Consider the following 67199-nt stretch of genomic DNA (forward strand, 5'->3'; position numbering starts at 1 on the left):
TGTAGAAAAGTTGTCTTAACATCAAGCTGCTCAAAATACACGTCATTCATGGCTATATTAACGATAAAAGAACGCAAATAGAAGTATGCTTCACAATATGTGAGAAAATATCATTAAACTCAACATCTTCTACCTGACTATAGCTTTCAACAACCAAACGAGCTTTATACTTTGTATCTTCCACGCTAGGGATTCCGTCTTTTTTCTTGAAAACCTACTTGTAGCCAATAATTTTCTTGCCTGTAGGTGGTTTTACCAATTCCTATGTGCCATTCTTATGGAGCGACTCTATCTCCTCATTCATCACCACCAACCACTCTATAGAACTAACACTAGAAATAGCTTGATTATCTGTGAAAGGTTCGCTTTCTTCTTCTGTATTTTGTGCCATTGAAAGAGCATAAGCAAGCATATCCTCATAGACGTATCTCTGCGGTAGTTTGATCTGTCTCCTCGCTCTGCTTATAGTAATACTATGCTTCTCAACTTGTGGGGTTTTAGTAACTGAGGTGTCTACCGACTAAACTTGTTTTGACTGAAAAAAATTTTGTGACTGAACTATACTATCGGTCTCTACCTCCACCTGCTTGCTAGCACTCGGGGTCTCATCAGAAGAATTACGGTTAGGATATAACATAGCAGATTCATCAAATGTGACATCCCTACTAATAAATAATTTAGACTTTTAGGACATCACAATCTGTATCCCTTAACCCCCGATGCATAACCAATAAAGATGCAATTGTTAGCCCTAGGTCCTACTTTGCCTTTATTTATATGAGCATAAGCAGGACAATCAAATATTCGCAAATTAGAATAATTAGAAGGGCTACCAGACCATATCTCCTCTGAAGTTTTGCAATCAAGTGCTGAATGTGGAGATCGATTTACCAAATAGCATGCCATAGAGATCGTCTCTGCCTAGAAACTCTTAGCTAAACCAACATAAGAGAGCATACAACGAGCTCTTTCTGAAATAGTTCTGTTCATCCGTTCGGCAACCCCATTCTGCTGTGGATTATGCCTAATAGTTTTATGCCTGACGATTCCTTCATTTTTGCATAATTCTTCAAACTTTGACGAACAGAATTCCGAACCGTTGTCGGTTCTTAATCTCTTTATCTTCTTTTCAGTTTGTTTCTCAATTGTAACCTTCCACTACTTGAAATAACTGAACACCTCATCCTTACTTTTCAGAAAGAATATCCACACTTTACGAGAATAGTCATCAATAAAAGTCAACATATATCTAGCACCACCATGAGTAGGAGTACGAAAGGATCCCCAAAGATTAGAATGAATATAGTTCAAAGTACCTTTTGTCCGATGAACTGCGACTTTAAAACTGACTTTCTTTTGTTTGCCAAGAACACAATGCTCGTAGAAATTTAACTTCTCTAAACTCTGACTACCAAGTAAACCTCCCTCGCTCAAGCCCAATTGCATATGCCATAATTTGACACTATCTGAATCTGACATAGAGGAAGAAGGCACCATTGCTGAACCTGTCATAGTGGAACCTTGTAAAACATATAACATGTCGGACAAATTGGCCTCATCACTACAAGATTTTCTTTAGTGACCTTCATTAACCCATCAACTGAAAAATACCTAAAGTCTTTAGCATCAAGTGACCCAATGAGATCAGTTTTTTTCTCTTATTCGGAACATGCCGAACCTCAGATTTAGTCCTCACTACTTCATCGAACATCCGTACTTGAACAGTGCCAATTACAATAACTGTACACTTAGAGTGATTGTCCATCAATACATCTTCTGTCACGCCCCGAGCCCGATCCTTTTGGCCGGTTCGAGAGCGTCAAACAGACGCCGAACGGACAGAGCCTCCCGTGTCCGCACAAGGCTCACCAACAGGTACAGATAGAGTATAAATTTTGCATAAGCGAAAGCATACACAATGGCTTGCACGAGGGCAAGCAATAGCCAATAGTGAAAGTGATAAACTACACTTAGGAAATCAATTACAATTTTGCATCATTTCTTTCTACATCTCATTTCTCCCAAAATATAACTTTTGACATTTAAAATAAATATCCTTTACATCATTCATTTAAACATTCTCATGATACTAAAATCACCAAATACAAAAGATGATGTATAAGTAGAAGGTATGCGACTACAAAATGATAATCACTCGGGAGGTCTCTAACTAGGGCGCGATGCCCTTACCGCGGTCGTCTACGGGCTCGCTCGGTCCCGGCTCTGTGGAAATAGGGGTGTGAGAACTACAACAAAGTTTCCAGTGGGTTCGGCAACCAACCACGCCGACTATCCCACTAGGTCTAATCGAGCATAATAGAATGGAGGAAAGAAAGTAACCAACTAACAAATGCAACTAATATGCCTGAACAATATATAATGCGATGCTCGATATAATGCTCATGATGAATGCAGGATCATAATTTCTTTACCCAATCTCTTGGCTAACCCGTAGGTTTCGCCCTCAACAAACTCACCAACCCAAAATCCTAATAACCGGGAAGATACCCGCTACAACCCGATAGGATCGTCCTTTGGGGAGATACCCGCTACAACCCAGTAATGTCAACTCCGGAGCACATCGCCCGATAGGGAGCTACCACCCTCGAGCAAGGACTAAAGGTGAGTACGATCAATTCTACATTGAGGATTCCAAGTTCAATCCGTTCCTTAACTTTAAGGAAGACCATGCTCAAATGACCCTTAACTCTAAGGTTGAAATGTCATAATATCTCAATCATTCTTTTCTTTGTATTCTTTACCATCACTTGTGTCATATACATTACTATATTCTTAGACTCATCCCACACTTATTTTCTAAGTGTTATGTTGTTGACTCATGCCATACTTGTTTCTAAGTTTTCGAGACTCATCAATGTCAACCACTAGATCTATGTCCATTGTCACTTTTGTTTACTAACCCTTCTAGGTTCTTGTCACTTGTCATGCATAAATAGGGTTTACAATTCTCACATTCTTACAAGTATTTCATACGAGATTAAATTCACAATCATGCCATAAAAGCTCACAATTAANTTGTTCACTAACCTTTCTAGGTTCTTGTCACTTGTCATGCATAAATAGGGTTTACAATTCTCACATTCTCACGAGTATTTCATACGAAATTAAATTCACAATCATGCCATAAAGCTCACAATTAGCCCTACTATGCAACATGCTCAATATATACATATATGTTCAAACATGACACTTTAGACATAAAGGGATTTCCGATGTCCTTGGAATGCACCACCCACCTTAGAAAGTTGAGAGGTTACTACGGTGAATTTCTTGGAATTTTTGAAGCTTTACTTCTCGCCTGCGGCAAAACGAAGCCGAATTAGGCCTTTTTACCAATAACTCCATCTAAACCTTTTCGTAACGTTAAACGGAGTTGTCCCACGCGTCGAGGACACCCCCAATTAGGTTTCTACGGGGTCAATTCGCCCCCGAAAAATCCTAGGGCAAAAGCCCCAAATTTGAGCCCTAACAATGCCCTATAGCAGTAGCTCCTAGATCAATCTCATCCCTAAGCAAAAGATAGCTTAGAATCATCTAAGAAGCATTCTAATAAAGTTTCCAAGCCTCTTGAACCAACCCTAGGGCATCTACCATGAGCCCTAGTGATTCGCCATGAGAGCTCTACAAGAAAATCATGGATTTCATGGTTTCTTAGCTCTACAAGGTTTCCAAAGCTTGAAACAAACTCAAAATTCCAAAACTTAGGGTTAAAATCCAAACCCTAGAGTTCTACATGCTAAAATCTTACCTTGGCCCAAGTTCTAGCAAGCTCCTTTTTGTTGGAGAGCTTCTAGAACCACTAAACCTCCAAAATCCACTTTCTCCTAGCTTTCCTCCACCTTTTCCTTGCCTTGGAACTTGGGTTCTAGAGAGAGAAAGAAAGGGAAATGAGAGGAGGGTGAAGATGGCTGTGGGAGTGAAGGGTGTAGGGTTATATCATGTTATAACAATTACAACAAGGCCCCTCCACTTTATTTCCAGTGCACTGCCCAGACTGGGCATTTTTCGCAGTCAGGGACCGGTCTCCCCGACCTGGGACCGGTCACCGAGAGCTTCTCCCGCGGATTGCGCAGGCTGCGCGCGATGCAACCGGTCTCCCTCAATGGAACCGGTCTCTGGGGACCGGTCTCTCTTCGCAGGGACCGGTTCCCAAGAGCTTGTTTTCCAGGACTTAGCCGATTTCTCAGCCTCCCTCGCTGCCTACGCGTTCGGGGATCGGTCTCTCCCACCAGGGACCGGTCTCCGAGAGCACAAAACCTGCAGTTTGCAGATTTTGATTTCCAAAAGCTCTCGAAGATCCCCAGTAATGCATTTTTTTGTATTATTTGACGCCTTCGGCCTCTCCGAAGTGTACCAACCTCGCACTTTGGTCAATTTGACCAAGGTTTGAATTTAATTACTGAGGTTTCGGTACGTTACATTCTCCACCCCTTGAATTTAGTTTCGTCCGCGAAACTTACTTAATTTAGACTTAAACTCATACCTCAATTCAGCTCGTTAAAAAGGTGAGGATAATGCTCCCGTATTGCGCTCTCGTGCTCCCAAGTAGCTTTCCGATCATCGTGATTGCACCAACAAATCTTAACATACGGAATCTCGCGATTTCGTAGTTTTTTTACTTCTCGATTGATGATGTATGCCGAGAACTCCTCATAGGTCATGTCCTCTTGGATCTCGGACGGTTCAAACGACAAGATATGCTCGGGGTCATGAATGTACTTGTGGAGATTCGATACATGGAGCACGTCGTGTACTCCCGCAAGCCTCGGTGGTAATGCTATCATGTACGCCACCGCGCCGCCCCGCTCCAATACCTCAAACGGTCTGAGGTACCGGGGACTTAGCTTCCCCCGGAGCTCAAACCGTCTAATTCCTCGCATCGGCGATACTTTTAGAAAGACATGGTCGCCAACTGCAAACTCTATGTCTTTTCTCCGTTTGTCGGCATAGCTCTTTTGCCGGGATTGCGCCGTAGCCAGCTGTTGGCGGGCGAGGCGAACCTTCTCCTCCGCTTCCCGCACCACATCGGGGCCGAGAGCCGCTCTCTCGCCCACATCGCTCCAATGGATTGGAGAGCGACATTTCTTTCCATAAAGGGCCTCGAATGGCGCCATTGCGATACTCTCTTGGTAGCTGTTATTGTATGCGAACTCCGCCATTGGTAGATGATCGTGCCAACTGCCATTGTAGTCCAGTACACACGCTCGAAGCATATCCTCAAGTATTTGTATTGTCCTCTCCGATTGACCATCACTTTGAGGATGAAATGCCGTGCTAAAGTCGAGCCGTGTGCCTAATGCCTCCTGTAGGCTCCTCCAAAAGTGAGATGTGAACCTCGGGTCNATTTCCAGCGCACTGCCCAGACTGGGCATTTTTCGCAGTCAGGGACCGGTCTCCCCAATCTGGGACCGGTCCCTGAGAGCTTCTCCCGTGGACTGCGCAGGCTGCGCGCGATGCAACCGGTCTCCTTCAATGGGACCGGTCTCTGGGGACCGGTTTCTCTTCGCAGGGACCGGTTCCCAAGAGCTGGTTTTCCAGGACTTAACCGATTTCTCAGCCTCCCACGCCGCCTACGCGTTCGAGGACCGGTCTCTCCCACCAGGGACCGGTCCCCGAGAGCACAAAACCTGCAGTTTGCAGATTTTGATTTCCAAAAGCTCTCGAAAATTCCCAGTAATGCATTTTTGCATTACTAGACTCCTTCGTCCTCTCCGAAGTGTACCAACCTCGCACTTTGGTCAATTTGACCAAAGTTCGAATCTAATTACCGAGGTTTCGGTATGTTACATCTTCACCTTGAATAGGCTTGTAAATCGAGAATCATTCTCTAGCCATATAGATATGGAAGGAACATGTGGAGTCCATAAGCCACTCATCCTGTTTGCATGTCTTATCCATAACTATGAAGACGATATCATTTCTATTTGATTCTCCTGCTGCAACACTTGTTTCTGCCTCAGAATTGGTGTTTTTCTAACCATGAGTCTTATCACCGTTATTCTTCCGATATTCTTTATTTTTCAACTTGAAACAAATCAGCTTTTATGTGATCCTTCTTCTTACAATAACCACAAATCAGATTCCTATGCCTTGATTTTGATCTAGATGTACCTTTATTACCGAAACCCTTCTCCTGAAACCTCCTTCTAGCTACCAAATCTTCTCCTAAAGCTCCAGCTGTCTCGTTGCTTATCTGCATGTCAATCATCTCTTTGAAATTGCTTATCTGCATGTCAATCCTCTCTTTTGAAAGTAAAGAGGATTTAACATTATCGAGACATAGCATATCTCGTCCAAATAAAAAGGTCTCACAAAAATTCTTGTAAGTGGACAGTAGAGAACATAATAATAAAGAGGCTTCATCCTCTTTCTCGATTTTAACATCTATCGAGCGGAGATCCATAATAATAGAATTAAATTCATCTAAATGCGACTTAATAGAGATACCTTTCGCCATGCGCAACATAAAGAGATGTTGCTTCAAATATAATTTGTTGGTGAAAGACTTCGTTATGTAGAGAAACTCGAATTTAAGCTAAAGCCCTGTAGTGATCTTTTTATCCAAGATCTCGCTCATTATCTCATCGAATAAACATAATTGTATTGTCGTAGGAGCTTTGTCATCAATCTCCTCTTTCTGCTCCGGCGTCAACAAATCGGGCATCTTTTCTTTTTCTAATAGTACCTTCTGTAATCCTTGCTGCATCAGTATAGCACGCATCTTAACTTGCTATAACGCAAAACTGTTGGTCCTGTCAAATTTTTGGATCTCGAAGTTCGTCGTTATCTTAATCCTCAAAAGGAATAGAATGGCTCTGACACCAGTTTGTTAAAATCGGAATGGCGAAAAATAGATTTAGAAAAATAATTAATATAGGAAAAGAAAAGAAAAGGATAGAGCACACTGAGATTTATGTGGTTTGGCCAACGGCCTACGTCCACGAGCGACAGAGCAAAGACTATTATGTCGAAAAGCGGAGTACAAAAGAAGATCTCTTAAAGAACCCCAACACCAAAATAAATATATTTGATGCACGTTACCGCATACGACACATCCTTACCACGTCCGTATAATATATCTTGGCTCGGATCGGCTCACCCAAATAAGAAATCCATAGGGCACCTCTCACCTTAATTAATTAGCATAGCATCTTAATAGGACTGTGGCTCCTTGACCGTACGAAACCAACATGACTTGGCTTGGCTTTTTCTAACTTGCAAGGCTTAATGTGAGTCACCCAACTTCATTAGTTTGGCCGCAACATGTACATATAATACATGTCTCCAAACTAGAGTCTAATTCTAACTCCAGTCCAATTCGACTCTTAAACACAAGTCTAATTCTAATTCAATTAGAATTAGCCTCTTACTTATATTCTATATAAGCCAAACTAATCTAAATTATATCTTATCCCAATTAGATTAGGATTTAACATCAAATTAGATAACTACAAATCTAAACAAAATTTAACATATAGAACACTGTATATTTTGGGACTAGTTGTGCCAGTGGAGTTTTATGTATCATCTTACTTTTACTAGATGTGTGGATGTTGGATGTATATGTGCAATGTAGTTATATTCTATTAGTATATTTTACAGACTCTGATATTTCTGTTGTTTTGTTGTGGGCTCCTAGAACTGCTTTGATTAAGACAGGTGTTTCTTGATGCTTCGTTTGGCGGGTCTGTAGATGTCCCCAATGGCTTTTACTGTAGTCTGAGACGTGACACTTAGATAATGTACTATTTGATGTGATACTGAGATTATGCCATGGGACAGTTTGATAGTTGTAATGTCTTGAACCTTGGGTAAATTGGTAAAGTGCATATCACGGTAAACATGATTAAAATGGGTCTTGGGTGTGTTTTGATTCAAGAGGATAAGATTATAGCCTATGCCTCACGGTAATTGAAGAGTTATGAGGAAAACTATATATCCCACCCATAACCTCAAGTTGGCTACGATGATCTTTGCCTTGAAATTGTGGCGGCATTATTTCTACGGCGAGCATTGCGAGATTTACACGGACAAGAGCCTCAAATATCTATTAATACAAAAGGAATTGAATATGAGGCAATGACGATAGTTGAAATTATTGAAAGACTACAAAATCACAATCTTGTACAACCTAGGAAAAGCAAATGTGGTGGCGGATGCTCTAAGTCAAAATTTTGTGAAAAATCTCATGATGAAGTCAAGCGCCGATATAGGAGGAAATGCAGCATTTTGACTTGGAGGTTACTAGATTCAGCGCCCTAGTGACACTCATGACACTTAGAGTGTAACTGATCTTATTGGAGAATATCAAGAAGAAGCAAACCTCAAATGAAAAGCTCCAGAACGTGCGGTATGATATTGTGGGCGGGCGCACAGATGATTTTAGTATGGATTCTGAGGCTGCGTTTGGCACACAGGATATCCCAGAACAAAGGGGGATATCCTCCAATTTGTAGCCAAACGCCAGTGGAACTTCGGGGAACGGGTTGTTCCGGTCAAAACGGGTTGTTCTGGGTTGTTCTGGAACAACTAGTTAAAAATTGTTCCTAAGGGAACTAAGAACAACTTTGTTCTTCTTTTTATTTTATTAGATAAATAGATAAATAAATAAATATATTAATATAAATAGTATTTTTATGATAATATATTTATACTTAAATCTTATTATATAATACAAGTTAATTAAATTTAATATATTATTTATTTTATTGAGTTTTATTAATTATATATTAATATTTATTTATTTTTTATATTAAATATTATATATATAAAACTATTTTTTCATATTATATAATAAGATTNATATATATATATATATATATTTAAGTTGCATTGAAATTTATACTATTATTAGTTAAAATTATTAGGATATTGTTAGTATTATACTTTATTCATTACATACATTATGAATAATTTATATATAATAAATTATTACATAAAATAAATTATTATATATAATAAAATAAATATGCTATTTTAATTAAACAGTTACATAAAATATTATATTATAAATTACAATATGAAATAATTTTATAAATAATTTTATATAAAATACACTAATATAAATTAATTATTTTATTTTAAAAAATATATTTTGACATTGTTTTAGACTTTTTATCCAAACGCTACTAAGGATATCCTCTAGAATATCCCCGAATGCATCCAAACAAAAATTTACAATTGTTCTATCTTGTACCGAAATATCCCCTGTTCTCGGGAACAACAAAAGTCGTTCTCCAAAATTTAGTTCTCCAACCAAACACAGCTTGAGGGGTTCTGGAGGTTTGGGCCGGTTATGTGTACTAGTGACCCAAAAATTCGGGAATAGATATTGAAAGAAGCCCATCAGTTCCCTATACCATCCACCCTGGCGGCACAAAGATGTACAAGAATTTGAAGGCACATTTCTAGTTTCTGAGTATAAAAGGTGATGCTGGGGGCTTGTGGCTCAATGCCTAGTGGTGATAACATGTCAAGGCAGAGTATCAATTTTGGTGGGCAAATTACAAAGTCTACTTATATCCGTTTGAAAGTAGGAGAACATCACTATTGACTTCATCATGGGCTTGCCCCAATTGCAAGCGGGCCACAATGCGATTTGGGTGATCGTGTATTGGTTGACGAAATCAGCTCACTTTTTACCAATCACACCACCTGGTCGCGGAATAAATTGGCGGGGATCTACATCGATAGGATTTTGCGTCTTCATGGAGTGGCCGGTATCTATCGTCTCAGATCGGGATCCCCGATTATTTACATAGTTTTGGAAGTCTCCACAAGGCCTTTGGGACGTGCCTCGATTTTAGCACGATATATCATCCTCAAAGTGACGGGCAATTGGAAGCGACCAATCAAATTCTTGAGGATATGTTGTGGGAGTGCATAATTGATTATGCATCCTTGACTATGAAGTGTCATATGGTAGAAAGTGTCAATCTCTATTGCATTGGAGTGAGGTCGATGAAAGATCTATCTTGGGCCCAAATATTGTACACTAGGCTGAGGAGAAAATAAGAATTTCGCATCAAAGGCTGTTGACAGCACAAAGTTGGTAAAAGAGCTACTTCAGCAAACGACGACCCGATTTGACATTTAGCATCGGAGATCATGTGCTCTTGAAAGTCTCTCTTACAATAGGTGTGAAGCAATTTGGAATTAGGGAAAAGTTAAGTCCTCACTATATTGGGCCTTTCCAAAGAACTAGGTTTGCGGGAAGCTGAGATTCATACACTCAGAATAACTTGTGGGCACACAGATTTGGAATTAGGGAAAAGTTAAGTCCTCACTATATTGGGCCTTTCCAAAGACTGGGTTTGCGGGAATCTGAGATTCATACACCCAGAATAACTTGTGGGCACACGGATATGATTTGGGACCCCTACTCACGGACGCCTGGAAACATTTCGAAACTTCAATTTGAGAGCTCACGTGCATGATGACATCGAACAATCAAACATCCGAATTACCCTACGGGTGCTTGGAAAGTGTTTCAAATGGTCCTTTGAGGGCACCAGAATGTGTTTCGGATGCTCAACCCGAGGGCACCCCCTTGTGCAAGAAGTCACCCGTTCGGATGCACGAAAGACTTTGTGGGTGTCCGAATGTGAAACAAGCAAATCCATTAGGCATTCGAAATTAGAGCCTAAAGTAGTTTTAATGGATTCGGGCGCCCAAAATCTGGTGTAGAGGCTGTTTCTTGGTCTTATGCAAACAAAAGTTTTTGAGGGGTTCAGACGATATTATTGCAACCCTATAAAAGTGTTTTTATTGTTTTGCCCTAATCCAATAGTAGCCACCCCTCTTCACTTTCCCTCACTTTCTCTTATCTTTTTCTCTCTCTAGAAAAAAAGGAAGAAACTCACCTCCACCATTGTTGGAGCTTGCGTTGGGTCTTCGTGAGGGCTTGAAGAAGACTTCGAACTCAAGAGAAAGGTCTAGGAGGAAGAGGAAAACCCTTATCTCTTATATTTAGTTTGCCATAAGAGAGCAGGTGAGCTAAGGTTTTTAGGGTTTTGGTTTTAAGTTTTTAAATAGAATTTTTGGAGTTCTAACTATCCAGGACTATTTTTAGGGTTTCTCTTGAGGATTTAAGCGATTAAATCCATCTTTTGGAAGAGATCTAGCAAAGCTAGGAATTATCACCGAAAATAGGTAATCTCTCTTTTTGCCATTTTTTCTTATTTTATTAGCATGCTAAATTAGTAAATATTGATTTAAATATAAGAGTTGGGCTGGAATACTATTGATAGCAAAAGGCAATTCTTGCTATCAAGTTTTTAACTATTGGATGAAAATTTGTAGGGTTAGGATGATATTACTCCCTTGGTTGAGTGGTCCTCCTAGGGTTGAGTGGTCCCCACTGGGTTATAATATCTAATCCAATAGTTAAAAATAATGAAAAGAATTGATCCAAAGGCTAAAAACTTGATAGCAAAAAGGGCCTTTTGCTATCAATAGTATTCTAGCCCAACTCATAAATATAATTTAGTTGCATGCTAGAAAAAATTAGGATTTTAACCTTCTTTCCATGAGAATGAAAAAAGTGATAAATTGCATGTAGCATGTGTGGTATCTAAACCTTTGTTAAAATCTAAGGTGAAACATAGAGATATATGAGCCCTAGATTGAGTGGAAACTAGAGAACAAGTTTGCGAAGAATGGACATGTAAAATAACCCTAGGGTGTCATGTTGTGTTATGTCATGACCTTCCATAAGTGTCTTTGGGAGTACCGATCACTCTCGACTCCCTCGTATGCATTGCAAGAGCCTATCTCCCTCGACTCCCATTATACACTGAAGTGTCGATCCTCTCGATGTGGTACTTGGAGGATGATCTCCCTCGACTCCAATTGCTTACCAATTGGAGAGTAGTACGATTTTTCTCGGCTCTCCATGAGGTGTGTATATCGAATAATTAGAGAGTAGTACAATCACCCTCGGCTCTTCATGAGGTGTATGTGTCAACCAATTAGAAAGTAGTACGATCTCCCTCGGCTATCCATGAGGTTTAGTATGGCATGTAACTAATCAATAGGCGGTTTGATACATGAAGTAATTGGATCTACCTACAGCTAGTGACATAGTAGCATCTTGAATACTTGAGGAATTATAGTTGTAAAATTCAAATATTGCATTTCTAAAGTAGAAATATATGTTGTTAATAATATCTACCTACTAATGCATCCTTTGAACCTAGTGAGTGTAGAGCACCAATTCTCAGTGGTTGCACCCACTGAGAACTATCTGCAGTTCTCACCTTGTTGGTTTACCATTTCCTGATCTTAGCATCGCCGGTGAGACGTGTGATAGTGGCAAAGGCACCGCAGAACAGTAGAGGACCTGAAGGGGTCTAAATGTATCTCTTTTTTTGAAAGACAATTAAAGTGTTGTAATATTTTTGGAACAAAACTTGTAAACTCTAAAAAAGTTTTATTTTATGAAATGTCATAAGTAGTTGTAGACTTAAATGTTTTAAAGTTGAATGTTTCGATTAATAGTTGTACTCTGATATTGCTTGTATACATATAATATATGTAACAATATCTATTGTATATAATGAATTGAGAGTTTTTAGTCCATGTGGCGCAAAAAGGAGAGCGGGAGGGGGAGATGGCGGGGATGGGTATGGGCCCCAGTTGGGGACAGGGCTGGGTGCAAAATTTTTTTTATTTTAATTGTTTTTTCTTTTTACTTATTGGGACCGAATTAGATTCTTTTTGTTAATTCAATCTAATTTTTTTCTCTATCATTATAAAAATTTAAAATATATAATTTTTTATACATAATTTTTAAATAGTTGGATTACATATATTAAACATAAATTTTAATTTTATAATATTGATTACTTCGACATAAATTGTAAAAAAATATATATAAAGAGAGATTGATGGAGTTTAAGTTAATCCTTATTTTAATAAATTTAGTTGCGAGAATTGATGAAGTATATATATCTAAATCTGTAAAAGTAAACGACGTATTCAAATTTTAAAGTCAAAAGATCATTGGCTGACTCAAATCTAATGTATAGAAATATTGGCTAATAAAAATAAAATTTTCAAAGGTTAGATAGCTGATTCAAAATGGTTCATAGTTTACAAAATTTATATGTTTTTACTTTGATTTTAATATCAAACTTTAATGCCATATTTATAATCTGATAAGCGATTACTTTTATATTTAAAATTTTTTAAAATATCCAAATTATGATTGGTCAACTTTTAATTTTAACAATTAGGAATTCTAAACTTTATTAGATAGTTGAACATATTATTTCCTCGAATAAATTACTAATTAAACAAAAATGATTGATGCTCAACTTTGTGTTCATCTGGAATAAAATTAAAATATAAAAAGGATAAATTATACTTTTGGTCCCAAACTATAAGACGCGTGATATTTTAGTCTTTGAATTTTAATGCGTTACATTTTCTTGCTAAAACTATGAGGCACATGATGCTTTAGTTTCCAAACTTTAATTAGTTGTAATTTATTACTCAAACTATAAAACATATGACATTTTAATTCTCAACTTTTACTACTATTATAAATATAATTTATTATTCTCTTCTTATATTTTTACTGCAACAGCTGCTATTTTTCTTTACTTTCTTTTATTTGTATTATTTTCTGTTCTCTGACTTTTTTTATTATTTATTTTTACTTTTTTATTTATTATCATTTCTACGGAATCGATCCGTCGCAACGCGCGGATAGCTTCACTAGTTATATATGATTGTACAGGTTGATATTTAATTTCGCTTCGTTCTTGTGGGAAAAGTCTTGCTTGTTCAGCGGGTCTAGGTGCATGCTCGAGGGGGCCCAACTGGCAGGTCTCGGAGTGTGACAACATTAGTAGACAGCTATATTATGATAGCCCCAAGGGCACTAGGACAGTACTATTGTGATTTTTTTATCATCACGTGTGATCACCATAGCCTAGATAGGCATATTGAGCTTGATAGTGATATCAATAATCAATAATCAATAACTCTATATGATTTTCCAATACAATAGTTGATGTGGCAAGTCCTCATTTTTTTGAACTTTTCTATTTTTTTTTTTTTTATAAGTGGACCTCTCTCTCTTCCCTCCTTTCACCGTACATTCCTTCATCTCCCCCCTATGATTTTCCAATACAATAACTAATGTGGCAAGTCCTAATTTTTTTTGGACTTTTCCAATTTTTTTTTTATAAGTGGACCTCTCTCTCTTCCCTCCTTTTACCGTACATCCCTTCATCTCTCCCCTATCTCACCATATGTTCCTTTCACCTCCCCTTTATCCCACCGTTTGTCCCTTCATCTTCAAACCACTCTTTCAAGGAAACCCCCATTCCCCCATCTCCCTCTGTCTCTCTCCCACCAACCCACATCCGTTCTCTCCTCCCTTATTTTTAAGGTTTCAAATTATTATTAATAATAATTTTTAAATACTAATTTTTATAATTTTAATTTGATTTAATATAGAGAAGAAATAGGTGATAATGAATTTAAGAGCTACAAATCGAATTCGCTTCAAGTGAGATTTTATATTTTTATGAATTAAAAAATATTTTTTTTCCTTTCTTAAAAAAAAATTTCTCTCTCCTAATTTTATTTTGTTTTAATTGCTAATTTTTCTTTTGAAATTTGGTTTTGATGTAGAAAAAAAGAAACCGGAATCTATTATAATTCATCGAGTAATAAAACCAACCCCAACGAAATCACCTCTGGTTTTTTCATTAAATTATGTTTTTTTTTAATTCCTATCTATGCAACAATTTTTAATTTTTTTATAGTTTCTTTTTTGTTTTTTTTTTTTGTTCTCCATTGGATTATATTTTCATTCTAAAAAAATTTTCAATATATTTTTTATATTATTAAACAATCAAATATTGATTATTTTCTATTGATTATTTTCTACTATATTTTTATTTTTTATTTGTATATTTAATTTATGATTTATTATAATTTTTATCCGCCGCATCGCGCGGGTTCTTACGCTAGTATGCTATGATACTCGATTGGGTCATGCCCCTTGAGTGTCAATTCGGAGGTTAAGTTGAACAATTGGTATGAGCCAAACAGTAGCCTGTCTATAACGGACCACTATAGGTGGGGGCTGGACACGAGGCGACACAGGTTTGACAGGACTATTGAGTCGGTCGGTGAGATTGGATTGTATAACATTGTTTATTTAGTTATACAATCCATTATTTGTCAAATACTAACCTCAAAAAAAAAGAATCATAGTATACAAACATTCAGATCTATGTAAATAAGAACAACTTGCAAACTTTATCTATTTACTTACTAGCTAGTAACAGATTAAAAATGATAGGGAAGCCACTTGCTGCTCTCCCAAATTGGTATATAGAAAATTAAGCCAATATCTCAGCTTTTTCTTCTAATTTTCATTTTCAAAACTAGCACAAACATTCATCAACCTAAGTTAAATTAATTCAACAAAAAAATAGATTTTCATGGCTGGTACTGAGATCCCAAAACCCACATTAGAGGAGAAATTACAGAAAACCAATTTGATGCCCACAAAAAAAATAAATAAAGATTGGAAAAAGAGAAAAAAATGAAATACTATTTAATATCCATTTGAACAAAAGTAAAGGAGAAGAATTAGAGGAGAATACCTTCAAGACCGTACCACTACTTCTCCACTATTCAGTGGTAGGTGAATAGAGCTAGTTAGAGGCTTGGGTGCTTGGGTTTCAACAAATCTACATATCCGAAAATTTACAACCCAATTAATCACTTTACTTTTAGAGAGAAAGGGGTTTTGGAGAGAGAGTGAGAGTGGAGCAGAGGCCCTCACTGTTATCCTCTTAGCAACAACCGTGCGTGAGGCTGATGCGGCCAAAGTCTCGATTCAGTGCGAAGAGGAAAAAAGTGCTGCGAAGGGCTCCAGCACCCTTGAGACCTCGTCGCATGTGAGAGGGAAAGAGTGTTGCAAAGGACCGCCGACCAATGAGTGTGGCTGCGATTAACCTTGTCGGAGGGTGGCTGATGCAAAAAGGAGTGCGGGGGCCATGCTAGATCGAAGAGGGTTAGGATTTTTTTTTTTGGGTTTTGGAGGGAGATAAAGGATTCGGGTTTTCCTTTTGGGGCTATGGAGGGAAAAAGAAAAAAAAAAAGCATATTAGAGGCGATTTTAAAAACCGCCAATACAAGTATCTCTAAATTACATATACCGATTTTGTAGAGGTGCCGGAAAATACACGATTTTTTGTAGTGTTCAAGACTGCCTATTTAAGACAGTTGATTTTGACACTTTGTGTATGTAGGGCATGCTTTTCTGCATATGGAGAATCTATTGAGCGTACTTGAAGACTCTCTCTATAGTCCGGAGCGTGACAGAAATCATATTCAAGTGAATCAGGCCTTCAATCTGGCGAAATGGTTGCGGGACCAGAATGTCACTCCGCCCGAGTTGAGGACCAAAAGTGCAATTCACGCTGTAAGATTATCATGGCGGGAGAACCCAAACGGCGACAAATAATATATCAGACATATTCACTGCGACGGAGTCGACGGTAGGGTTTCAAATTTTAAAACAGGCGGAGTCAGCCGGCGGCTATTAGGGCATTTCGTCGGCCCATGCTGCCCGGCCGGGAGAGCCTCATCCGCCTCGTCGGGAAGCGGCGGCGGCGCTCCTTCTCTCCGCACCTCTCCCGCCTTCTTCTCCGCCCGCAGGTAAAACGAAGAAATACATATATTATTACCCTCACCCTCACCCTCACCCTCACCCTCACCCACCTCCCCACATCCCGTTTTATTCAATTTGTCTTTCTCCAGAGCCCTCCTGATGCTCCTCCTGCGGAAGAGGGAGATGTAGAGCGGCAGCGCCAAGTGTACGCGAAAGAGGGGAACGACAGCCGGGACGACGTGGACTGGGTTTCTTGCCCCGTTTGTGGCAGCTCCGTTCGAGGGACGAATTACAACGTAAACAACCATCTGGGTCAGTTGATTCCTTGCTTCCCACCCCCTTCCTTCTTTTTTTTTCTCCTCCTTTTTCAAATGCGTGCTTCGGATTTGGATGATCTGAATGGGTATCAAGGTAAAAAAAAAATCTATGAAGAAATTTTTTGCTACTCTTATTATGGAACAACTTAGATCTGGTTGTGATGTATGTTAGATTGTCCACGCTATATGACGCCTTTCGCCTATACAAAATTGCAATATGAGCTTACATTATAGTTGGATTACATGGAAATACGTAATAGTAGGAGCCGGATGCAATGAGGATTTTAAATAAGGCTAGACAAAGCTTCGACCTAGTTCAGAAGTTCAACAGAATTCTTTACAATGCGTGCGCTTAACCAGCAATTTCAAGTGGATAATAAAATCGTCAAACTTTCAATATATTGGGCTGCTATATTTTTCTTTGTTTTCCATCCGTGTCACTTATGTGAGATTTTTACCAGCTCTTGTGACCATGACCTGCAGATCTTTGTCTAACCAGAGGTACTAAAAGAAAGTTAACACAGCGCACCCTTCTTCAATTTAAATTCTCCCCACACTCTAAAATTCAACGTAGCTTGGATGATCTGGACCAGAATGAGGAGAATGTGGCAGATACAGAGCCATTTGATGAGGATAAATCAAGAAATAGACTTGTCTCGTGTAGATATAATACCGCTGAAAGTACTGGACAGAACAGTTCGACATCAGGCCCATCAGACCACCCTAACAATTTTCAATACATTTTGGATGTCTGTAATGATGGTCTACTTTCTGAAGCTCCTCTAGCAGGAGTAAATGTAGCAGACAATGGTAAGATGAGTGTGATAACCATCGATTCATCCGAGACTGGAGATGCTGACTCTAGGGTAGCACTTGAAACATTTATTGTTGGACGGAGATTTTATGATGATGTTGAGTTGCAACAAGGTGCAAAGATCACTATTTTGAGAGACTCCCAAAATGCCAAGGACAAGCATGCTATCAAGGTTTGCTTTTAACTAATATCATGTTCCTTTCGTTTGATTTCAAAGCAAACACCTATTGATATCTATTATAGGTGCTTTCTGCAGGTTCTGAACGCTTGCAGATGCTTGGGTATTTGCCTCGGGAATTGGCTAAATATTTGGCTCCTTTGCTGGATAGTGGTTACATAGAATGTGAGGTGAATTTTACATGATTAAAGCAAAAACATATATATATATATAGAACTAGGCTACTATGCTATTAATAGCACCAAGTCATTGGTGCTACCAAGTTTTTGGCCGTTGGATTAAGAGATGTGCGGCTAGGATGATGTGGGCCCTCTAGGGTTGAGTGGGTGGTTGGTTGAATAGTATGATCTAACAGGTGAAAATGATCAAAAGGGTAGATCTAACGGCGGGAAACTTGGTAGCACCAAGTGCTTCGTGCTATTAATAGCATAGTAGCCGGACTCTCTCTCTCTCTCTCTCTCTCTCTCTCTCTCTCTCTCTCTCTCTATCTATATATATATATATATATATATATATATATGCTAGCGCTACTATATATATATATAGAGCTAGGCTCCTATGCTTTCAAAAGTACGGGAGCCTTCGTACTTGTAAGTTGTTTTCAATAATGGGACAATCCGATTCAGCGATCGGTTCGTTAGACATGATCTACGCTGTTGGAACTATCTAGAAACAAATTTCATAATTTTTGATTTCGTTTGTCTAGTAACGAGTAGCCTCAAAATGAACGGCTGAAAATGAAAATCTCATAAAAAACGTGATAAAGGACTCAAATTTCAAATCGGAAGTATTGATCTTACTATTGATGTTAAGTAGAATTTTCTATAAATTTTATCTAATTTGGATACTTCTACACCGTTGAACTTAAAAACGTGCCACATACGGCCATTAAAATAGTCATTTTTGAGACCTTTTGATCGCTTGGTAAATGATGTCAAAAAATTATAAAATTTGGTCCAATAGGGTAGATTATACTTAACGGAGCCGATCGTCGAATCGGATTTTCTATCATCGAAAACAACTTACAAGCACGGCGGTCTCCGTACTTTCGAAAGTACAGGAGACTTACTCTCTCTCTCTCTCTCTCTATATATATATATATATATATATATATATATATATATAGTTGAGCTGGAATACTATCGGTAGCAAACGGGCTTTGTTGCCACCCATTTGTTTTCAATGATGGTGCCTCCAAATTGACGATCGGTACCGTTGAAAATGATCTATACCACTTGAAGTATCTAGAAATCAAATTTCATGCTTTTTCGATATTGTTCTCTGTTTCATCAAATGGGCGTAAAAATGAACGGCTGAAAATGAATATCCTCTAAAAAGTGATGATAGGAATTTTGTAATCAAGATCGAGAGTATAAATCTTGTTCTAAATAGTTTAAAGAATTTTCTAACAAAAATTCAATTGATTTGGATACCTTTACACCGTTAAACGAGAAAACGTCTCATATCGACCATTAAAATTACAAATTTTGAAACCTTTTGATCATTAAGTCAATGATGTCGAAAAGAGTTGAAATTTGATTTCTAGATATTTCAAGTGATATAGATTATGTTCAACGGTGCCGATCGTCGATTTGAAGGCTCCATCATCGAAAATAAATGGGTGGCAACAGAGCTCGTTTGCTACCGATAGCATTCCAGCTCAACTCTCTCTCTCTCTCTCTCTCCATATATATATATATATATATATGTTTTTTTTTTTTTTTTCTGAGAGAGGTAGCATGCTACCTGCCTCCGTTTTTGTTTAAAAATGAACTTAGCTAGAAATGGGATTCTAGAAAAATAAGCATGTATAATAAAACTTTTTTGTTCTGAGTCCTAGAAAGGATGGCCACGCCAGTGGTCACCAATTTGGTTTGCTCCAGTGCATAGACGTGACTAAAATTTTACTGGTGGTTATTTTTCTAAAATAAATCAGATCCATAAAACAAAAACCTTTTTTTTCCTTTACCCTAGTTCTAGTAAAGATTGATGAGTTCTTCCTGGCCTTCCAACCGTTTTTGCAGGGATTTGTGAGTGCTCTACCCAAACGACCACTTGACGTTGTTCCCATTCAGCTAAACTGCAAGAAAACTTTAAATGGTGAAATGAGTTTTGATGATCAGCAGAGGTTTGAATCCTTGTTGAAAAATACCCTTGTTGCCGTTGAAGATGGAAAAATGCATCCCCCTAGTTCGACAAGATACCAGAAAAATTTTCTTCTAATGATAGAAGATGTTTTGAACAGTCATGCTCACCTATTCACAGAAGAGGAAAAGTCATTACTAGGTCTGTTGTTTTTCTTCATTATCTCTGTATATTCATTCCAATATGTACGTTACTAATTGATTGTTTTTCTTGGAAACAGCAACCTTTAGTTCATTATCTGATGATAGTCAAAGGCTTTTCATCCGGCTCTATACTCGAAAAGGTTTGTTACATAATTAACATATGAGTCCATTTCTGAAAACCAATAATTTGCACAACTTAATAAAAGTTGTCTTATAGTGAAAACCACAACTTAATGAACTGAAGTTCAGTTTTGTACTTTCGTGTTAAGAAAACGGGTCTTAAGAATACATTCCATGCCATCCAAGGCATACCATTTTGATATTCTACTCTTTCTACTCTTCCATGTTAACTTATTTATCACATCATGCTTTTTCGGTATTAGTTATTGTGCTATTCATTCTATACTAACCTCAGTGGCATATGCATTGAAACAAATTAATCACTTGGTATTAGGGATGTCAACGGGTCGGGTTTGGGTTGGCTTTTTAAAAACCCGAACCCGAAAACCAAATTAAAACCCGGACCTGGACCCGAACCCGGCGGGTTTTAAAAATTCATACCTATATCCGTACCCGACCAAAAACCCGAAACCCGAACTTTAACCCGAACCCGAACCCGGCGGGTTTCAAAAATCCATACCATTGGATGAAGATCTAAGGGATAAAAATTATTAAATATTTTATATATTATAAAAATAAATTATGTATATATATAATTTACTCGGGTTCGGGTTCGGGTTCGGGTCGGGTTCGGGTTCGGGTTCGGGTCGGGTAAGTACAAAATCCATACCCGTATCCATATCCGTTGGGTTTTTTTTTTCTATACCCATAACCGAATCCATACCCGTTTAGCTCGGGTAAACCCGCCCCGTTCGGGTTCGGGTTTGGATAATATTTCGGGTATCCATACCCATTGACATCCCTACTTGGTATTAACTCATTGTTATGATTTGCCTTTCTAGCTCATTCCTAAGAGATTATGCCTACATTAGTGGTAAGCGAGTAAAATGCAAAGTGAAGTTTTTTTTTCTCATACTTATGGGCCGTTTGGTTGGATGTAATTGTAAATGTAGTGTAGTTGGGGATGCATACAGTTTAAAATATAGCAGTTACAACTGTATGCATTTTGTTTGGTTGGACGTGGTAGAAAGCATTGTAGTTTTAAATAATTTGTTTGGATACATTCAGTTGAGATGTATTTACAAATTTTATCATCCTAAATATGAGGTGGTGAGATTACTCCTAGTGTAGAAAATTTTTTTGTTTAAAATGTTATTAGGAAGGTAAGCATACCTTTTGTTTCATGTTACTCTCTCTTACTCTTTAGCTAGAGCTACGGCCAATTTGTATGTAGTTTCAACTGCTGCAGTTAAGCCTCGTTGTGCAGTTCCAACTGTAGTAGTTGGATTCAAATATATCAAACCAAATGCTGTATTTAGATCAACATGCAGTTACAGCTGTACTACAGTTGCAACCACATGCAACCAAATGGTCCCTTAAAGTTGATTCTTCAAAGAGAGATACTATTTAATGTTTATTGCATACAAGATGTTGAGTGAATTGTTGTGCATCCTTTGGGATCTAATCTAAAGGTGGGTTGACATGGCATTTATTATTTATTAGAAAGTAGTACATTGTGGTTTGTAGACCCTAGAGGCCTTCAATATTACCATGAATATGAATGCGGCTCGCTGATTAACTAACTTAAACTAGTCTTACTTTTTGTTGAAGGTTTGGGCTATCTGTGGAATATTTTATCTTCTTAGGTTGTGACTGTTTTTTTGTTGAAGGTTTGGGCTATCTATGGAATATTTTATCTTCTTAGGTTGTGACTGTTTAGTTTCAGTCGAACAATTCTGGTTGATCTCAGTAATAAGTGAATTATAAATTGCAAGGCTACATTTCTTTTGAATCATAGTTTCATCACAAAATCAATTATCAATTATTAGAATGATTTGCCAATTGGTTGATTACTCTCGTGCAGCATATTGCCTCATTCTATATATAAATAAGAACTTCATGTGCTCTTTGAATGTGAAATTCCGTAATGAGTTCTAGTGAGTCATGTTGTAAAAAATTTACGGAAGTTGTACATAATGGTGTCTGACATTCAATAAGACATAATTGCTTTTGTTCTTTCAAGATGAAAGACATGAAAAGCTTCTCTGACTTTAGTAGGTTTCTTATTTTTCTTATGATATTCTGGTCTTTATACTAGAGTCAGATATTGCAGACAGTGCACATTTGTTCCTGCTAAAATGTAAATTATTGTCTCGATAATTGCTAGATTGAAACTTCTTTGACACCTACTCTTTTAAACTACTTGTAAGATGTAGAATTTATCTGATATCTGAAGTAAGAAAATGAAATCAGTTTAAGTTGATTTGTTGACTCAGCTTATGACAAGTAATTTTTGTTTCAGGGCCATGGTTTAGGATAAGCAGCATATCTTATCCAGAAATATCAGATCCACTAGTAGCAATTGAGGAATTACAAGGTAAAACTCATAGCCCTACCTAAGTAAGTCCCTTGAAAATTGAAGGTTTGCAGTCTCTTTAAGAATGTAACTTAATGGTTATTTTTTTTGCAGTGGCTGGTTTTGTTTACTCACTTTCTTACTCCAATGAACCATTTTGTTATGAAATGAAGGAAGTTCTTCACTTGCTTCCTGTTTCTGAAATGCGAGAAATCTTAGTGGCTGAACTTCCCAAGGTTTGTTTGTTGTATGCTAAAGTGCAAATCTGGTTCTTTCACCACTTATGTTTTTCACTTTCAGTGTCAAGCTTAAGAAGCCCATTAGATGAATTCTTTCCTTTTCATTTTTTCAGATTATGTTTATATCACATGCTTGTGTTAAAAAGACTCAACTTTGTTCTTACTCAAAGAGGGCAAGAAGCAAAGATTTGTAAGAGAGGCATTATATACTCGTTCCAAGTGATGATTGTCATAGGCTACTGGTCTATTAATAAGACATTTTTCATTCTTTGTTTTTGGCACATCTCTTTGTGCTTGTCCCTCGTGCAACATAATGAACCAGTATGCAATGCATTTCTCTATAATATTATTTATGAACGATGGTAAATCTTTTGGTTTAATTGTGCTGATCATGCCTCATTGGACTTTAACTACAATGTTACATGGATATAAAAGGAATTGAAGTGTTATTGTACTAGGACATTCCGTGCCATGCATCTAATACTTTAACTTTGGCATGTAAATTAGTCATTTTGTCAGTTAGAGAAACTGCAGTGAAAATTGGTGGGAATGATATCTTTGGATACTTTGGTTTCAAGCATAGTATGATTTGGAGTTCTCCATTTGGTCCTCTTCGATTAATTATGTTTAGGCATCATTTAACGTGTTTCCGGAGGATAGAAATTTTGTGATCGGGAATGCACCATCAAGCTGGGGTATTCCTTAAGATTATTTGTGATTTTTTGGGTACTTGTTCTGTACATTGGACGTAATGACTGTTTGCATATTTCTGAGAAAGAATGAGTACTCTGAATGACAGCTTATATGTGCAATGATTAATGAATAGCATTATACTAGCAGAGTAAGCAGATTATAAGATGGCTTATTTACCATCCATTATCAAAGAAATTAGATTCGTAGACTCCCACAGAGTAAGGACCTGGTATTTCATTGTTGGGGTTTTTGGGCGAGTAGGCCTATAGAAAATTTTTAATTCTAAGAGCAGGCCTCCATTTTTATTTGTAAAACCCCTCTTTCTAAAAGTGGTAAATCATCACTGCTTTTACCAAAGTTATATATTTTCCATATCTGAACTCCAAAATATGAATAGTATTAGACCCTAAAAATAATTCCAAAGCTATGAAGAAAGCGGTAAACAATTTGCTACATTTAGCAACCGCTGATTCATTCACCACTTAAGACTAATTTTGTAAATAATTTTTCTAAAAGACTTTAAAAATAATAATATTTTTTAAGTCTGTTAATAGAACCTCTTCATTGTTTCTACATTTTATAGATGAAAATGATATTAGTTTAAGATGGTTGTATGCAGTCATTGTGTTTCCAACGTACAAATTGTTTCTGCATATAAGGTTGACAGATCCATGCTGGATTGGTTGTCGAATGTTAATATCCTGGCACATTAGTATAAAATTCTATGGATGCAAATGCATCAAAAGATCTGCTTGTGAAAATTTTGTTTGGATCTTACAATGACTTTTGAGTTTTGGAGTGATTATGCATTGATGTTGGCCCCCTTGGGCCTTTCATATTTATTCATGAAGTAGACTGTCAATATAGTAAATTTTTGGAGATATTGAGAGCCTATCTCATGCGCTGTAATTACTTCAATATCAAAGCTATTGTGTGATTTTAAGGAAGCTTGCAAATCTGGAAAGATATGTGATGGAGAGCAAACAATATATGAAGCTTTGATTTGGTTTGGGAGTTTTAAACTGGTCTGTGAATTAGCCAATCAAATGTTTGTGTCTGCAGCCATTCTTGATTTACTTAAAAGTCTTAGGTTTCATGGAGTTTATCTAAATATTATTTGTTATGTTACAATTTTTTTTTTTATCCTTTTATGTTCTACCTTACTCTTATTCTACATATTCTGTCCTATTGTCACTTCGCTTGTTCCAGGATGACTCAGTTCACATACCCTTTTTGTGAAATTACCTGTCATACATTAGTGTAGGAAGCCAGCAAAAGTTCGATAGGTCATTGCAGTCTCTATTCTCAGGTTTTCTGCTGTGTCCATTGCTTCTTCCTGTTGTTTTTATTTTGTACTCTCTGATAAAGTGTGGTCATTTTCCCCTTACCTAGAATCAGCAGACCAACTTGTGGGCGTAAATGTCGAAAAAACCAAAATCCTAAGTAACTGCTTCAATAATTTATTTTGTGTTGCAAGTATCAAGAGTCCAGTACTTGTAAAAGTGTACTCTCACTGTCTATGTGCATGTGGGCACGAGCATATGCATGTGGGCAGGTGGGTGGGTGGATGGGTTCTTGTGTGTTGCAAAATCCCAATAGCTCTTCAATATATCTTGTGTCGCTTATGTAATCCTCAAGAATTGCTATTTTTGTGTGCTTACGTAAATTGAGTTTCGCTTAGAATGCTTTCCGGGTAGTGTTTCGATACTCTTTCAGGTTTGTTGTTAGCTATATTTTTGTACCCTTTTGCTTTGCGTCCTGGTTTATATACCTCATATATATTCTCTGGAGCAGCAAAGGATGGGTCATCCTAATTTTGGATGCTACCATAGTGTGTGCTCCTACATTTGATAGACTTTTGATGACTACACGGTACGAGTTCTGTGTGGACAGATACGGGTCATACATATATGGACTATACTTCCTTTCTATGGCTTGTTTAGTCAATCTTGTGAAAACATGCTATAGTGATACATAATGTAAGATCTGTGGCAGTACAGAATTTGAGCTATGTCGGTGGTGGTCGTGATCTATATTTGTATTGTATATTTCTCAGAACTTCCGGATGAAGTAACTTGCGCTTGCAAGACCGTGTTTCCTTTTTTTGTAATGTTAGGGCACTTGTGCATATAGGGCAAAAGTATTAATCATATGTTGTAGAAAAAACCATCTTCTCTAACCAAATTATACTATTTCTGAACTTGAAGCTTTAACCACTAAGAAACGTAAATTCTCTATATTCTCTTTTCATATGGGTTTTCCAAATGCCACTTGGATCACCATGTACAAAGTGTGGATGTTGCAATACACATGGGTAATGGTGTATTAGTTTCTTTTCTCATTTTTAGTTCATTTTCTACTGCATCTTTCTACTATAAGACACGCTTTAGACTAGTTAATATAGTTTTTGTTTACACTGTCCTTTGTTTGGTCTCTTTGCATGAAATGGCATGAGGTGGTGACAACTTCAGAATTTGTAAATTTTCCTTGTCTTGACGCTGTCAATGACTGGGTATATTGGAGGAGCTTAACAAGCTCAAAGTTCGACCAATAAAATAGTTATTTCTATTCACCAATTTCAATAGGTATTTATATTCACCAAGTGCCAAGTTTTTTTTAATTATATTTGTCCTTATCTACGTAAAGTCAGTTCAAATTTACAAGTGTTTGAAAAGTCTAAACTTGAAGCAACAGAAAAGGAGGAGGTGAAGTGTTTATCCTTGGAAATCATTCTTGTTGTTTTTAATTTAACTTAGATCAGAGATGTCCATTCTCTACAAATTAGGACCGGCATGGTATTGTATGGGAAGAGATAGTGCAATTTTTTTTGGGAAATCTTCAAATACCACCTCTGTGGTTTCACACTTTCTCACTTTAGTATCCTGTGGTTTAAAGTGTATCAATTTAGTGCCCTGTGGTTTCATTTTTATCTTTTCATTATCGATTCCACTAATTTTTTTCATTAAATCAGTGATAAAGTTAAAACTAAAGGGTACTAAAGTGAATATTCAATAAACCTAAATGGGGTATCTGAAGTTTTTTGTATATAATTTAACGAAATATTAACGGAAAAGCTGAAAAGATAATCAAACCACACGACATTAACTTGATACACTTTAAACCATAGAGCACTAAAGTGAGAAAGTGCGAAACCACAGGGGTTGTATTTGAAGTTTACCCCTTTTTTTTTTTTGTATGAGTTATGAAGAAGGAAGCTTGCCTTTTTTTTTATTTATTGCTCTTCTATCTGCTTTTCTCATCTATATTTTTTTTTGGTATTCTGTTTTTTACTTCAGTGTATTACTCGGAGTACAACGGTAATTGTTTTCAGAGGAGGCTCTTCCTAGACCTTTTAATTCCTAAACTCTCATGAATGGTATGTTCAGAGGCGTACTCCTGAGTCGGATGTATTAGCATCCACATAAATCTTGAAGTCATTGACATTTATCAGCTTAGAATCAATTATAAACTGAACAACTAGTTTGTCCTCCTTTGGGCAAGGAGTGTTGGATACTTGGTAAATAATCATGAGATCTGCTTATCATATTTAGAAGAATGCTTGTGCTATGAGTAGCGTCTACGAATTGTACCTTAAGCAGCAGTAAGGCCCATGTATATAAGATGCAGAGACATCAGAAAAGGTTGTCTGTGCTAAAAATTTAGAGGCTGACATATTTGGCAATAACTAAATATTATCTGGTATATTGCTTAATTGAAACACTGCCATATTGGGAAGTTATTTAACAGATAGGTGCACTTAGATAATGTAAGGGGCAGTTGGTGATCGCTAATGGCATGTAAAGTGAAAAGCATTTGAGATTGGTTGAAAATGGATATGATTGCCAAACGATGATCTTTGTGCAGTATAGTGGGTTAAAATCTTGAAACTATAGTGAAGATGCAGCACCTATAGTTGGAGCATATTGCAGAAGCAAACTTACACGGGACTTCATAATGCCAGCTGTTAGTAAGTGTCTTAAATTGTTGGAACCGACCAGCATCATGCTACAGCCTGACAAAACTAGGAGAGAAATTAAAGGGAAAATTTTTTTGGCGGTTTGTGGTTGAAGCAGAAGGCTTGGGCTGATACCCACAGTGCAGACCTTTTTAGATATTGAATTGCTCCTATACCTTTTCTTATTTTGCTGCTTATCTATTTATCACCCTTTTGGTAAGTTTTTCATGTTATGGGATTTTTCTGAGAGACAACATTTTTGGTACTCTACTTTTGATCATAGTGAGATCTCTGATTTGTCTTTGCTTCTGGGTAGGCTTCATAGCTTAACCACGCAAACAGCTTGGCTGCTTTGCTTTCTTGTCTCTTCTCAATTCTATGCAATAGATTTTCTTTTTTAACCCTAAACACTTGACGGTCGTTTATCGTCATTGCCATCAGTGTTTATAAGGTATGTACCATCATGTTTTTGCATTTGCTAACATGATGGATTGGCTAATTCGCTTTTCTTGTTTTTTTTGCTGAATCTTCAGGAGGGCATAAACATTTCTCGTAGACAGGAGCTCATTAACATTCTTTCTTCTGCATATGAAGAAGGAAAATGGTACAAAAGATCCTTGACTTGCTATTTTGTTGATACTATGGGCACTCAAAGAAAGTTTCACTGTTATTTGCAGCCCAGTGCTACCAAAATTAGTACTGAAACGGATAGGCACGTGTGTAAGAATTTCTACTGCAGCTGATGAAGTTCTGTGGCGTGTCCTGGTAAATTCTAATACATCCCTTAAAGAAGCTATCTTTTTTATAGGTTTGGTCTCCTTCAAGTCCATTTACTTGTTTCGACCATTATAAGCATTGGCTTTCTTGTGGTCATTCATTATCTTCATTATTTATGCAGAGACTCTTTTTCCTGAATGGTGAGCAAGATCTTTCGGCCTTTTTATTGGTTGATCTTGGATTGGTAAAGTTTCCAGACTATGTCTGCCGTGTTTCTCATCAAATATTTCGGGATAGAAGGGATCTTCTTGAATATGAAGAGGTGAAAAAAAATTTATTTGTGGCAGTGAAAATTTCATCATTCCCTTGCTAAATAATGTTGTAATTGTATACAGGCTATTCATGTAGCCCAAACAATGGATGAATCTCTAGATGACAACAACATGGAGATAGTGGCAAGATGCATTAATGTATCTGAGAATCAAATTCGTACCATAATAGAAGAAACTCCTTTGAACTCTGACTCTCCTCCGGCATTCTTTTCATGTTTCTCAGCTTCCTGGGTCTACTCCAAAGTGCTTACTCTGGGTGTTTCTGTTTATGAACGTGAACGTAGGTAAGTAATCTTGCTAATCAATAGTACTAGCACTGGCCCCGTGCCATGCTGTGGGACAACTATAAGCGTGTGAGCAAAAAAGGATAAATTGCACCATTGGTCACTAAACTTCTAGTAAATTTTTTTTTTTTGGTATATGTATTAAATTAGAAATTATGATTCTCTAATATGGTTTATATTCCGCATGGTGCACCTAACATTTAGTTGGGCTATGTGCATCAATAGATGGACTTTTTTTTTATTTTAACCCTTTAAAAATTTATAATTGGCCAAATAGCCTTGTAAAAAATATATTTGGCCAAATTACCCTATTTTGTCCAACTCAGCATAGGGATAGAAAAATAATTGAAAAACGGTCAATCATTTACCGTCTTTAATGCAATTTAGAAGACAGTGAATCATTCACCATCTTTTTCCTTATTCTTTGAAGATGATAAATGATCTAGCGTCTTAACCTTAAAGGAAAAAAACAATGAATGATTTACCATTTCTTTCTATTTTTCATATATAATCTTAATAACCACATAAAGATTTCAACAAATCACAGATAATCCTAACAACCTAAATATCCTAACAACCTAAATATCCTAACAACCTATCCATACAATTTTAAAAATCAAATAAAAATTCTAATAATACCCATACAATCTTGACAACCTCACAAAAATCCTCACAACTTATAAAAAACAATTACAATATGAAAATGGCAATTCATTCACCGCTTTCTAAAGACGGTGAACGATTCACCGTGTTCCTCAGGTTAGTTGGCCAAATAAGATTTTGAAAGAGTTATTTGGCAAATTAAAAATTTTTATAAGGTTATTGCTGAAGAAAGTCCTCAATAGAGAGCCTCTCCACTATATATAGTTTGGTGCACCTAGTGTAAGGCATGCTCTCTGTGTGCCATATATCATATTCTTAAATCTCAACATTAGGAGATCTAAATTTAAAAGTCAATATTTTGAATGTATTTTATAACATTGGTAACCTATATATTAAAAATTATATTTTACAACACATCTATTAAATTAAAATTTTATAATTTTCTAATCCGGTCTGAGGTGCATCGAGTGCATCTAACATAGTTATGGGACATGGATCGCCTAAAGGGAATGCCTCCACTATAAATAAAGAGCCCCCCAACTATAGGTAGTGTGGAGCACTTGGTGTGAAGGATTTACAACTCGTGCATCATCGAGTTGTTCTCCATTTCGCTTTTTTTGGTTTACAATTACCAAAACGCGAGAAACATTGTTCACGACACTTTCGGACTCCTTTATGTGGATTGCTTCGAATTCCGCTTGAAGCTTTTGTAGACGAATCCGCTTCACAGTCATCTCTTTTAAAGACGGCGGCAAGAACATCCATGCTGCTTTGCTCGAAGTTGCTTTGGCAATTTTCTCGAACGTCGACTCCTCTACTGCTTGATAAAGATAGAAGAGAGTTTTGTTTGTCTTCCTTGTATCCTTCAACTCGTTTCGTTGAGTTGCAGTTAATGCGGCTTTTTCTTGCTCTTTGCATTCTTGGTACCCATTTTTAACTAATTCCCAAAGGTCTTGAGAACCAAGAAGTGCTTTCATTTGAATGCACTAGTTCTCGTAATTGTCTTTTAATAGTTTTGGGGTTTGGGTTCGGATAAGTTGATTGGCCATTTTTTTTGATAGAATTTCTTTATAGTGAGCTGGCTTTTATACCAAATGTTAGTAGGACAGAACTATATTAAAGAACTATAAAATTTTTTAAATTAGAAAGGCCAAATTTATTTAAATACGACTGATTTTATTTAAATACGATAGAACTTAGAGCGCATTAGGTTCGGGTTATCTTGCTAGGAATACATGCAATCCTGTCAAATTACTACGTTCGGTTCATTCAGTGTGTAATCTAGAAGGTAATTTAGCATTACAAATGGTGCAAGGTTACTCCGAAAATATTATCAAGCGGGGGGGTAGGTATCTCGTATTACTAATGCGGGTAATCTTGCATGTTATGTGAAATTATAATTTTACCCCTCCAGACCCCATTCCCTTTCAATACATCATTTTTATCTCTCTCTCTCTCTCTCACTCATCTATTCCTATTCTCGAACAAGCCCTTCCCTACTACCAATATTGTCCAAGTGCTAGTCGCCGCCACCTCAACCGCCTCTCTGCCACTGACATCGCTGCTGAGGTTGCCGCCGCCACTCTTTCCGTTGGCACCATCGCCAAAGTCGCCTCCGCCACCCTCTCTATAGCTGGTATTTCAGTTTTGAAAATAAAAACCCTAGTATTTTTTGTTTTAATTTTTGGTTTAGTTCTGGATCTATGTCTTTTTTTCATGTGTGGTCTTTTTATTTATATTGCTTGTTAACAAAATTAATTCAAGTGCAAATTATATTAAATTATAGTTTAGTAAAAAAAATTAAATATGATCACAAGGGCAATTTTGGAACAGACTACTCTTTACTGTCAGGATTATTGAATTTTATAAACTAAATTAAATATAGTAATTCTATATACACTGGAATCCAACATTACATTACTGTATTAAACCAAAAACGATAATGCAGAATCAGTAGTTATCTAATTCAGAAATCTCAGATATCTGGTTATGTCGAAATAACTTGGTTGTGGAATGTATCTAAATATTTGGATACATTCCACAACAAATCACATGCCCTCTATATATAGAGCATGAAATGACACAACTATTTATGGAAAGAAACATCCCTACATTAAAAGATATTCCTAAACTAAAAGACACCACCTTATAAAGGGACATATCCTTTATAAAGTACACATCCTTTCAACAAATAAAATAATTTAAATAATTAAATAATAAACAAGCTTATAATCTAACAGCTTAGCAATCCTTTTACCTGATGATTTCAAGCACTAACCTTTAGCGCATGCAACGTAAGAACACCTCTATGAGAGGTTTCTCTCCTGCTCATAGGGAGATCATGCATGGTCGATACAGAGTTCTGTTTAAACTAATTTACAATTTGAGTCGCATCGCGTCATAATTCTCTTGTTATCTTCCTAAATCTTCACTACAAGTTGGAAGCTCGATTAAAAAAGTGAAATTATAACCCATTAACTATTCAAATGAGTCAAACCACACGAAAAAGAAGTGCAAAATTCGCAGCACCTGGTTCATTTTTCTTGCCACCAAACAACAGTTGTAGCTTGATTATTAGATACTGGGTAAACCCACTATCCAATTACATATTATTATAGATTCTTCCAGGTATGAAGATGCAATAGGGCTTCTGAAGGGTCTACTTAGCAGAATAACTTCTGATAGCGGAAGAGGATATTGGACGCTGAGGCTGTCTGTTGATTTGGAACACATGGGCCGCCTCAATGAGAGCCTTTTAGTAGCAGAGGAAGGAGTTCTTGATAAGTGGGTTCGGGCTGGCTCAAAAATGGCACTGCAAAGGAGAGTGCTTCGTCTGTGCAAACCACCACGCCGCTGGAAAACACCGAATTATGCTGAATCAATTAAGAGAATTATTAAGGAGGTTAGGGTCTCACTTGTTTTCATGAATTCCAGGGTTGTAACTTGCAATTTTGTTGTGAAAAGATTCATAATTACTTATTCAATCTGTCAAGTTTGATTCAAATTTAAGCTATGTTCTCGGCGTTTCGTGTGAATCATTTAGTTCCTTATGTTTCCTGTGTAACAATTAAGTCCTGTTAATCTATCATCTGAAGAACATGTTGCATCAGCATACATTGCTGGTTAGGCAAACCTCAGAACACTGCTATGTCTGGGAAGTTTAATGATGATTCTGATGTGACTGCTTTTTTTAAGACTGTAGACTAATAAAAAGGCTTGAGTATTATGCTGGACAAACTCTGAGAGTCCTAGATTGTTAAAATTGAACTCTGAGGATGTAAAAATCAGGGGCTAACTTTTGCAATTTACTCATTAGAGAAATTTAGATTACTCTGTAATTCTGGCTGTCTGTTGTTTGTGTAGGTTAATATTATGGGAAGGCCTTTAATTTGTGAAGTAGGAGCAAAGAATGTATTTTATGGTTATGATGGTAAGCTGTGTGGGGTGGAGCAGCTTGCTTTGCAATATTATGCTGAAGAAGGGGGTGGGTGGCGAGGAATTCATTCAGAAAGCGGCATTTGGATGACTATTTTTGGCCTTCTCATGTGGGATGTTTTATTTGCCGATATTCCTGATGTATTTCGGTCTAAATTTCAGGTAAAGTTTCAGGGCTCCCAGCATTTCTTATTCGTTTAGTTAATGTAGATTGTGTGGCAGTAGAGATAAGTAATTTTGAGATCAGGGAAGTATGAACAATTGTAGAGAGAGTTTAGTCTTTAATTCTTAAGAGAGCGCTCAATTGTCTCTATTCGTATTATGCTGCTTGATTGGTTTTAATCGTTCCATTTGTTGCTATAGAGAATCCTTATTAGCTTCTGGTGAACCCATCATTTTTCATGCACGTACTAGCAATGGATGCATTGAATAGGCCAATCATTTGCCGACTTACAATGATCTTGTTCTTTTGTTTTTTCTTTTATTTTTAGATATAGGTCTGTTTTGGCATACGTCTCTTGTTTCAAATATTGTAAGTTTCTTTCATAGAGGTAAAACAAAACAGGGGAAAGCATTTTTAACTTATGACTGAATGGTTGACGTCAACCCTAGATTGCTGATATGGTCCTTAGATTAGGTTTTTCTAATTATAGAAAGTGGTATTGTTATTGAATATTTTTTTACTATGTCCAATATATTAGATTAGGGTTTTGTGCTTATAAATATGTAGTTTTTAGGGTTTGTGCAATAACGAGGAATTAGTCGTCTTGTTTTATTTTTATTCTCTCTCTTCCTCTGATCCCTCTCTAAAATTTATTTTTTAGATAAGTTTTAGGGTTTGTGCAATAAAGAGGAGATAAGCGTTAAATTTTCCAATGTCGACGCCCAATTCAACAAATTGGAGACCGCAATAAGGTTCATTAGTTACTTTGTTAGCGATCTTAAAAAGTTGATCATCGCTATGAACACGAAAATGCATGTGCTACCGCATGCGCCATCTGAAGATACATCCATCTTGAGTTTGGACAAAAATTGTCCCTTACTCCCAACCTCGTTAAAGGAGGGGGCGCTTGTTCCTTCTATAGAAAATCCTATGATGGTGCAACCTCACGTCACATGCTTGGAGTTTTCTCAATTCAATAGAGGGGATCCGATTGGATGGGTGTATCGAGTGGAGCGATTCTTTAAATTTAACCAAATATCAGATGCGCAAAAGGTTTCGCTTGCATCTTATCACATGGAGAAGGAAGTATGGTAATGATTTCAATGGTTTGAAAAGGGCCCGGAATTGTGGTGTGGGTGGAGTTTGTAGAAGCCTTGTATGTTCGTTTTGGTCCAACCATTTATGAGGACTACCTTGATTCGATGGAGGGGATCCGATTGGATGGGTGTATCAAGCGGAGCAACTCTTTAAATTTAACCAAATATCAGACGGGCAAAAGGTTCCGCTTGCATCTTACCATATGAAGAAGGAAGTATGGTAATGGTTTCAATGGTTTGAAAAGGCTGCGGAATGGGTGGAGTTCATAGAAGCCTTGTGCATTTGTTTTGGTCCAACCATGTGCCAGGACTACCTTGATTCGATGGAGGGGATCCGACTGGATGGTGTATCGAGCGGAGCAATTCTTTAAATTTAACCAAATATTAAACGCGCAAAAGGTATTGCTTGCATCTTACCACATGGAGAAGGAAGGATGGTAATGGTTTCAATGGTTTGAAAAGGCTGCGGAATTGTGGTGTGGGCGGAGTTCGTAGAAGTCTTGTGCATTTGTTTTGGTCCAACCATGTACGAGGACTTTATGGGCTGAGTTATTAAAGCTACAACAAGGTCTTATACAAAGCGTTCACAACTATTAAGCGCAATTCGAGATGTTTTGCAACCGTACGACAGGACTAACTAAAGAATTCTTTATGTTAGTGGCTTACGAGAAGATCTGAAACATGATGTCCGCATCTTTCGTCCCTGCCATCGGCCTTGCTCATCCATATGAGGAGAAATTGATAGCTCAACGTCGCGTCATGAAATCTTCTCTCTTGTCTGCCTCTGTAACATCAACCTCTAATGAGGTGCTTCCACCTATTAAACGCCTTACACCGGCTGAAGTAAAAGCAAAAAGAGAATAGGGTCTCAACTACACTTGTGATGAAAAATATAGTCCCCGACATCGTTGCAAGTCAAAAAAAACTATTTTTGATTGAGGGTGAACTTGACGAGAACATAGAGGACGATCTAAAGGGAACAAATGAGATTGTGGATTTTCCACCCTGAGGACAAGAGGGCTTTTGACGGCGGTGGAATTATATGGTCCTTAGATTAGGTTTCTAATTGTAGAAAGTGGTATCATTATTATTGAATATTTTTATCATTTCCAATAAATTAGTTATAGGGTTTTGTGCTTATAAATATGTAGTTTTTAGGGTTTGTGCAATATTGAGGAATTAGCTGTCTTGTTCTATTTTCTTTTTCTTTCTCTTTCTCTTATCCCTCTCTATCTCTTTAATATATCTCTTTCTAGATGGTTAGATTCCCTCGAAGCGATCGTTTATCCTTATCGATACGGTAGAACCATATCAATTGCAAAGTTAATGTGGCTTCCTTCTGATGTACTAGGACTGATTTTACACCACTGACCATGTGATTCTGATGCTGTTCTACGCCCTTGCAGGTTGCTCCTCTAGACCTCGACACAGATGACTTCTACGAAGTGAGAAAGAGTCTCATAGAAACTCAATTGAAAAGGATACATGAGGGCATGGCCGAAGAGATATTGATCAGTTCGTGGGAATTACATCACGGTACATCATGCCGGGGTGTCCGCTGGGACAGTCATTCTCCATCCGACCTACGAGCTGCAGTCTCATGCATAGGGGGCCGCTGCTTGGCTTCTCTGTGCCGCCATCTGGCTCTCGATTATAGAAATTGGTCGAGCGGCATGCCTGACCTCCTGCTATGGCGCTTTCATGGAGATAACACTAATAAAACTGGCGGCGGCGGTGGTGGCGGCGAGGCCAAGCTCGTGGAAGTGAAAGGTCCGAGAGATCAGCTGTCGGAGCAGCAGCGTGCGTGGATGCTACTGCTAATGGACTGCGGCTTTGATGCTGAAGTCTGCAAAGTGAGTCCCGCCCCAAAAGATCAATGACTTTCTGGATTGATCATTTATTGTTGTATGTTTCGAAGTTTAATGTTGTTCTTCATATGTAAAGATTATTCATGCGGATTGAAGCAGAAATGAGTGGGAGGAATTTTCTCATTAAAGGTTTATTTTATACCTATTCATATGGAAAATTCATTTTTTTTACTTTGCGGAGAAAATGAATGGAAATATGACATAAAAAATATCATTTTTGTCTCCATTGTTACTGAGCATGTAAGATGTTGCCTTCTTTATTGGAGTTAAATGCAGTTCCTTCAGAAAAAAAAGAAAAGAAAAGGGCTTTTTTTGCATTTAGACACCTGGCAAATTTTATTTTAAAAAGTTCTGTCAAAATTTAATTTGCAAAAATAGCTCTGGGCCTGCCACACAGGCGTCACGTCAGCGCCACGCAGACAGGGCCGAGATTGTGTGTTAAGTTGAACACGGTGAATCATTCATCGTGTTCAAACACGGTGAATGGTTTACTGTGTTTAGTACGTATTTTTTATATATTGAAAAGAGGAATAAGGAATAGGAATGTCAATAGGTATGGATATTCGAAATATTATTCAAATTCAAACCCGAATAAATTATATATATATATATATANCCGAATCTAAACCCGAATAAATTATTTATTTATATACATAATTAATTTTTATTTATTTATACAATATATAAAATATTTAATGATTTTTATTCCTTAGATCTTCATCCAATTCAGCAGGTTTTAAAAATCTATACCGTTGGATGAAGATCTAAAGAATAAAAATTAATAAATATTTTATATATTGTATAAATAAACAAAAATAAATTACATATATATATAATTTATTCGGGTTTGGATTCAGATAATATTTTGGATATCCATACCTATTGACATCCCTACTCATTATTCCACTTTTCAATATACAAAAAATACGTACTAAATACAATGAACTATTCACCGTGTTTAGACACGGTGAATGATTTACTGTGTTCAACTTAATACTCTGGCTCCAGCCCTGCCCGCGTGGCGCTGACGTGGCGCCTGCGTGGCAGGGACGACCATTTTTGCAATTTTAATTTTGATAGGGCTATTTTTAAAATAAAAATTGCTCAGGGGGCTATTTGCAAAAAAAGATATTCCAAAAAAGATATTCGATGAATTCATATTGTTTGCAAATGCTAGTGGTATGCTTCGAAAGGAGGTATAGATTTGCAGCCTCCATCTTGCGTCTCACAAATTTTGCTGGATATTTTTTATTTTTTATTTTGTAAAAGATGCCCAATTTGCATAAAAAATTCACAAGTTTTGAACTTTTGCAAGACTGGCCGTCATTTTCGATTTTATAGATTAAATCCGAATTTTCAGCAAACTGACCAAAATATCTTTATATATTTTTCTCTTTTCTTTTCTTTTTTTTTTTCTCGTGTTCTTTTTTTCTCTCCAAAGAAGACAGCGGAGGCAGAGGTGAAAACGGTCCGCCTCGCCTTCACCTCTGCCTCCGCCCCTCACACCCTTGCCCTCTTCCGCGCACTCCCCGCTCTTCTCGCCTCCGACCCCTAGAGGCCGCGCCGCGATCCCTTTTTCTTTTTTCTCCAACCCTCCTCCACTGTCTCGGCGGCCCTCTGCGACAATAGCGAGGACAGTACCACGTCATTTTCCTCCGCCTTCGCCCTCAACCTGTACTGTAGTAGATTTTCTATCCACCAAACAAACCCGCCGTTCCCACTGACACTGCTGGCAACAAAGAGGAAATTTTTTTCGGGGCTGAGAAGCACGCTGGCGAAGGAGGGGGAGAAAAATAGTTACACTCCAGTGAAGGCGGTAGCTGCGATAGAGGGCAGAGAGAGGTCATAACCAAAAAAAATTGTAGAGAGAAAAAAAAAGGAATAATAAGAAAATAAAAATAAAAAATATTTTTTTTCTACAGGAAAATCAAAAATCATAGAAGAAGGAAGAATATGATGAAATTACACTAAAGTTACACTATTTTAAAAAAATTTTGCACTGTTTTAAATAAAAGTTGCACTTTTTAAGACAAAAATTACACTCTTTGGGATTAGGGTTATATTCTTTAGACGAAAGTTGCACTCTTTGGGTGAAATTTTTACTATTTCTCTCTCTTCTTACACCATAGGAGTGAAACATGTAGAGCAGGAGGAAGAAGAAGAAGAGAAAGAGAAATAGCATAAATTTTATCCAAAGAGTGCAACTTTCGCCTACAGAGTATAACTCTCATCCTAAAGAGTATAATTGATCTCAAAGAGTGCAAATTTTATTTAAAATAGTGTAATTTTTTTTAAAATAGTATAACTTTATTTTAACAGTGTAATTTCATCATATTCTTCATTGTTCTATAATTTTTGATCTTTTCTGCAGAAAAAAAATATTTTTTTATTTTTATTTTTTATTATTTTATTTTTTTCTCTCTATAATTTTTTTTTGTCACGACCTCTCTCTTGCCCCTTATCGCAACCACCGCTCTTACCGGAGTGTAACTATTTTTCTACCTTTCTCTCGCTGGCGTGGTTCTCAGCCCCGAGAAGCATTTTATCTTCGTCGCCGATGGCGGCGGTGCAATTTGGGTGACATTTCCTTTTAACAATGACCATTTTGCATCTCACCTTTTTTGTCTTCTCCCTCATCTTGCTTATTCGCTGTCTCGATTGGCCGCGGTTCGCGCCTCGATCGGCTGCGGTTTTTCTCCATTTTTTCTCTACCTGCTTCCCTTCTCCTCCTGCATCCTCATCGCCCCTCCACTTCGGCGACAGTAGGGGGGAAATCGCGATGGAGGTGGATGAAAAGGTGGCAAGGGCAATGAGGGCGAAGGCGAGGCAGCGGAGGAGGGCGAGAGGGTGTTTGTGGGCGCGGACGGAGATGTGGGCGAGGGCGAGACAATGAAGGAGGGCGAGGCGGCGAGGCGGAGGAGGGCGAAGCACAGTAGAAAGGGCGGAGGGTATTTTTGGCATAAAAAAATATTTTATAACGGAACTCTAACGGATCACTAACGGCAGGAGGTGAAGTGAATATTTTTATTTTACAAGGGGACAAAGTGTAGGTTTTTAAATGATAGGGAAAGAAAGTGGAAAATCGGATTTTGACGGAGAGGCTTTTTGTAATTTAGCCTTAAAAAAATTAATGTAACAAGAATAACCTTAGGATGGTGTGGGTGTAAAATGTACAACTCACTTTAGGGTCTACCTGAAGCATTGCTCTTTTTAAAATAGCAAAACTACCTTCAAACTTTACAACTTATTTAAAGTATATTCTTTAGGTTTTGTTTCGTTCGGCGTTAAGGCTGGAATAGACCAATTTTGCGTTTGGATGATAATTGAGTTGTTTTCGGGATTAAGAAAAATAGCATTTGGATAAATAAGAAAGAATAAGAAAAATAATGAGTAGTTATAAATAGAAAATAATGATTTTATCCCAATTATTATATTTGAATTTAAATTTTTTTACTTTATATTTAAAATTTAAAATTTAAATAGATAACTCTTACAGTTAAAAAATTCAAAATTAAAATCTATATTTTAAAATCTCAAATTTAAAAATTTAAAGTTATAAATTTTAAGTTATAAATTTTAAATCAAATCTAACAAATATAAAATGTCAAATTAAAAATTTAAATAATTAAAAATAATAATTTAAATTTTACATTTTAAATTTCAAACCAAATCTAAAGTTACAAATATAAAATATCAAATTTAAATTTAAATAATTTAAAATTTTAAATTTAAAATTCCAAATTAAAAAATATAAATATTAATTTTAAGATTACAAATTATAAATTTTTAAAATTTAAAATTTAAAACCGGGGGGTGGGGGTTAGTTAACCCCACCCTTATCTTGGATAACCCATGTGTCACTCCCCGGATTACACGTTTTCTAGGCACGCCAACAGACCCGCCGTATATATAGAAATTTTTTTGTATACGAAGCGATTAGCTGTACTCGTTAAACAAAACCAAACTACAACCACAAGGTAAAGAGTTGTTAAGATAGATATATATATATATATATATATATATATATTATATATATATAGAATTGAGTTTAGAATACTTTTAGAAGCACCAACCCCTTGGTGCTTCTAAGTTTCTAGCCTTGGATCTACTCCTTGATTACTATATCCTTTGGATCAAACACTATTCCACCTACCACCACTACCACCATCATCTCAACCTCACATCTCTCCATCCAATGGCTAAAAACTCAAAAGCACCACCTTCATGGTGCTTTTGAGAGTATTCTAGCTCAACATATATATATATATATATATATATATATATTATATATATTTATATTATATATATATATATATATATATATATAAACCTCGAGGCGTTCAAGTATATACCAAATGTCTACTACACCACTCGCTCCAGCGAGTAATCAGACAACAACCATATGTATATCAATACCCCAAAACTACCTGTGGGAGGTACTCTTCTAGCACTGCAACAAGTCTGGAAAGGATTTAGCTCGCAACTACCTTTCCATGATCAGAATCGGCGATAGCAGCAGCTGCAGAAGAAGGCTCTACAAAAAGGGGTCAACAACTGGGTGTTAGAACTACTGCAAAAAGAAGTAGTCCTCAGTGGGTACCGCTACTGACCTTAACGGCTAACTCATTAAGTCTACAAGAAGTATGCACAAGGATAGTAAAGGATGCTGGTAAAACTCTACAGCTATATGGCACTAAACTATTGCTAACCACTAACTGCAGATGTAGCAATGCACTCTCTGATCCAATCTCACTACGGACTGTGAACACACCCGTCCCACCTGTCGAAGCTACACCAATCACCACCACCCTGGGTTGTGGGTGGAAAGCAAGTCCAACCAGGACACTACGACATCAATGCAAACGCATTAAGCCCGACTCCGGAGTGGCACTCATGAGCGCTACCCAACCGAGTATGTAAGCGTGTCTCTGTCAAGCTCAATCAGGCTCTCACAGGCTATAATCAAAGCAACTGGGTCTAACTGGTCCGACAACCAAAACTCATGTGCCCTAGGCACAATTCGATACAAAAACAACAATTTGGGTCCACCATCAACCGCGACGGCACTCGACAGTTCGAACAGTCTACACACTACTGTAAAATAAGCTCGGCATCCCAGCACGAGCGTAAACTCATCCTACACTAATTTAGGTATCCATCTCATACTAACAGCAATGATACAAAAGAACCACAGCTCCTAAAGTTAAATCTGTTAATTTTCAGAAAATGACAGTGTAGGGTTTAATTGTTTTCTCCTAAGTCAAGTCCATAATGTATAATTCATCTAAATCACTAACTATGCTCCAAATTCAGATTTCAAAGAACATGCAAATAAACAAATTCGAGCTATTAAACATGATATGCGAAGCCAAAAAATGTCAACTCCGGCTTAGGAGGAAAACCGACGATTTCGGTAAACTTCAACCCACCTCGAAAAGCTCGTCCAACAACGGTGAGAAGTCGAAAAAAGAGGAAAGCACGCGCTCGCCCGGCCTCCAACGGTGCAACTGTGAGGCCCACGCACTCGAACGACCCTCCGGCGCAACAGCGACAAATTCCCGAGCTCGAGCCACGGCCTCACCAAGCACCCGATCAAAACTAGAGAGAGAAAGGAAAAAGAGAAGTGTATCTCTCTCAGCAACTCAGGTTGATATAGATAAGGGAGGGTAGGTGGCGATGATAACCATCAACAAAAATACCACAATACCCCTCACCAACTCAAAATTCCAGCTGGAGTACCGGTATCCGATTTGGTTACCGGTACTCGGCCTCTCAGCCCGCACACTCGCACACCGGGTACCGGTACCAGCCCGATGCTATACCGGTACTCAGCACCAAATTGGCGCAACCCGAGAGCAGTCTGTTTGAAAATACACTGGGGTACCGGTACTCCTCTGTCTGGTACCGGTACTCAACACTAAAAACCTGCACTTTGCAGATTTCAATATTAAACTCTGCTCTCGCGTCGCACTGAGTCCGTTTTGCGTCCATTTCGCGCCAAAACAATTCCGACTTGTACTCGCAACACTCTCCAGATGTGTCAACAAGTCTCAGATGCTGAAATCTCACTGGCAACCAAACACCAGAAATACTACACCATGGGGGTGGGGTTAGCTACCCAAACCCCCAAAAATAGTGTTTGGGGTTAAAGGAGGGGATAACCCCTTATCCCGCCCGTTAACCCCGAACGAAATACTAGCTATAGGCTTCGTTTGGTTCGGGGTTAAGTAAGAACTAGTTATTCTAGGGATAGGTATAAGATGAGGGTTAAGCTGGGGTTAGAGTAATTTTGTGTTTGATTGAGAATTGAGTTTAATCCAGGTATAAGCAAAATAATGTTTGGTTGGAGTAAGTGGAATAAGAAGGATAGTGCGTTGTTATAGAGAAAAATGATCAAAATACCCCTCACATGAAATCTATGTAAATAAGAGCTTTTAATCTTTTCATTTAAATTTAGATGATTGCAATTTTTTTTTTTTGTGAAATTAAATTAATTTTAGTGTAATTTGTTACCAATATAATTTTTTACTATTCTTTTGAGACCTTGAAATTACCAAAATTTTACGAAAATCTATTTTGAAATTTTCTTGAGTTCAAATTACAAATACTTTACACAATTTTTTGTAAAAATCATTAGCTACATATGAAAATAATTTTAAATTACAAATACTTTACCCAATTCTTTTACAAAATCATTAGCTACATATGAAAACAATTTTTAGGTAATTGTAGTTCTGGCAAGATAAATAAGGCTGACATGAAAATACAAAGAATCAAGTACCAATTTGCTTGAAAATAATAGTACGATACAAAATACAAATTTCTTTCACCGCAATATTAAATTAATTCAACGCTCACACAATATAAGACAGAAAAACTATTACAAATTTGTAGGCAAAATAACTAAGTCACCAACATTTATATACATAAAAAATATCTTCAAATCAATGAACAGTTACAAAGATAACAACACATTTGTACACACTGAACTTTAGCAAATAGCAAGGTTTTAGCGTAAGAATACTAATTGGAATTATTCTAGCTGTTTCGGGGGTTGTCGGGAGTATACTGACACCTAACTTAAGTGCTCTAAATGTGAGAATGGATTACTGACATTAAAATCTACAAATTGCATGGTTTTGAGTATTGAGTACCGATACCTGAGTAGGGTACCGGTACCTCAGAGGGTTACCATAATGGATAGCTCCCAAATTTGAGAGCTTGGTGCTGAGTACCGGTACCGAGTCGATGAGTACCGGTACTGGGACTTGGTACCCGTATTGCATTGAGCTAGTATCGGTACAGTGCATTAAACCCAGCTGTCCTGCGCTCGGGTTTGGCATGTTTGAGTGCCCGGTACTAGTATCTCAACTCGAGTACCTGTACTCAATGCGCAGTTTGAGTTGTTAAAGGAGTTTTTTGATAATTTTGCAGTATGTATATCCCCAAACCGCCCTAATTGGTGTTCTTCTCATACTGGAAGCTAAGTAAACTCAGGGTAAGCCCTTCGTTTTCTCTCTCTAGATTCCACTCCAATCTTTGGTGGAAAATTGATAGATTAAGCTCTTTTCTTCTCTTCTCTCTATGATAGCTTGTTTTGAAGTACTTGGAGGAGTTTGGGAAGTGAAGAAAGAGATATTTCTGAGGATATAACTTTAATCCTAGCTCAAGGGGGAGCTTAGTTTGGAGTTTTGAAATGTTAGCTTCTTAATTGCTACCTTGTATATGATTTTTGGTTGATTTGGAGTTTAGTTATGGATTAGCAGTTGGCTGAGTTGTAGAACTTATTTGGCTGAGTATGTAACTCTCTTTTAGGTTGGAATTGAAGTGCCCAACCTGAAGTGGAGTGTAGATTAGAGTTTTGCTCTATACAAGGTATGTTTCTACCTACATTAAATAGATTTTTAGGGATCTTGGTAGGAGGCTTGGTAGAAGCTCCTAATTAATTTTGAATTGTTATCAGGGTGCTTGAAGCCTAGAGAGCATCTTCATCCGAGCAATCGAAGGGTTCGACGAGTATTCGGTGGGTTTGACCTCACTGAAATGGGTGAACTCCCCCTATGTTCTTATTATTGTTATGGACTTGAAAATTATGCAAACTTGTGTTAGTAGCATTATAAAGGAATTGTTGGATGTATTAGATATACATATACCATATGGCAAAGTCATATCTCTATGTAGTAGAGAGTATTATGCATTAAATTCATGAAGCATATATGGTATTTAGCATACTTGTTAGACTAAGTTAAAATGGGCATTTGTATGATAGAACTAGCATGAACTTCATGTTATTGTGCATAATCTAGTTAAATAATTAGCACCGGGCATTATGACATAGACTCTGACATATGGGTTGTTAGAGGACATACCATGTTTTAGATATGACGATTAAGAGCTTGTATTGTGGATCATGCTTGCTTGCCATTGTGCTCATTCGCACATACTTGTGAGCGTCCCTCCCTACAAGCCGGCAGTCCGCAGTTGACCTACGCGACATCATGCTTGCCCGTGCGGGATTGAGCGCTGAAGTGGATTGCCGTGGGGAGTGTATATTACCATGGGACCTTTAGGCACGGCGCAAGCCAGACTACACTTGTGTAGGTCCTTGTAAATTGGGTAAAGATAACCAAATGTCTTAATTAAATTGTTACTATTAGATAGTGTACATTAGCAGACATGATATAGCATGTGTTGCTAGCCGAATTTCCCGACTCTTTGACCCGGCCAAAGATCCTTCTCGGGGAGCGCGTCGGAGTGAGGAATGGCTGTGGATGGTCACCCTCGAAGTTTGCGCCCTTCGACAGATCAAGCGATTCGGCTGATGAGGAATCGGATCAGCCGAGTTCGAAAACCTTTACTGTAGAATCGGTTCGGCTGGAGGTGCCGGATGTATGAACTGTGTAGGGACCAATGTCGGCAGAAGAACCGAATGGAAGAAGTACACAGTAACTGGTCGGCTGAAAGAGTCGAATAAATGAAATACACAATGACTAGCCGGCTGAAAGAGCCGAATGGAAAAAGTACACAATGACTGGTCGGCTGAAAGAGTCGAATACCTTTATATAATAATAAAAAAGAGTGTGCACGAAGGGCATACAGACTCAGAAATATAGTTTACAATAGAGTAATGCCCATGGGGCAGACAGACTCTGCAAATGTAGTCTACAACGGAGTGATGCCCGTCGGGCAGACAAACTCTGCAAATATAGTCTACAACGGAGTGATGCCTGTAGGGCAGACAGACTCCAGGGTTCTACTTAGCGAACTACTCCTAGGAAAGTAGTAAATGCGGAAAAAAAAAAGATTACATTTGGACTACTCCTAGAAAAGCGATAAATGCAGAGGAAATAAGGGTGGTCTTCTCGTTCAGAATGGAGAAAGACCTTTATTACAGGCTTTGAAGTTACTATTTATAGTAATGTCTTCTCAGCCCACATTATTGGTCGGTTGAAAGTAGTGGGGGGAGTGGTTGTAACCATGATCGTGGAAGTTACGCCCACTCCTCATGGAAGTTACGCCCTATCGTGGAAGTTATGCCCCACGTCTCAACCGTTCCCGCCTAAAACCTTCAGGCGCCTTACTGCCGACTCTTAGTGTACCACGTGTCCTTATTGGCTCATACGTGGGTTAGGTCGGCATGTTAATTTCAATTTTGGCATCAACCAATCCGCCCCCAATAGTCTTTCGAATGAATATTCGGATGACTATTGGTGCCAAATCTACTGCTCAAAATGACAAAGCCGAGACCTAAGCTTTAGTTTCACTGGTCTTGGTCGGCTTTAAGAAAACGGTGCTTTATCATCCCAGCCACATATATCTCGGCTTCATGAGCCGACTCTTTACTTTTATTCGGTTGGTTCGGCTCCTCTTGAACCGAATATTTTTCTATCAAGAATTTCTCCTTGAAAAAAGTGATTATATCTCGACTTCATCAGCCGATTCTTTACTTTCACTAGATTGGCTCGGCTCTTCTTGAACCGACTGTTCTTCTATCAAGGATTTCTCTTTGCCTTTGCTTTATTTTTTATATCGGCTCCATTGCAGCCGATTAACTTGAACACCTAGATCAAATAGGTTNAATCTTTTGAACTTTATTGAGAAAATTACTTGCTAATTTAACGAATTAGAGGGTTTTGAGTTGTGCCATCGGCATGGGGGCTGTATTGTGCCAAAATCTTGTTGGCACGATACGGTATGGTAGATATGACCCATACCGATGAACACTTAAATCATTGTGCCTAATATTGGTGAAGCCAAAGTTGGTGGTATATGTGAAGGATGCTGTTGCGTGCCAAATGTCCCGACCCTTGACCCGGTCAATAATTCTCCTCGGGAAGATCGTCGGGATGATACGCGGCCGTTGATTTGACCCTCGAAGTTTGCGCCCACGACGGATCAAGTGATTCGGCCAATGAGGGATCGAATCAGCCGGGTTCGAAAACCTCTACAGTAAATTCGCTTTGGCAGGATGAGCCGAATGGAGAGGGGAAGCCCAGAATTCGACTAAGAAACGAGCCGAATGACTAAACAACTCGAGATCTGATCGGCAAGAAGAGCCGAAAATGACTTTCTATTGAATAGAAAATGGAAAAGTACAAGAACAAGGGAGTGATGCCCGTGGGGCAGACAGACTCCAAATATATTCTACAAGGGAGTGATGCCCATGGGGCAGACAAACTCCAAGTACATTCTATAAGAGAGTGATGCCCATGAGGCAGATAGACTCCAAAGATCTAAGTTACAGGAACTACTCCTAGGAAAGCAGTAAATGCGGAAAAGAAAAAGATTACATTTAGACTACTCCTAGAAAAGCGATAAAATGCAGAGGAAATACGGGTGGTCTTTTGTGCGCAGGGGCGAAGACCCCTATTGCAGGCTTCAAAGTTACTATTTATAGCCCACATTATTAGTTGGTTGAAAGTAGTTGGGGGGGAGTGGTTGTAACCATGATCGTGAAAGTTATACTAACTCCTCATGGAAGTTACGCTAACTCCTTATGGAAGTTACGCCCCAATCTTCAACCGTTCCCGCCTTCTTGTCCTTTAGGCGCCTTATTGCCGACTCCTAGTGTACCACGTGTCCTTATTGGCTCATACGTGGGTTAGGTCGGCTCAATTTTGGTATCAACAATGCCCCCCCCAATAGTCTTTCGAATGAACATTCGGATGACTATTGGTCCCAAATCGACTGTTCAAAAGCACAGCCGAGACCCAAACTTTAGTTTCGCTGGTCTTGGTCGGCTTTAGGAAAACGGCGCTTTATCATCCCAGCCACATATATCTCGGCTTCATCAGCCAATTCTTTACTTTTATTCGATTAGTTCGGCCCTTCTTGAACCGAATGTTTTTCTATTAGGAAATTCTTCTTAAAGGAAGTGGCTATATCTCGGCTTCATCAGCCGATTCTTCACTTTCACTCGATTGGCTCGGCTCTTCTTGAACCGATTGTTCTTCTAGCAGGGATTTCTCCTTGCCTTTGCTTTGATTTTTATATCGGCTCAATTGCAGCCGATCGTCCTCACTTTTCTTCTAAAATTGCTCGTATTGGGCAACTCGAACACCTAGATCAAATAGGTTAGAAAAATACTTATCTTCAAAATGGTCTTTTATCTTAAAATGTAGACCATTTAACGCCATTTTGGCGAACTCTGATTTCGGCATTCTCATAAAGCACCGGGTTTTGGCTATTTTGAAACGGTCCAAATACTCTTCGACCGTTTCACCTGACATTTGTCGGTATAAAGCCAAGTCGGCGACCGATAATTGTGGCTCCGATCTATAGAATCGCTCATGAAATTTTCTTTCCAATTCGTTCCAATCTTGGACGGAATTGGCTGATAAACTTGTATACCAAGTAAACGCCGTTTTAGTTAACGACGTATTAAATAATCGAAGTTTCAAAAATGAGTCAGCGGCCGCTTCTCTACATTGGGCCGTGAACCGGGCTATATGCTCGACCGTATTCTCTGTCTCATCGCCCGAGAACTTGTCGAAGTTCGGTATTTTCCAGTTTGCCGGATATGGATGCTCTGTATCTATGTTTGCTGGATACGGGGATCGAAAAACAGGCCGCATAGCCGGCCTGGTCCCTACTCCGAAGGTATTCCGAATGACTTCCTCAATCTGAGTATACAGCGGAGCTTGTGCTTGAGCCGAATTTGGCCCTTGAGGAACTCCAAAATTCTATATTGCAGGGTTCGCTCCTTGCATATCATTAGGAGCCTGCCCCCCAGCCCTAATCCCTACATTTTGGGGTTGATAAGCTGGTAAAGGAGGTAAACCCGATGCAATCTCAGACTGAGGGCCGGCGTTTATATTCGCCGGCCTATAAGCAACCTGGAAAGGTGCCATTTGCGGTTGCACCTGTGAGACCGCCGGCGTGACGGGATTTTGTTGTGCTGGCGCAGTTTGGGGTCCCTGTAGCCCCCAATAAGGTTGCTCGTTTTGGGTAAATAACTGTCTGATTCGAACAATATTTTCATTGTAGGCCGTGATGGCGGCTAGCACCGCGTCTAGTCGATCGGCACTTTGATGGATATTTTGATCTACAGTTTGCAAGACTCGGGTCATCTGGCCGAGTGCCTGAGTTAGACTCGGCTCTTGATGAGCCGACTGTTCACTAGTCTCTCCTCCACCAGGTAGTACCACCTGATTCTCATTTTCGGCGCTACTAGCTTGGTCATTCCCTGAAGGTCTGGGAATGGCTCTATTCCGGAGGTTCATAGCATTATCGTCGGCCATTATATCTTAATAAAAAGTAAATTTACCCTAAATAGAGTCCCACCGGGCGTGCCAAAAATTGTTGATAGCCGAATTTCCCGACCCTTTGATCCGGCCAAAAATCCTCCTCGGGGAGCGCGTTGGAGTGAGGAACGGCTGCGGATGGTGACCCTCGAAGTTTGCGCCCTTCGACAGATCAAGCGATTCGGCTGATGAGGAATCGGATCAGCCGAGTTCGAAAACCTTTACTGTAGAATCGGTTCGGCTGGAGATGCCGAATGTATGAACTGTGCAGGGATCAATGTCGGCAGAAGAGCCGAATAGAAGAAGTACACAGTAACTGATCGGCTGAAAGAGTCGAATAAATGAAATACACAATGACTGGTCGGCTGAAAGAGCCGAATGGAAAAAGTACACAATGACTGGTCGGCTGAAAGAGCAGAATGCCTTTATATAATAATAAAAAAGAGTGTGCCCGAAGGGCATACAGACTCAGAAATATAGTTTACAATAGAGTGATGCCCGTAGGGTAGACAGACTCTGCAAATGTAGTCTACAACGGAGTGATGCCCGTGGGGCAGACAGACTCCAGGGTTCTACTTAGCGAACTACTCCTAGGAAAGCAGTAAATGTGGAAAAAAAAAAAGATTACATTTAGACTACTCCTAGAAAAGCGATAAAATGCAGAGGAAATAAGGGTGGTCTTCTCGTTCAGGATGGAGAAAGACCTTTATTACAGGCTTTGAAGTTACTATTTATAGTGATGTCTTCTCAGCCCACATTATTGGTCGGTTGAAAGTAGTGGGGGGAGTGGTTGTAACCATGATCCTGAAAGTTACACCCACTCCTCATGGAAGTTACGCTCCATCGTGGAAGTTATGCGCACGTCTCAACTGTTCCCGTCTAAAACCTTCAGGCGCCTTATTGCCGACTCCTAGTGTACCACGTGTCCTTATTTGCTCATACGTGGGTTAGATTGGCATGTTAATTTCAATTTTGGCATCAACCGTATGCTTACTCACATTAGAGTAGTTATACTTGTTGAATATTATGTATATTGAAGGCATAGTAGTACTAATATCCATTGTTTAATGTTCATTTCATATTATAGTTATACATGCTTACTATTTATGCCTTGGGAACCGAGTGGTGTAATTCGCTGATGTCGGCGGCTTACCCACTGGGAACTATTGACTAATAGTTCTCGTGTCTTATTTGTTGTTGTTTTTATTTACAGAGCCATCCACAGCAGGAGAGGCTAGGGATCGTGGCAAGGGGGTCGCGTCTAGCTAGGCGTAGCTTGAAGTTCCTGCTAGGTGGTTACCTTTCCTTTTGCTAGCTGGAAAGGTGTCCTGTCTTGGATGTATAGTGACCACTCTGTGTTGTTGATGGATTACTTGTAGCCACTTGATGTATATTTGTATTTTTTGGGAGATGTATATGTGTTTTACTTTCTGTTCCACTTGTTTTAGAGAGTAGTATTTGTCATATGCTCTGACTCATATTAGATGTTTTTACTTTTTCGTGCTATTTCTAACATATTCACTATAGACGCTTTGTATACTGTGGGTATATAGTGGGTTTGTGCACGTACCGGGTAGGCTTTCGCTGGAGCCCGGGAGTGATAGATTATAGTGGTATCAGAGCCTAGGGTTGAGTCTTAGTGGACCTAGCAAAGCTTAGGCTGGTTGGACTATAGAAAATAGGCTCATGAGAGACGGGGTCTATATGACTTTGGAGCGAAGGTGTTGTGATTGGGTATTTAATAAACTCCGAATGGTTGGAGTTTGATTGAAATGTAGAATTTCTAACTTCTCGAAAGGTCACGTTGGCGGCCGACAACGTGACATCGGAAGTTAATTGTGTGGCACATTTCATTACTTTCTTATTATTGGGTTGTTATGTTATTTGAGTAGAATTTTGTTAGCGTGGGTTTTACTAACTTGCGCTTGTTATGTTTGTTGTAGTTCGAAATGCTTTCGACTCGTTCTAGGACAGTCGGACCAAGGCAGCTGATGCTAAGGAGGTGGAGATCTCCATTACCTCCGAATCTAGTGAGGTCTGTAAGTTACGAGATCAGCTTGCAATGTTGACGGATCTGGTGGCATAGTAGTCGATGGCGGCACAACAGCAAGCGGATGCAGCGTGCCGACATGAGGCGAAGATGAAGCAACTGGAGGATTTGCTACTCTAGCAGGCGGCTACCAAGGAGGTTCAGGATCCTACACCGCCAGCGCCGGAGGGAGATGCGCCTGCGAGGGCATAGTCATCAGCGCCAGGCACTTCACATGTAGCTCCGAGTGCTGAACCTGGGCAGGAGACAGTGGTGACACCGCCAGTTCATGAGACTGCAGCAGGGATAGTTTTACCGATGATGGTGTCGGGTGAAGAGCGAGATCGGTTGATTGACTGTTTGAATGAATTCAGGAGGTGCAACCCCCGCATCTTCGATGGGGAGAAGGTAGATCATTGGGTTGTAGAAAAATGGTTGATGCATATGGAGAAGCTGTTTCATGATACCTTTGTTGAGGAGCAGGACAGGGTCTGACTTGCGACACACCATCTGAATGGCGAGGCCTATCGTTGGTGGCCAGATATCCGTGATGATCCTCACACTGATCTTGCAGCTGTTACATGGAAAAGGTTTAAGGAGTTGTTACTGTCAACATATTTTTCTCAAAGTGTTAAGTGGTAGATGGAGAGGGATTTGCGTGGTCTGCGACATAGGGACAGGACAGCGGCAGAGTATGAGCGGGAGTTCTCTCGGCTTCTGCATTGTGTACCATTTGTGGGCAGGGATGACGAGGATAAGGCCCGTATCTTCAAGGTGGGTCTTCGATTGTCGATCTTCAGGTTGGTCCAGGCGTCGAATCTGCCTATATATTGGGAAGTGGTGAACTGTGCACTTATTGTGGAGAAAGGCGTAGAGATTACTAAAGAGGAAATGAGAGGTTTTGATCGAGGGAAAGGAAAAAGGCAAGCGGCCGAGGGTAGGTAGTCAGTCACACTCTAAGAGGCCGTCAAAGCATTCGAGGAGCTAGTTGCGAGGGCGTAGTTCTACAGCAGCACGTGGAGCACCGGATCATCGTCGTGCATTGCGTTGTGTGATCTCTGGTGGTCCCCACTTCCCACTGCAGTGTCCACAGTGTGGGGGCAAGTGCTTCACTTGTGGCCAGGAGGGCCATTTTCATTCTGAGTGCCCGAGAGGTTCTTTTCCAGCGCCATCATCTGCGTTGGCACCCGCGTCACCGGCTTCGAGTCAAGGGACTCCATCGACGCATTACCTGACAAGGCGGCCACCCGTTCAGCGTCAGTCTGAGGGATCGCGCCAGGCACCGAGTGGGCATATGTATGCAGCCAGATTGAGAAGGTTGCAACAGCAGAAGAGGTCGTTGCAGGTATCATTTTAATCAATGATGTCCGAGTTTGTGCATTATTTGATACCGGTGCATCGCATTCTTTTATTAATCGACTCTTTGCCGAGTTGCATAGCATTGAGTTAGTACTTACTTTGCATCCGGAATGAGTTATTGTACCCGACCATAACTTGGACATTCGGGAGTTTTGCCTTAGTTGCCCTGTTCGGGTAGGGGACTGGATTATGCCGGTTGATATGTTGGCCCTGCATAAACTGGGAGAGTTTGATGTAGTGTTGGGTATGGATTGGCTTACAAGGTACTATGCCACTATTGATTGCAAAAATCGAACGGTGACCTTTTGGAAATCGGGGTAGGAAGAGGTAGTGTACATAGGATGCAAGAGTTCGCTATTTGCGATGACTATTAGCTCTCGCAAGCTAGACAATTGATCAGGAGAGGTTGTGTAGCCTTTTTGGCTAGTATTACTGTGAGGGATGAAGATATCCCTAGGATCGATGACATTCCGGTGGTACGGGAGTTTGGTGAAGTGTTTCCAGCTGAGTTGCCAAGTATGCCACCTGATAGGAAGATTGAGTTTGTGGTAGATCTTATTCCTAGGACTATCCCAATTTCAAAGGCACCCTATAGGATAGCGCCAGCCGAATTGAAGGAGCTGAGGGCACAGTTGTAGGATCTGTTGGACAAGGGTTTCATCAGACTGAGTGTATCGCCTTGGGGAATGCCGATATTATTCGTCAAGAAGAAGAATGGATCTTTCCGCTTGTGTGTGGATTACCGGGAGATTAAAGTCACAATCAAGAACAAGTATCTGTTGCCGAGATTACAACTGGTTCGATCAGCTTCAAGAATCGAAAGTATATTCCAAGATCGATTTGCAATCGGGATATCACCAACTAAAAATTAAGCCTGAGAATGTGTCGAAGACTGCTTTTCGAACACGGTATGGTCATTATGACTTTATTGTTATGCCCTTCGGGCTTACTAATGCTCCAGCAGCTTTTATGGATCTAATGAATCGTGTTTTCAAGCCTTATCTAGATGGGTTCGTAGAGGTGCTCATCGATGATATATTGATCTATTCCCGAAGTGATGAGGAGTATGAAAATCATTTGAGATTAGTGTTACAAGTACTTCGGAAAAAGAAACTCTTCGCCAAGTGAAAGAAATGTGAATTTTGGCTTCGTAAGGTAGCATTTTTGGGATATGTGATTTCAGAGGTTGAGATAGCTGTGAACCCTAAGAAAATTGAAGCAATCAAGGATTGGCCTAGACCGACTAGTAAGTTACTACCGGAGATTTGTTGAGAGGTTTGCTAAATTATATACTCCCCTCACGTGGCTTACACATAAAGGCACTAAGTTTGTGTGGAACGATATGTGTGAAAGGAGCTTCCAACAATTGAAAGAACGGTTAACAACTGCCTCAATTTTGGCATTGCCGGTTACTGGAGTAGGTTATATGATCTATAGTGATGCGTAACTGAATAGATTGGGATGTGTTCTGATGCAGGGCGGAAAGTGCTTCTTGCCAGTTAAAGGATTATGAAAAGAACTACCCTATACAAGATTTAGAGTTGGTAGTCGTAGTTTTTGTATTAAAGCTATGGCGTCATTATCTATATGGTGAGCGGTGCGAGGTATATACAGATCACAAGAGTTTAAAGTACTTGTTTGCACAGAAAGAACTGAACTTGAGGCAATGCAAATGGCTCGAATTGCTCAAGAATTATGATCTAACAATTTTATACCATCCGAGAAAAGCTAATGTGGTGGCGGATGCGCTAAGTCGCAAGTCGACTCAGAATTTGGCAATGCTTGTAACCTCGCAACCACCATTAATAGAAGAGATGACACAGTTGGAACTAGAAGTTGTGGCTCCCGACACACCTTTGCGGTTAATGCCATTAGTGGTACAGCCTACTCTGATGGATAGGATAAAAGAAAAGCAAGTTCTTGATGAAGAATTGCAAAGGAACCGATCAAAGATCACTGAAGGGTATATCGATGACTTTCATATGGATGATCAAGGATTGTTGCGATTTCGCAATAGGATTTGTGTACCGGCGGAATCGGGAATTAAAAGAGAAAATTTTGATAGAAGCTCATTGTGCACCTTATGCTCTACATCCAGGAAGTACAAAGATGTACAAGGATTTGAAATTGGTATATTGGTGGCCCGGAATGAAAAAGGATACTGGAGAGTTTGTAGCTCGATATTTGACGTGCCAACAGGTAAAAGCGGAACATCGACTACCTGCAGGGAAGCTTCAAAATTTACCTATACTGATGTGGAAGTACTATGAATTACTATGAATTTCGTTGTGTGCCTCGCTCGCAAGCCGGTCATGACACCATTTGGGTGGTGGTGGATAGGTTGACAAAATCTGCCCACTTCGTTCCGATCCATACCGTTTGGACGGGAGAGAGGCTCGCACAAGTGTACTTCGATGAAATTGTGCGACTGGATGGAGTGCCTACATCTATTGTATCGGATCGAGATTTTCGATTTGTGTCACATTTTTGGAGGAGTTTGCACAATGCATTCGACACTCGACTGGATTTTAGCACTGCTTTCTATCCTCAGAGTGATGGACAGTCTGAGCGTACTATCCAAATTCTTAAGGATATGTTTCGGGCCTGTGTGATAGACTTTCAGGGCGGATGGCCTTAGTATCTACCTATGACAGAGTTTGCTTCTAACAATAGTTACCAAGTAAATATTAAGATGGCACCATTTGAAGCCCTTTATGGCAGGAAGTGTAACATATCACATTCCTCGTAAATCGTGCCGAGTTTCGTCGGAATGAGCGGAACGGGGAGTGGGACGAGTGTGTATAGGCTCTAAGTGCATTAGAGCCTATATATGTGTTATATAGGGGACCCGAGAGAGTGAAATTCCAAAATCTGGCTAAGTCCCAGATTTTGTGCTCTCGGGGACCGGTCCCTGAAGGAGAGACCGGCTCCCGTGTGCGTAGCCTGCCAGGAATTTTGAGGCAACCAGTCCCTGGCAGTGAGGCCGGTCCCTGAAGAACCGGTCCATGAAGGAGAGACCGGTCCCTCACTGCGTAGCCAGCCAAAAACCCCGAAAATTAGCAAAGTCCTAGAAAACTGACGTTCGGGAACCGGTCCCTGGTCGGGGAGACCGGTCCCCGACTGCGAAAATTGCCCAGTCTGGGCAGTGCACAGAATAGGAAGTGGAGGGGCCTAAGTGCAAATATTACAACATGTGATATGGCCCATCCTCTCTCCCTTCACAACTATTTTTCACTCTCTTCTCATTTCCCTCTCTTTCTCTCTCTAGAACCCTAGCTCTAGAGCTTGGAGAAGAGGAAGAAGAAGCTTGAGGAGGGATTTTTGGAGGCTTTGGTGGGTCTAGGAGCTCTCCAACAAGGAGGAGCTTGGTGGAACTTAGGCTAAGGTGAGTTTTCTAGCATGTAGAACTCTAGGGTTTGGTTTTAAACCTTGGGATTTAGAGTTTTGATCCTCTAATTAACCTAGAAACCCTCTATTGACCTTGAAACCATGAAATCCATGATTTTCTTGGAGAGCTCTCATGGTGGATCACTAGGGCTCAGGGTAGATGCCCTAGGGATAGTTCCAAGGGCCTAGAAATCTTAGTAGAATGCTTCTTAGATGATTCTAAGCTATTATTTGCTTAGGGATGAGATCAATCTAGGAGCTATCTCATTAGGGCATTGTTAGGGCTCAAATTTGGGGCTTTTGCCCTAGGATTTTTCGGGGACGAATTGACCTCGTAGAAACCCAATTGGGGGTGCCCTCGACGCGTTGGACAACTCCGTTCGACGTTACGAAAATGTTTGAGTATAGTTCATAAACAAAAGGCCTAATATGGTACTATTTTGGTTACAGGGCGCGAAATCGGCTTTCGTAAAGTTCGGGAGTCGTCACATTCTACACCTACACGACCACGCGAGGTGGGGGGGTGCATTCCGGAATCGTTGGATTCCCTTCTATGTCTATGTCACTTTTTATTTGAGCATATTGTATATAGTCATTCATGCATATTAGGGTTGCTTACATGTGAATTTTGGTGTAACTTTATTTATGTGCTTATAATGTAGTTGGACATAAAGAATGATAGAACTATAATGGACATGTATGTTAGAACCCTAGAGATGTATGAATAGGAGACTTGGATCTTGATCTTAGTAAACAAAGGTGACATTGACTATAGAGTCAAGATTGGCATTGATATAGTGATTGTTAAACATAGTTTAACCAAGAGTGGCATGAATAAATAGGTAGAAAATCTATTATGATAGTGGCATTGTGACTAGTGGCTATACGTTCCCAAGTTGGGAATTGGATCAATACTCACGATAAGTCTTGGCTTGAGGGCGGTAGCTCCCCCTCAAACGGTGTGCTCCGGAGTAGGTCACCACGGGGATAGTGGCCCCGAAGGACGGTCCTTCGAGTGGAAGTGCTCGAAGCCTCCTCGATCAAAAGGGATTTTGGGTTGTGAGTCATTGGGGTTAACAAAGTTAACCGGTAAGATTAGGTAAAAGCCAAAGGAAAGTATCGAACAAGCATGCATGCATATTTATTGCTTTCATATCTATATCCGCTGACATCTTTCTTGCAGGTATAGTATTAGCATTAGTTTGGCTGCTATTTCCTCTCCGTTGAAATACTTATGCTTGAAATAGACCTAGTGGGTAAGTCGGCGAGGTCGGTTGCCGAACCCACTAGGAACTTCGATGTAGTTCTCACACCACTAACACTACAGGTCCTAGCACGAGCGGGGCAGTGGAGGACCGAGGCAAGGGTATAGCGCCATAGCTAGTGGCCACCGGGATTTATGCATTTTGTAGTCATTCCTTTTGTATACATGTATCAACTTCTTTTGTTGATTTAGAAAGTTGTAAAGTTGATAACAATCATGTATTTGTGGTGGATGGCTAAAATGTAAAGAATGTAATAGATGTAGTTACTCTTATTTCGTTCAAAGGAAATCAAGTATTACGTATGGTTGAATATATTAGCTTAGAGCTTTCGCTTCCGTTGTTGCTTGCCCTCGTGCAAGCCTTGTATAAATGCTAATCTCATTGTTTGATTGCTTTATTATACATGTTTTAGAGCCTTGGGCAGTCAGGGGAGGCCCTGTCCATTCGGCGTCTGTTGACGTGACTCGAACCCGACCAAATTGGCGGGGATTGGGGCGTGACAGGAAGTGTAGATCATCACTTCATTCGAGTGAAGTAGGTGAAAGGTTGATTTTGGGTCCTGATGTGCTTCAGGAGGCTGAAAGTAAGATTCAACTAGCACGAGAGCGATTGGTTGCAGCTCAAAGCAGACAGAAGAGCTATGCAAATAAACGTCGACGAGAATTGAAATTTCAAGTTAGAGACCATGTCTTTCAAAAGTCTCGTCGACAAAGGGAATTAAAAGGTTTGGCATTCGAGAAAAGTTAATTCCTCGGTTCATCGGACCCTATGAAGTGTTGGAGCGTATAGGCCCAGTAGCGTATCAGCTTGCTTTACCGCCAAACCTATTGGGGATGCACAATGTATTTCATGTGTCAGCACTTCGGAAATACATATTCGATCCAGCTCATGTGTTGGATGTTACACCAGTAGAGCTACGAAAGGATTTGAGCTTCGAGGAGCGGCCAGTGCGTATTTTAGCTCGTGAGGTGAAAAGGCTTCGGAATCGAGATATACCTTATGTGAAAGTGCTCTGGAGTAATCACGACGAGCGCGAAGCCACTTGGGAGCTGGAAAGTGCATTGCAAGAGCTTTATCCCCATCTTTTTCAGATGGAGACTTGAGGTACTTGATTTCTAGTTTCGTGGACGAAACTTATATTTAGGAAGAAAGAATGTAGTACACTGAACTTTAACAAATAACAAGGTTTCAATGTAAGAATAGTAATTAGAACTATTCTAGCTGTTTTGAGGGTTGTCGGGAGTATACCGACACCTAACTTAAGTGTTCAGAGTGTGAGAATGGATTACTGACACTAAAATCTACAAATTGCAGGATTTTGAGTGTTGAGTATCGGTACCTGAGTAGGGTACCAGTATCCTAGAGGAATGCCAGGATGGGTAGCTCTCGGGTTTGAGAGCTTGGTGCTGAGTACTGGTACCGAGTCGGTGAGTACCGCTACTGCATTGAGCTAGTACTGGTACACTGTATTAAACCTAGCTGTCCTGCGCTCGGGTTTGGCATGTTTGAGTGCCGGGTACCGGTACCTCAACTCGAGTACAGTTCTATTGGGTACACACATCCGTGCTACTTAGACCTCCAAAGTGGCCCCGTGATGAATTGAATTGCCCGGCTTCAGAAAAGGATTCACCATTCTTCCACCTTGACGGACCCGGTGAAATTGAATTCTCCGTGAATACGGGAATGCAGTTGAAGCCAGTAGGAAGCCCGGGGTTAATAAATCCTACTTTTAACGAGTTGGAAGAGGGGACCCCATAATTAGTGAGAAAATAGAAACCACCCTCAGAGGGGTCCCCCGGAGTGGATTGAGGCTGTGCTTGGGCGGGTCCTACCAAGAAGCCATCCAAAGCATACCATCGACAGAGTCCGGAAAGGACAGGAAGAAAAAAAGCTAAGCAAATCCTATCTTGAAGCAATTGGTTCACTGGAGAGTCACTCATTTCCATTTCCTTTCCTGAAAGGCGAAACCAGCTCTTTCTATCAAAGAGGAGCGACGGGCTAACGAGGCTCATACCTTCCCTCCCCGCTTCTTCCTTTGCTCCTTCTATGTGCGTGGATATCTTATACTCAATGCGACAGTTTGAGTTGGTAAAGGATTTTTTTGGTAATTTTTGCAGCATGTATATCCCCAAACCACCCCAACCGGTGTTCTTCTCATGCTGGAAGCTGAGTAAACTCAGGGTAAGCCCTTCTTTTTCTCTCTCTAAATTCCACTCCAATCTTAGGTGGAAAATTGATGGATTAAGCACTTTTCTTCTCTTCTCTGTATGATAGCTTGTTTTGAAGTACTTAGAGGAGTTTGGAAAGTGAAGAAAGAGATATTTATGAGGATATATAACTTTAATCCTAGCTCAGGGTGAGCTTGGCTTGGAGCTTTGAAATGTTAGCTTCTTAATTGCTACCTTGCATATAGTTTTTGGATGATTTGGAGTTTAGTTATGGATTAGCTCGTGACTGAGTTGTAAAACTCATTTGGCTGAGTATGTAACTCTCTTTTAGGTTGGAATTGAAGTGCCCAACCTGAAGCGGAGTGTAGATTAGAGTTTTGCTCTATACAAGGTATGTTTCTACCTACGTTAAGTGGATTTGTGAGGATCTTGGTAGGAGGCTTAGTAAAAGCTCCTAATTAATTTAGAATTGTTATTAGGGTGCTTGAAGGCTAGAGAGCATCTTCATTCGAGCAATCGAGGGGATTCGGTGGGTTTGACCTCATTGAAATGGGTGAACTCCCCTATGTTCTTATTATTGTTATGGACATGAAAATTATGCATACTTGTGTTAGTAGCATTATAAAGGAATTGTTGGATGTATTAGATATACATATACCATATGGCAAAGTCATATCTCTATGTAGTAGAGAGTATTATGCATTAAATTCATGAAACATATATGATATGGTATTTAGCATACTTGTGTAGACAAGTTAAAATGGGCATTTGTATGATAGAACTAGCATGAACTTCATGTTGTTGTGCATAATCTAGTTAAATAACTAGCACCGAACATTATGGCATAGACTCCGACCTATGGTGTAGTAACCCTAGTGTCCATCAGTTGTGAGATCTTAGCATCTGAGGCTTATCGACATATCTGGAGAGTGTCGGAACAAGTCCGAGTCGTTTTGGCGCAAGGCGAGAGTAGGATTTTAGCATTGAAATCTGCCAATTGGAGGTTTTCAGCAATGCGTACCGGTACCACACAGGGGAGTACCGGTACCCCTGTATAGAAATTCTGTTTGCTGCTCTCGGGTTGCGAAGGCTGATGCGGGGTACCGGTACGGCATCGGCCTGTTATCGGCACTCTAGGGTAGGTGAAGAGCCTTTTGGTCTTTTGATGCCTCGTTGTTGTCACCCTTATCTCCCACTACCTATATAGGATAGAGGATCAGGGAGAGAGTTTTGGTTTGCTCTTCTCTCTCTCTCTCTCCAGTCCTTGACCGTAGCAAGGTGGAGGTCGCGGTTGGAGCTCGGATCGACGTTGATTTTGCACCGAGGAGCCGTTTGAGCATGCGAGCGTCATAGTCACATCGTTGGGAGACCGGGCGAGCGCATGGTTCCGCTTCTTTCGACTTCTCGCTGTTGTTGGAGTAGCGTTTAAGGTGGGTTGATGTTAAGCTACCGGAATTTTCGGATTTCCTCCTAAGTTTCAATTGATAGCATGTATTATTGGATTTTGTATATCTTATTTAATAGCTCGAATTCGTGGATTTGCATGTTCTTTGGAATTTGAATTTGGAGAATAATTATTGGGTTAAACAAATTATACATGTTGAACTTGGAATTGACTTAAGAGAAAACTATAGGTTCTACACTGTCATTTTCAGAAAACTACCAGATTTAACTTTAGGAGCTGTAGTTTATTTTTACTCGCCACAGTTTGTAGGCGGTGGATACCCAGAATAGTGTAGAATTGAATTACGCTCGTGCTGGAATGCCGAGTTTATTTTTACAGTATTGTTTAGACTGATTCAGACTGTCGGGTGCCGTTGTGGTTGACGGTGGACCCAGTTTACTGTTTTTACATCAGATTATGCCGAGGGCATGTGGATTATGGTTGTTAGACTAGTTAGACCCTGTTTGCTTTGACTATAGCCTGTGAGAGCCTGATTGAGCTCGGCAGCGATACGCTTACATACTCGATTGGGTAGCGCCCACAAGTGCCACTCCGGAATCGGGCTTAGTGCTTTTGCGTTGATGTCGTGGTGTCCTTGTTGGACTTGCTCTCCACTGACGACCCAGCGTGGTGGTAGTTACTGTAGCTTCGACAGGTGGGACTGGTGTGTTCACAGTCCCTAGTGAGATTGGGTCAGTGATTGTAGTTTTCTACAGATAGTTAGTATTCGATCATGATAATATAGGGGTATATAGTTGTAGAATTGTTCCTTCTTTATTTACTATCTTTGAGCATACTTCTGTAGACTTAGTCGGTGAGCCGTTGAGGTCTGTAGCGGTACCCACTGAGGACTACTTCTTTTTGCTGTAGTTCTCACACCCAGTTGTGGAACCCTTTTGTAGAGCCTTCTTCTTCGGCTGCTGCTGTCGCGGATACAGATCGTGGAAATGGAGTCGCAAGTTAGATCCCTTTCCAGTGCTGCTGCTGATATAGAGATTTACCTGCTACAGGTAGTGTTAGTTTTGGTTCTTATACATACTGATGTTAGATCCTCGCTGGAGCAAGTGTTTTTGTATCAGGATAGTATGTATGTATGTTGAACTGATATTATTTATATATGTTTTTCTATTTAGCAGCTCTATACTATTGATTGCAGTATTGTATGTTTACAGGTACAGACACAGCTATCGCTTCGTATACAAAAAAAATTTCTATGTATACAGCGGGTCTGTTAGCATGCCCGGGAAAACGAGTAAATCGGGGCGTGACAGATTAAGTTGGTAGTACAGCTTAGTATTAGGTCGTTGGGACCTAGGAACTCTAAGTTTGGTAAACCTTAGGAATGCAAGACTCGAGCGGCGTGATTTATCGCGAATGTCAGCGATTGAGTAGTTTTAACTCCTTCTAGAGTGTAGTGAGTGATTGAAGGAGTGTCTGTTTCGGCCAAGAAAAATTATGTTTGCTGCAGACGGCATAATTTTGAGGTGAAACAGGGGCTGCCTTCTAGACTTTCACTTGATTGGGTCGAGAGTGTTTGTGTTGTGTATCTGACCCTTATTTTGTTCTTTGCGGCTATGTATCGACGCCGAGGTCGATCGCCTACGTAGGATAGCGCCGCACCACCTGAGATGCCAGAACAGGCAGGGCCTAGCGCACTCCCGGATCTGAGAGAGCAATTAGCAGCCCTGACTAAGGTGACGAGGCAGTAGGGGGTGTTTCTGCAGAGGATGTGCGAGACATTAGCTCGGCCACAGAGCACAGCACCGAGAGTACCAGAGCAGTCAGCTCCACCCCCGACTACAGTGGCCACACCAGCTGTAGCAGTACCCCCACCAGTGCCAGTTTCCACAGCGCCGGTTACTTCTTCTGGAGTTGCGTCACAGATGTCTGAGGCTGAGCATGAGCGGATGACTGAGAGGCTTGCTCGGTTCCGCCGTTTTGATCCGCCAATCTTTGACGGTAGCTGCACAGAGCCCGCGGTTGTAGAGGGCTGGGTGAGTGCAATGGAGAAGTTATTCGAGGATTTATTTATACCAGAGAGGGTGCAGGTACACTTAGGAGTGCACTGCTTGGCTCGGGATGCACATTCTTGGTGGAGGAGGATAAGGCGAGACCGAGGGTTAGTGGCACTACAGATGAAGTGGGATGAGTTCTGAGGAATACTGAATGAGGCATATTTCCAAAACAGCGTGAAGCAGAAGCTCGAAGAGGACTTGAAGAAGCTTCAATAGGGAAAGCGATCAGTTCAGGAGTATACCCGTGGGTTTACTCGGCTCCTTAACTGTGTTCCATTTGTAGCCAGAGATAAGGCCCACCGGGTGTATTTGTACGAGGGAGGCTTGAGGACAGAGATTTTTCGGTTGGTATAGGCGCAGAGGTTGAGTACCTTGGATGCGTCGATTGAGCATGCTCTATGGGTGGAGAGAGGTGATGTATCATTCTGTGAGCGGACTCAGGTGTAGGGGCAGAGTCAGGATAGGAAGCGCCCGGCTCCAGATGACGGAGGACAGTCGAGCAACAGGCGTCCGTCGAGGCCTCCACGATCACGCTCTGAGGGTCGTGGGTCTTCCGGGCGTCAGCGTTCTAGGGACCTCAGTAGCAGAGGCAGTCGCAGGGGACGCCGAGGTGTGTGATTTGTAGTGGACCACACTGGCCCCGATAGTGTGAGCAAAGAGAGGGCCTGTGCTACGGATGTGGACAGTTTGGACATATGAGGACAGCGTGTCCCCAAGCAGCATCACCAGCACCATCGACAGCATCAGCACAGCCGGCAACATCAGCACAGTCGGCACCTCAGCAGTCTTACGGAGCACCATCGAGTTACCGCCAGGATGACAGAGCATCTGTGTCGCAACAAGGCGAGCAACGACAGCAGGCCTCGAGTGGCAGAGTGTATGCAGCCCAGGTGGAGGACTCTACAACAGCCGACCGGGTGGTGGCAGGTATCATTTTAATTTATGGTATTCGAGCTCGTACCTTATTCGATATCGGTGTATCACATTCTTTTGTTAGCCGCACATTTGCATTGTTGCATGGTCTAGAGGTAGGGCCGTTGTTGCATGAACGGGAGGTGCAAATTTTCGATCACGTTTTGCAGGTAGTAGAGTGTTGTTGGTCTTGTCCGGTGCAATTGGACTCTTGGATCATACCTGCAGACCTGTTGGTCTTAGAGCAGCTGTAGGATTTTGACGTTATGCTTGGCATGGATTGGCTGGCGTGGTATTATGCTACGATTGACTCTGGAGCGAGAACGGTGACGTTCCACGAGCCAGGTGAGGAAGAGTTTACTTATAGATGCTGCAGGAGTACGTTGTTTGCCACTTGGATATTGTCGGCGAGGGCTCGACAGCTGATGAGTAGGGGTTGTATCGCTTTTCTGGCGACGATTGTAGAGGTGCCTACGGCGGCGCTGGGACTCGAGGACATCCCTATAGTCCATGAGTTTCTGGATGTTTTTTTTCCAAAGTTTACGACTATGCCGCCGGATAGAGAGATCGAGTTTGTGATTGATATAGTTCCTGAAACTATACCAATCTTGAAGGCACCCTACCGGATGGCACCGGCAGAGCTGAGAGAGCTAAAGACGCAACTACAGGATCTGATGGATAAGGGGTATGTGAGACCCAGTGTATCGCCTTGGGGAGCGCCGGTGCTATTCGTAAAGAAGAAAGATGGTTCACTTAGATTGTGTGTGGATTATCGGGAGCTTAATAAAGTGACCATCAAGAACAAGTATCCTTTGCTGCGCATCGATGATCTGTTTGATAAGCTGCAAGGATCTTGTGTCTTTTCGAAGATTGATCTTCAGTCAGGTTACCACCAGTTGAGGGTGAGGGCCGAGGATGTTCCCAAGACGGCATTTCGGACTCGGTACGAGCATTTTGAGTTCACTGTGATGCCTTTTGAATTGATGAATGCCCCTGCCGCATTTATGGAACTGATGAATAGAGTGTTCAAGCCGTTCTTGGATAGAGTTGTAGTGGTTTTTATTGATGATATCTTGATATACTCCTAGGGTGATGCCGAGCATGAGGAGCATTTGAGGGTTGTGCTACAATTTCTGAGGGAGAAGAAGTTGTATGCTAAGCTGAAGAAATGCGAGTTCTAGCTTCAGGAGGTTTCTTTCTTGGGCTATGTGATTTATGCAAATGGAGTAGCAGTGGACCCGAAGAAGATTGATGCTATTCGAGATTGGCCCAGACCGACAACGGTTACCGAGGTGAGGAGCTTTCTTGGATTGGCAGGATATTACCGTCGGTTTGTGGAAGGCTTTGCGAAGCTTTCCACACCCCTCACTCGATTGACTCGATAGGGAATTAAGTTTATCAGGAGTGAGGATTGTCAGAGGAGCTTTGATGAGCTGAGACAGAGGCTGATGTCGGCTTCTATCCTTGCCCTTCCAGTGATAGGGAAAGGATTTGTGATTTACAGTGACGCATCACACAGTGGTTTGGATTGTGTGCTGATGCAGCATGGCAGGGTAATTGCTTATGCTTTCCAGCAATTGAAGGATTACGAGAATAATTACTCTACGCATGACTTGGAGCTTGCTGCAGTGATTTTCGCCTTGAAGTTGTGGCGGCAGTATTTGTATGGCGAGCACTGCTAGGTTTTCACTGATCATAAAAGTCTCAAGTATCTATTCACCCAAAAGGAGTTAAATCTGAGGCAACGCTGGTTGTTGGAGTTGTTGAAGGACTATGACATTAGTATTCAGTATCACTCTGGCAAGGCGAATGTGGTGGCAGATGCGTTGAGCAGGAAGGCAGTGCAGAGCTTGAGCATGTTGATTACTCAGCAGAGGCCATTACTTAAGGAGCTACAGTAGTTGAGGCTCAAGGTAGTGTTCCCTGGGTCTACTGCGAGACTGATGTCTATACTCTTACAGCCCACTCTGTTGGGCAAGATCAGGGAGAAACAGAGTGGAGACTCTTACTTGTTAAGGATTCGAGAGCAAATGAAGAGGGGACATGTAGAGGGTTTTGTTGTGGATAGTTCGGGAGTACTGCGGTACAGGGACCGATTGTGTATGCGTATAAATTCGGAGATCCGAGAGGAGATTTTGAGAGAGGCTCACTATTCACTTATACGGTTCACTCTGGTGGAACCAAGATGTATAAGGATTTGAAGGCACACTTTTGGTGGAATGGAATGAAAAGAGACATTTGCAGATTTGTAGCTCAGTGTCTAACTTGTCAGCAAGTAAAGGCTGAGTATCAGGTACCTGCTGGCAAGCGTCAGAGTCTGCCAGTGCCTGAGTGGAAATGGGAGCAGATCACGATGGACTTTGTTGTGGGATTACCTAGAGCACAAGGGTGGACAGATTGACTAAGTCTACTCACTTCTTACCAGTACAGACCATCTAGTCTAGGAAGAGACTCGCTCAGTTATATCTGGATGAGATTGTGAGATTGCATGGTGTGCCGATATCTATAGTATCAGATCGGGACCCGAGGTTTGTTTTGCACTTTTGGAGGAGTCTTCAGACAACCTTGAGTACACAGTTGCATTTTAGCATGGCGTTTCACCCACAGACGGATGGTCAGTCTGAGCAGACTATTCAACTTTGGAGGACATGCTGAGGGCATGTGTCTTGGACTTTGGAGGAGGGTGGCATTGACATTTGAGACTGGTTGAGTTTGCGTACAACAACAGCTATCAAACGAGCATTCAGATGGCTCCGTTTGAAGCGTTGTACGGACGTAGGTGTTGATCCTCTTTATATTGGAGTGATGTGGGTGAAAGGAAGACTTTGGGGCCTGAGATTCTGATAGAGACTGAGGAAAAGGTTAAAGCTGTGCGACGACATCTTTTGACAGCCCAAAGTCGTCAAAGGAGCTACGCCGATACGCGGAGACGAGACTTAGAGTTTCAAGTTGGAGATCATGTATTCCTGAAAGTCTCGCCGTCCAGATGTATACGCAGATTTAGAGTGCGTGGAAAGTTTAGTCCACGCTTTGTAGGCCCTTTTGAGATATTGGAGCGAGTTAGGCCAGTTGCTTACAAGATTGCTCTACCCCCACGACTGGCCGGAATTCATGATGTTTTTCACGTCTCGGCGTTGAGGAGATACGTGTTTGATCCCTCGCACGTAATCGACTTCACTCCACTAGAGCTGAGCGAGGATTTGAGATATGAGGAACGATCGATGAGGATTCTTGCTCGGGAGACGAAAGAATTGCACAACCATGTCATTCCTTATGTAAAAGTGCAGTGGAGTCATCACGAGGAGCGTGAGGCAACTTGGGAGCCGGAGACGGTGATGCGGGAGTCCTACCATTACTTGTTCGATGTTCAAGATTGAGGTATGCGTTAAGTTTCGAGGACGAAACTTTTTGTAGTAGGGGAGGATATAGAAACCCTTGTATCCATCAGCTGTGAGGTCTCAGCATCTGAAGCTTATCGACATATCTGGAGAGTATCGGAACAAGTCTGAGTCGTTTTGGCACAAAATAGACGCAAAACGGACTCGTTGCGACGCGAGAGCAGGATTTTAGCATTGAAATCTGCCAATTGCAGGTTTTCAGTAATGCGTACCGGTACCACACAGGAGAGTACCGGTACCCCTGTATAGAAATTCTATTTGCTGCTCTCAGGTTGCGAAGACTGATGTGGGGTACCGGTACGGCATCGGCCTGGTACCGGTATCCAGGGTAGGTGAGGGGCGTTTTGGTCTTTTGATGCC

General features: G+C 40.1%; 2 protein-coding genes across 3 annotated transcripts; both read left to right on the forward strand.

The window, feature by feature from the left end:
• LOC109726589 (fanconi-associated nuclease 1 homolog) lies at positions 16358-36333 on the forward strand. Of its 2 annotated transcripts, XM_020256277.1 has the most exons (15): positions 16358-16707; positions 16810-16972; positions 17461-17963; positions 18035-18139; positions 19994-20255; positions 20335-20397; positions 22680-22754; positions 22848-22969; positions 28154-28224; positions 28298-28385; positions 28519-28659; positions 28733-28953; positions 32185-32458; positions 32920-33153; positions 35658-36333. In XM_020256277.1, exons 1-15 carry the CDS (start codon positions 16612-16614, stop codon positions 36129-36131), a joined length of 2892 nt encoding a protein of 963 aa, XP_020111866.1. In that variant the 5' UTR covers positions 16358-16611; the 3' UTR covers positions 36132-36333. The 2 variants fall into 2 exon arrangements, with proteins under 2 accessions (XP_020111866.1, XP_020111867.1); XM_020256278.1 differs by lacking the exons at positions 16358-16707; positions 16810-16972 and having other exon boundaries at positions 17825-17963; positions 18048-18139; positions 35658-36262.
• On the forward strand, positions 51213-59212 carry LOC109726763. Its single transcript, XM_020256553.1, has 5 exons — positions 51213-51380; positions 51534-51814; positions 53728-54213; positions 59020-59083; positions 59177-59212. The coding sequence occupies exons 1-5, from the start codon at positions 51213-51215 to the stop codon at positions 59210-59212; spliced, it is 1035 nt and encodes a 344-aa protein (XP_020112142.1).

This window comes from Ananas comosus, linkage group 21 (assembly GCF_001540865.1).
Source record: "Ananas comosus cultivar F153 linkage group 21, ASM154086v1, whole genome shotgun sequence".
Classification (NCBI taxonomy): domain Eukaryota; kingdom Viridiplantae; phylum Streptophyta; class Magnoliopsida; order Poales; family Bromeliaceae; genus Ananas; species Ananas comosus.

What these genes read in the sequence shown, in the direction of transcription:
- LOC109726763 (XM_020256553.1), top strand. Translation starts at nt 51,213, where the DNA reads ATGGTGTCGGGTGAAGAGCGAGATCGGTTGATTGACTGTTTGAATGAA. An exon ending in GATCGAGGGAAAGGAAAAAG is followed by an intron (nt 51,815 to 53,727) that starts GCAAGCGGCCGA and finishes GTTCTGATGCAG; the next exon opens with GGCGGAAAGTGCTTCTTGCC. An exon ending in GGAAGCTGAGTAAACTCAGG is followed by an intron (nt 59,084 to 59,176) that starts GTAAGCCCTTCT and finishes TCTGTATGATAG; the next exon opens with CTTGTTTTGAAGTACTTAGA.
- LOC109726589 (XM_020256277.1), top strand. Translation starts at nt 16,612, where the DNA reads ATGCTGCCCGGCCGGGAGAGCCTCATCCGCCTCGTCGGGAAGCGGCGG. An exon ending in CCGGCTCTATACTCGAAAAG is followed by an intron (nt 20,398 to 22,679) that starts GTTTGTTACATA and finishes TTTTTGTTTCAG; the next exon opens with GGCCATGGTTTAGGATAAGC. An exon ending in TTAAGAGAATTATTAAGGAG is followed by an intron (nt 32,459 to 32,919) that starts GTTAGGGTCTCA and finishes TTGTTTGTGTAG; the next exon opens with GTTAATATTATGGGAAGGCC.